Here is a 72,089-nt window from a genome sequence, read left to right on the forward strand (position 1 = left end):
AAGTGTTCAAGGTCATTTTGGATAGGGCTTTGAGCAACCTGTTCTAGTAAAAGATGTCCCTGCCCTTGTCAGGGAGGTTGGACTAAATGATCTTCAACGATCCCTTCCAACCCAAATCATTCTATGATTCTTTGAAGTCCTGATTCCACACAAGGCAGCCTAGAAGTTAAGCTATATCTCTCAGAGCATTGCTCAGGCACTTCTTGAACACTGACTGGCTTGGTGCCATGGCCACTTTTCTGGGGAGCTTTTTCCAGTGCTTTACTACCCTCTCAGTAAAGAACTTTTTCCTAATATCCAGTTTGAACTTCCCCTGACACAGCTTTAAGCTACTACCCTATCACTGGATGCCAGAGATAAGAGATTAACACATCCCTCTCTGCTCGCCCTCATGAGGAAGTTTTGTAGACAGCAATGAGGTCACCCTTTGGTCTCCTCTAAGCTGAGCAAGCCTAGTATCCTCAGCCGCTCTTCATAAGTTATGGCCTCTAATCCATTCACCATCTTTCTTGCCTTCCTTTGGATACATTCTCTTATTTTTCCATCTTCCTTATGTTGTGGAGCCCAAAACTGAACACAGTAATCAAGGTGAGGCTGGACCAATCCAGAGTATGGTGGTATAAGTACTTCTTTTGATCAGTTAGCTATTCTGTTCTTAATGCACCTGAGAATGAAGTTGGACCTTTTGGCCACCAGGGCATTTTGTTGAGTCATATTGAGTTTACCATCAACCAAAACTCCTAGATCCCTGATGGAGGTTAGGATTTTTCTTTCTCTCAGGGAATTTTTTCCCATTCGTTGCCTAAGAGATGATAACCACGGTACTTAAGAGAGACAAAAGATGTAGCCAAGGAGAAGGGGTTCAGCTCTCTGCACTCTGTTAGCTGAGGGGCTTTCTCTTGGTAAGGACAGAGATACCTCGAGATTTTGGTTGGGGGGTGAGGGTTGGGCTCTGCTCCTCTCTTTCATTCTTGGGAACAGAGGAGGAGACAGTGCTGTTGCTGTTGTGGAGAGAATTCGCTGTCACTGCAGAGTCCTGTCCTTTGCTGCTTCTTCCTTACTGTGGGTGAGCCTTTGCTCATATAAACAGCTGTTGAACTGGGACCTTATTAACACCTGACCTCACTGAGAAGGACCCTCACCATCGACTCAAGTGCCCCAGGGGAAAACCCGAGAACCTGAGCCCTGAGTCCCTCCGAAGGGGTATCTCATGGCTGTTTGTGGGAGTTCAGCTGCCACTGCCCAGCCCTGCTGTTTTTCTGCCGCTGCTTAGGGTTTTATGCTACACTTTAACTGGACACCCCATGTCCACCCAAACCCCCCACAGCTACTACTATGGCTGCAGAATTTCTTCTACATTTTGTTTGCCACTCTGGGGTCTGCTTGCCTCTGCCATTCCAGCTTGCTGCTCTGAGGTTCCTGATACAGTCCATTTTGCTGTCCAGAGTGTGAGAAACAAAGTTCACTGTTTAAAATGTTTAAAAGTTTAATAAGGGATAAAGGAACAGTTTCCAGCACTTGGGTGTTTTGACAATCTGCCAAAAGCACACTGTTAACTATAACAACTCTCCTTATATATTTTCTCATTGCATTGGTCAAATGCAGATTAATGAATATTATACATATTCAAATATTCTTTTGAGTTTGCATGTTCTGAGAATTCTTTATCTTAGTTAGACCCTTGACCAAATCTTCTTAGAGTACATGCCACAATGTAGATGCGATTTTGAGAGTCTTGTATTTTATTTCCTTACGAGGCCCCCTGGTCTGTGGTTTGACAGTTATTGATAGATGAAGGGCCAGCGGTATATTCTTCCTTGTGCTTTCAGTGTTTTCTGGTTCTTTTTAATATTATCTTATCATACAGACATTCTAGCTAGTTTTGCAAGTACTTTCTATCAACATTAGCTATTTCACTGTTGTAATGAGGTAAAGGGAATGAGTCAGCATACCTCTGTCCATCTCTTCCGGCTGGTCCCCGGTTCCCTGTTCTCCTTCCTGTCCTGTGGCCTTCCCCTGTGACCTTGTAGCCCACCTAGAGTTTCGGTATTCTGAACCTAGACCCCCCGTGTCCTTACCCCTTTGGCTGCCAGCCAAAGCCACTCCCATTCCCCTCTCCTGAATTCCCCTCTCCCAGAGAGAATCTCCCTCTTTCCTGCCACAGCATCGCCATGGAATAAACCTGAGACCTGAAAGAGCCTCTTTTGTATCCTTTCTAATCCATGCAGATACTTTGTCTGATCTTAAGTAATTAGGAAAAAGATACAAAGTATTGTTGCAGTTGGTGCCTTCACGAGGGGCTTGCTTTTTAGACCCTACTTTGCCTAGAGTCCCAGTCTTTGGACTTTAAAAGGCCGTTTGGGCTGTTCAACTACCTCCGTGGCTGCGGAGCTGCTTTTACCAGCCCCGAGCACAGGAGGACGGGACGGAGAACTCCTCCGGGGAATTGGAGGAGCCGTTTCCGGGTTAGAACTTTTGCTGAGTTACGGTGGAACTGCACTTTGTCTGAGAAAGGTAAAACCCCAATTTAGCCCCGAGGTACGGGGGGGGGGGGGGGTTTAGACGGGGTAGCTCCAGGCCCGTGGGGGGAGGTTTGTACCCCGCGGGGTGGTAGCAGCAGCGGCAGTTGCAGTGCGGAGCAGGGAGCACGTGGGCAGTGTTGCGCAACCCGCCTGGCATTACACGTGCTCAGCCAAGCTCTGCCTGGCGTGTGTTACGTTATTGCTGTAAGCACAGGCACGGGGAATTCCCTGAGGAGGATTTTCCCGGGAACGGCTGTGTGGCCATAACGGCAGCCACGTGTTGTAACAAAGCCCAGCACCCCCACTCAGAAACACCACCTGGGTTTGCTACTAACTGCTATTGTGTAACTTTTCTGCAAAAGTAAGGGACTTGTGCATTTTGTTTTTATAACATCAGAATGGGGGGGAATTTCTCTGCACAACAGAGTATTATTTCTCAGCTTAAAGAAATGTTAGATGCACAGGATGTTGTAATTTCTAAGAAACAGATTGGAAAGTTTGTTAGCTGATTGTCTCGAGAAGTTATAGAATTTGAAAAGCAAAATATCAATTCGGTTTTATTTTGGGACAGTGTTGGAAATTTATTAACTTCTAAAATACAGAAAGGTGATACCACTGCTGCTTTATTTTTGCCTATATTTTTAGATATTCACAAACAATTATCACAATTAGGAAACAAAGATCAACCACAGAAAAATTCTTTAAAGCCCTCTTTACCTAATTCGGAATCTTCTGTCCCTGAATTAAAAGAGAAATTAGAAATACCTCAAGAAACTACTAATTCTAAAGATCCCCCGAAATATACAGACTTAGAAACTTCTGAACAACCTGCTACAAACTTGCCACTGTGTCCATCTCTGTCAGCCTTGCCTTCTGAGCATTCTAATTTAGAAAATTACCCTTCTCTAGTGCAGGCAGAGAAACCTGTAGTACCTTCTAACAATATGCCTTTTTCTCCAAATAATCCGTTCCTGCATCTAACACCTATTTCTGCTCAATATTTTCCTGGCTGTTTTAACCCATTATTCCAACCTTGTAACCCTACACCGCCTCCTAATCCTTCTATTCACACCGGGAGGGAGGAGCCACACCCCGAAGGAGCAGCGGGAGGGGGAGGGAAAGCATGTGTCTCAGTTACACAGCCAAAGACTGCAGAGGCGCAGAACCAATTAACCCCTAACTTACCAGTTAACCCTGAACCTGACGGTATTTTGGATTCAGCCCCGGTTCATTATGTAGGTAAAAATAATGGTAAAAGAAGCTACCAACCATTATCACACCAAGACAAAAAGGAAATTTGCAAATTACAACGCGAGTTTGGAAGGCAAAGTGAAATATTTAAGGGCATTATGAAAGCAACTTTTACATCAAATGAACTAGTTTCCCATGATTTAAAGGACCTTTTCAGGTGTTTGCTAACCCCAGCTGAATATGAATTATGGTTTAATATTTGGAAACATTCTTTAATGGTTCTTTTAACAGAACTTCACCAAAGCCCTGACAATTCCAAAGATTATATTGATGTTAAACAATATGCTTCTGAAAATTTTTTGCAGTTCGTAGATAGACTTCGCTCACAGGTTGAGAGGTGTGCACCAGCAAAGCAGAATTGTTCACTGCTCCAGAAAGAAATCCCAGGCCAGCACCATCCAAGCCTGCAGCAGCTGAAGCACCACAAGCGAGGAAGCATCCAGTGTCACCTGAACAGCTACAGCATGTCACCTGCTTGCAGTGTAAAAAGCAAGGACATTTTGCTGGGGACTGCCCTCTTAACCAGAGAAAAAACAAAAAACAAAAAACAAAAAACAAACAAACAAAAAAAAACCAACAACAACAAAAAAAAAAAACCCAAAAAATACAAAACAAAACAAAACAAAAAAAAGAGTAGAAAATGCCAGCTCGCTTTTAACATTCAGTGCTACGACACAAATACAGTGAGCACTACTTTGAAAAAAGCCTCTCTCTTAAAGACAAGAGGAGAAGAGCGGATGGACAATGTGGGTATAACAAATAATGTAAACGTTAAATGTTCTCTTAACCATGTCAGGCAGTCTTTTGGCTGTGTTAGGCTCCAGACTACCAAAAGGGTTTCATTTCAGATCTACTGGCTGGACAATTGTAACAGTGGACCTGTCAAGCAGCGTAGTAGACATGACGGTATTTCACATGGAAATTGAGAGTGAATAATTTTGTTGTGGTAGACACAGCAAACACACCCTTAGAAATTGAAATAGTTCCTATGATTATAAAAGGAAAAATATCCTGTCTCATTATATCTTACAATATTTAGATGATGTATTAGTGTGTGCTCCTAACAACTTAATACTCCAAAACACACTTGACCTAGTGGTTAAAGTTTTAACCTCTGCTGGATTTCAATTGCAGGAAAACAATGTTCAAAAGATGCCACCTTGGAAGTATCTGGGCTTGGAAATTACTGCACGGACTATTGTCCCACAGAAATTGGAAATTATTAGAAGCAGGCTCACCGTTATCAGCCTGAGATGCCTTTCAAATTCAGTGTTGTGGGGAAACTTCCACACCTGCATGGTCTAATATTCCAGTGGATTAAGGGGCAGAAAGATTCACTCTTAATCATGGAGTGGGTCTTCCTCTCCCACCAAAGATCCAAAACCATCACTCAACCACAGGAGCTGATGGCTCAGCTGATTCAAAAGGCAAGAATGAGACTACGTGAACTGTCCGGTTGTGATTTCACATGCATACACCTGCCAGTTAAACTTTCTGGGGAGGGAAAGAATTCTCCTGTAAGGCTGACAAAAGAGATGTTTGAACATTTGCTACAAAGCAATGCCAACCTCCAGATATCTCTGGATAACTACAGTGGACAGATATCTGTTCACAGCCCAGCACATAAGTTGTTTAATGAGGAATTCCACCTCATCCTTCATGAGAAGAGAAGCAGGAGACTGCTCGAGGCACTCACAGTGTTCACAGATGCATCAGGGGCCTCTCATAAGTTGGTGATGACTTGGAGAAATCCCCAGACTCAGCACTGGGAAGCTGATGTTGATTTTGTGGAGGGGTCACCCCACATTGCAGAAATGGCTGCAGCTGTGAGAGCCTTTGAGAAGTTCTCAGAGCCTCTTAACCTGGTAACAGATTCAGCTTATGTTGCTGGGGTAATATCCAGGGCGGAGCAGGCAGTGCTCAAAGACATCGATAATGAGCAGCTCTTTAGGCTGCTGTCAAAAGTAATCTATCTGGTTTCACACAGAGAGCATCCTTTCTATGTGATGCATGTGAGGTCACACACAGATTCGCCAGGTGAGATCACGGAAGGGAACCATATGGCAGACACTCTTGCAGCTCCAGCTGAAAAGGCACACCTTCCTGACATCTTCCAACAGGCAAAGCTAAGCCACCAGCAATACCACCAAAATGCTCCAGGTTTGGTTCGTCAGTTCCAGCTAACACGGAGTCAGGCTAGAGCCATTGTGGCCACCTCTCCCAGCTGCCAGCTCCAGGCCATGCCATCGCTGGGTACAGGGGTTAACCCTCGGGGCCTTGGCAGCTGTGAGGTGTGGCAAACAGACATCACATACATTCCTAGTTTTGGATGCCTCAAATATGTTCATGTGAGTATTGACACATACTCAGGTGCAGTTTTTGCCTCTGCTCATGCAGGGGAAAAGGCAGTACATGCAAAACAACACCTAGTACAAGCCTTCTCAGTTTTGGGGATCCCTAGAGAAATAAAAACAGATAATGGCCCAGCATGCATATCCAAGGAGTTCCTAGAGTTTATCCAGCAGTGAGGAATGGAACATAAAACTGGCATCCCATACTCCCCTGCAGGCCGAGCTGTGATCGAGCGCACACACCAGACACTCAAACAAGTTCTAGCTAGGCAAAGCAGTTCAACTGTGTGGATGTCTCCCCAGCAAAAGCTCTGTAAAGCTCTGTTCACAAGCAATTTATTGAATTGTTAATTTGAAAATATGAGTCCTCCTGTGGTTTGTCATTTCAACATCAGTAAACATTCTCAGCATCCACCAGTGTTGATTAGGGATCCAGAAACACGGGAAACCAAGGGTCCCTATGAGCTAATAACCTGGGGAAGGGGTTATGCATGTGTATCCACTCCCTCAGGCCCTCGATGGATTCCTGAGAAATTAGTTAAACCTTTTGTTCCCAAAACTCTAGCTACAGCAGAAGGAGATGAGAAGCAAGTAACCGTTGCTTCGAAAAGAAGATGCCGCAGAGGAAAAGGAAACAAAAACTTCATAAAGGAATACCCTCCAACAGAAAGAGACTTATAACATGTTTTAAAATGTTTGTTTTTCCTTTTAGAAAAAAGTTACCCTCCAGTTAACCCTGTGAAGAACCTCATCCAAGTTGTCTTCTTGTTAATACTAAACAGTTTGGCAGCTGCATGGATCGTCCCTCAGCCACGTCAAAACATCTGGGTAACCCTGGCACAGACACTCAAACAGGAAAACATATGCCTGTCTACTGCAGCAGCAACAGACCCTATGTCCACCTGCCTGGTAGGAGTCCCACTAAAAGTTAGTGAGTATTCAGGCAGCTTTGACATACACATACCTAATAAAACACCTGAATTATTCACTATATCACCTAAGCAGTCAGCACAGATCAAAGGTAATCCTTTAAAGGAGCTGCTGCCAAAATTGCCCAAAGCAGCCCAGGAACCCCAAGAGTTAGAGCTGCTTGGTTCCTACCCAGCAACATCATTTTGGCGATTATCCAACACTCACTGACACTGAAGGTTTTCATCTCATCCGACAATTTCGTATGGAATTTATGGCCACCAAGTGGTGTGCTAGTTTAAGCCATATTCCGGCTAAAGATCCAGTTCACTCAAGTCCCAAAATTCTACCTAAGGGATTGTTTTTAATTTGTAGGGACTGGGCATGGGCTGGAATTCCTTCTAATCTTTTAGGGGGACCATGTTCTATAGGACGGTTGTCCTTGTTAGCACCCAACAAAACCTTAATTAGTGATTGGACACACAAAAGTAAATCAGGTACTAAAATACAAAAGAGAAGTGCTGGAAATCTGGACCCAAATTGTGATGCAGAAATTTTCCATTGGGCTAAATCAAAAAGAATAGCTGTGTCTGTATTCCTTCCATGGGTTGCAGCAGCTAAAGCTCTGGGTGAATTAGGTCACCTGGAGTGTTGGGTTGTTAAACAGGCAAATTTAACCTCAACTGCCATTAGCTCCCTCCTAGAAGATGAAGAAGTAACCAGGCAGGCAACACTCCAAAATCGTGCTGCTATAGATTTCCTCCTATTACTGCATGGACATGAATGCCAGTAATTTGAAGGACTTTGTTGCATGAACCTGACTTCAAAAGCTCCTAATGTCCACTCTGCGCTTCGAGATATGAACCACCTGATTGGACAAGTGAAGCAGGAATCAGAAGATTGGTTTAATGAACTGTTCAAGGGCTTGGGGTTTTCTGGGTGGTGGACTTCTATAGTCAAAACCATTATGTTGCTCATTATTATTCTTTTCCTTGTAGTAATGGCATTTGGGATCTTACGTCATTTAATTTTTAAGGCCATTAATGGTATCATTCCTTCTACCTCAGTAGACAATCATATAGAGATGACAAATATAAAACAATCTAACCCTCCCACTTATTACAAATGGTGGGCAAAAAATAATTCGAATTAGAATTAGTTTAATATCATCCCCCTACTTAAAAAACAAAAACTGGACAGATGTTGTAATGAGGTAAAGGGAATGAGTCAGCATACCTCTGTCCATCTCTTCCGGCTGGTCCCCGGTTCCCTGTTCTCCTTCCTGTCCTGTGGCCTTCCCCTGTGACCTTGTAGCCCACCTAGAGTTTCGGTATTCTGAACCTAGACCCCCCGTGTCCTTACCCCATTGGCTGCCAGCCAAAGCCACTCCCTGAATTCCCCTTTCCCAGAGAGAATCTCCCTCTTTCCTGCCACACCATCGCCATGGAATAAACCTGAGACCTGAAAGAGCCTCTTTTGTATCCTTTCTAATCCATGCAGATACTTTGTCTGATCTTAAGTAATTAGGAAAAAGATACAAAGTATCGTTGCATTTCACTATGTCAGTTAGTTACAAAAATAAAGGCATTAGTTATTATTTTACAACTACTATTACTTCTGCAAAAGTTAATGTTATAATGCACAGTACATAGCCTCTATTTTAATACTTTGTGAAAGCCTAAGCTATAATATATATTTATCACACTAAGATATACAATCTATATTAGAATTAGGGTATGAACTATAAAAGGCTGACAAATTATACTATATCAAAAGAGATTACAAACTGTACTATAACAAAATAATTTACAAAAGCTAATAATAGCTAAGGAAAATAACTACATAGTTATTTATAACAACAGGGTGTAGTGGTTTTGGTCTACCAATTTGAAATTTTCCTGCTGTGAGATAGGATTAGGAGGAAGGCAGAACAGGCTCAACTTTAAATGGTACAAAGAGAAACTTTATTACTAGAAACTATAAGGAAAAAAACCCCCAAAACCTCAGAATAAAACTTTACACCACTTTTCCTCCTAATTAATCTTTATCTTCTCACAGCTTTCATTGATTGTCTGTATTCTTTACTAAAAGATGCTTTGGTTTTAATTCAAAATTGGGCAGAAACACTAATTCACTTGGGAGACTTCCCTCTTCAGTCTATGGAGATTTTGCCACAAGAAACAGTTTTCTCATGGCCTTGATGTCACAGTGATCAGCCTTTCAGGAGAATGGAATTATGATTACTATGTAAAAATCCCTTCTTCGACTAACAGTTTTCCCAGAACCATAATTGAGAACCATATAAACGATGGGGCACACTTTAAGGATTATAACAGTTTAAACAAAAGCTCTCTTCATCTTTGAAAAAAAAGAGAGGTCTTTCTTCTTCTTCTCTGAGGAGCAGCAGGGGTCTTCATCTTCTCACTATTCAAACTCAGGGGATCGCAGCAATTTCAACATTTGCTTACTCTAACATCAATGTCTCTGCTCATATCTACAGTTAGAACAGTCACATGCACCCCATAATATCTTTATGTGTTATAGGGAAACAAGAGTCTCTTCTCCATAACTTAAAAAAAGAGAAATTTTAGTCCACAGCTCTCCTCCTTCCTTCATCTGGGACCAGATTCTTCCTTCTGTCTGACCTTGGTGCTTTCACGTTGTTTCTGTGTGTATCACCATCTTGGTCCTTTTCTTTCTCTCATGAGAGAGAACAAAGTGTCTGCAAGTCTTATTCTGGGCAGTGACAGAGTTAATACTTTGTCTGGGCAGCGAATGGTTCTGTGATCTCTTCCAGGCCAGGGGCTGGGAGGTCTTCCCTCCACCCTGCCTAACAGGCAAGGGTGGAGGGGCAGGAGGGCCTTGCCAGAACGGGGCCCAGCTGTCTCTCCCCCAGGCTCTGGGCTGGCGGCAGGGTGGGGTTCTGCCAAGCTGCGGGCTCCCTGGCCATGCCACAGGGGGGCTAGGATTTTAGCAATGGGCCTCTCCTCCCCCTGGCTATGGAGGCCCCTGGTTGAAAACGGGGCCCAGCAGCTTCCTGAGCCCTGCATCAGTGCCCGCCCGCCCACCCCTGCCCAGCCTGGCCCGGGCCACATGAACGGAGCCCAGGCCAGTGTTACCTTGTGAGAGGACCGGAAGGGAAAGAGAGCTTTCCTGGGTTTTTTTTGTCTTTACATGTGTGTTTCACAATGACACATAAACTTTCTCATTGGTGCAACAATGTCTCAGTATTAAAAATACGACAGTGATTGGTCCTTGTCAGGTTCAAGGGAGACTGCCCAGGTCTTGGCAGGTGAAAATTTCAGGAAACGTTTACAAACCACCACAGAGGGGCACCAGGATCAGCTACATTTGTAAAGGAAGTCCCTTTCCTATCTCTTCTGCCAGCTGACCCACCATTACCCACATCGAGAGAGATGGTTGAGCTCATGTCACAGCACCCCCTGCAGCTGGATCATCACACGTTGCCTGCACACCAGGACCCAACAGCACCCCTGCTGGGTGTGACCATAACTACACCAAAGGGGAATGTGCTTGACAGCTGAGAGAAGGCTCTTGTTGTGTTTCTGGATTTTTTTCAGTTTGTTGTTGCTGCTGCTGTTGTTTTTTGCCTTATTATATATATATATATATATATATATACATACTAGTAAAGAATTGTTATTCCCTTTCCCATATCTTTATATCTTTGCCTGTGTTGGGGGTTGAGTGTTTTTCTATTACTGTGTCAATTGAAAGAATTTTTCCCATTATCATGCCAATGGAGCTGGCCGGGTTACACCCAGGATCTCTGATGACTCTAGACAAAAAGGGCTAGGTGGGAACGGCTCCCGGCTCCCGGAGGGGCCTCTGGTGCTTCTGGAGGGGACTCGTGTTTCTGGCGAGCTCCGAGCAGGATGCCCCATCTCCAGCCCCCGCTATGGAGCACAGGAAGGCCAGACAGTCTGTGATCACCTGCCCTGCATCTGCCCCGTTCCAGCCTCCTGCCTCTGCGGACACAGCTGATCACCCGGACACACACGGTGAGCAAGGAGTTATATAATATACAATAACTATAAGTTAGTCTTGAAACATGACAAAGGGATGTCGGAACAATGAGGAATCCGTAGGAACAGAATACTATAAAGCTTTATTTCATTGACAACAAGTTGTTCAAATAGATTCAAGCAGAAACTGTAATAAGGTTAAATAAAAACTTGGTTGTAGCTGATAGGATGAAAATATGCCCTCAAGTTACCCTAGATGATTATAATGCTACAAAACACACCCCTGGGGAAATTTGTGTATGTAAATGATAGTATAATGAACTGGTCCAAGACCGCCACGTGCATTGAGAATCTTTTATATAAGCATGGTTGACCAATCACCTGTTTCTGTATCATTCTTTCTTTGCTACCTTTTTGTATAAAAGATTGTGCTTGTTTCCTAGAAGGCATGCCAGTTGTGTTAGATGCCTGGCACCCTATTCTGCAGAATGGTAATAAAATCAAATGTCTCAACTCCGTATGTTTGTTGTCTCTTGCACACTGGGTAAAAGAATCTTGTATTAGGGACAAAAGTGGGTTGACCTTGGCTGGACTCCAGGTGCCCACCTGTGGTGATGCATTTCCCCGCCCCGCCCCCTTACCCAGGCCACACTGCAATCTGAGAAATGCTCATTAGGCCTCTTCCTTGAAAAACAGAACCTGGGTTGAACTCTTCTTGAGCTTATCAGAAACAATCTGCTCCCAGGAACTGCTGATGTCTAATGTGCTCCAGTTTATGAACAGCCTTGGAAACTGTTTTTCTTGCCTGAATGGCATAACATCCCTGTTCTCACACTTTCAAAGAAAGTGCCGACCCAAACTGTGGCCAGGATGAATCATTGTTATGAATAAAGCTCACTCTTTTGCCACCCTATAAACAGCATCCCAAAATGATACGCTTTGAGCTCTTCTGGACTGCAGGGGGCTGCAACCAGCAATCTCCTTCTGAGTGGGATGACTCTCAGATCCAGCGAACTCTCAAGTTTGCTGTACTCAGAGGATCACTAAATGATGACAAATCCTGGGCTGATACTTTCACTCCTCGAGGCCCAACTCTTCACCTTTTGAGGAGATACAAAGGCATCCAAAGTGAGTATTTCACTTACCTTCAAGGGAAATTTTTCACAGGTACCTTGCTTGCACTGAGTCTTTATGTCTGTGCATACATGTGGGCATATCCTATAGCAAATCTGGTAGAAATGCTGCTTTCTTAGATGTTTAAGTACTTTGGATATCTAAGTAAGTTAGGCCTGTGTCCTGGGGTGACTGTATGCTGCAGCATCCCTATCATCTGTTTTTTTCCTGCTCAGAAATGGGTCTTGTCACTTTAAGCTAGGCCCAGACAGACAGAAACAGTGAAAGGGGGGGGGGGGGGGGGAGAGAAGATGCACACTGTCTGCAGAAGCTTCATTTTACTCCCCCAGAATTCTTTTCTCACAGAATGTGTTATCTGCAGCACTGACAGTGGGAGAGAGCTCTTCTTTGCTTTTAATTTGTTTTCCTAGCTAGCTGAGGCCAGAAGCTTTGTTTGGAACTGTTCAGCTATTCTTTGGTCTGGGAACACCACGACTATCACCTGGGGGCCTCCCAAGCTGCACTGTGGCCAGAATACCTGACCCGAGACCTAGGGAGAGACCTGAGCCCTGGAGGGACTGAGAGAGAGCCAAGCCAAGACACACCCATGAAAAGTACTCTCTCTGAATCTACCATCTCTTCAGAGCAATGAGAGGTTTTATGGTTTAATATGATTATTTTTTTAAAATGTTTTTAAGTACTTTGCTTGTTAAATAAACAGTTTTTTCCACTTTTTTTCCAATGAGATTATCTCCCAAACTTGTTGGGGGAGGGGCTGCGGGAATTTGCTTTCTAGAGAAGATCCCTTTGGGAAGTTCCCTCCTAAATCTGTCCCAAACCAGAACAGCCTGTAAGGTTAAGTCATAAGTTACAAGCTAAGTTAAATGCTGCTAAATGTTCTTTTGCTAAGTTGCAAAGTTTCACTTCGAAGTTATAAGTTAGGATAAATGGTGTTAAGTGTTATTCCTCTATTAAATTGTTACAGTTAAGTTATAAGTTACATTTAAGTTAAGTTAGGCATAAGTGTTGTTCCTTTGTTAAATTCTTAGTGTTAAGATATAAGTTAATTTAAAGCACTGTTAAGATTGAGTGCTGTTACACTTTTAGGACATATTCCTTTTATCCTTGCCCTCACTATCCTTTTGTCACACACACCTAAACACACCCACACACCCCTAGATAGTTTTTGATTCATTTCTGTTTTGATTGCCTGGACTTTGTTTGGTTTTGTTGTTGCTTGTTTTTCCTTGGTGTTCCTTGACTGACTAGTAAGTGGTAGAGTGAATCTTGCCAATAAACTTTGTCGTGTCATTGCTTAATATTAAAGTTGGTTTTTGTTGATACCCTTGCCGGTGATTTTTTAAGTGATCTCGAATACTCTTTGGTAACACCACCAAGCTACTATATCACTCCCCCTTCTCAGCAGGACAGGGGGAGAAAATGAAATTAAAACCTCATGGGTCAAGATAAAGGTAGTTTCATAAAAAAAGCAAAGGCTGTGTAAGAAAGCAAAAGAAAACCAAAAGATTTATTCTCTACTTCTTATTAGTAGGTGATCTCCACCCACCTCTTGGGAAGTGGGATCTCAGTGCATATAGTGTTGCTTCAGAAGACAAACACCTTAATGAATGTCTCCTCTCCTCCTCCTTTCTCTTAGCATTTATTGCTTCACACAACCTCATATGGTATTAAATATCCCTTTAGTCAGTTTGAGTCAGATGTCCTGGCTATGTTCCCTCCCAGCCTCTTGCCCACTCTCAGTCTTTGGGAACCGTTTGGTGGGGGAGATACTAAAGAGACAGCCTTGATACTGTGCGAGCACTGCTCAGCAGTAACCAAAATACTAGTGTTTTTTCAACACCATTCTATCTATAAATACAAAGCACAACATTATGAGGACTGCGATGGGGAAAGTTAACTCCATTTTAGACAGACCTGAGGTGATTTTTCTCCCTTATTCCATACCATTGTATTGGGTCTGGCTGAGATAGAGTTATCTTTTCTCTTAAATTTCTTCCATTAACTCAAAATTGTTATATAATGTGTAATTGAAACACAAATGCATGTTGTTGCTTAATAAGTAATTTAACTTGTCTATCCAACATCAGTGCTAAAAGTGGGGTGCTCATGATATTTCAAGAGTCACAGACATTTAATACACTCAGAGTTACAAAGAAAGCAAAAGAGGTTGTGAAACAGGGTCTTGCCTTATTAGTGAATTACAAAACAGGCTTCACAGACTCAAAGAGAGGGGAAGGGTGTATTGTTTTGCTTAGTTTGTTTAAGCCTAGGGTTTTACATCAGAGTTTGGGAAGAAGGTTGTGCTACTGGTAGTGGACAGACCTCAAAGACATTTGGCAGAGATAAGAAACTAACAAAGCCAACTCAGCAACTGTGCTTAAATCAGTACCAACTAAGTGTAAGGCCCCAAAAACTCACTTGATGAGACTCTTAAAAGGGCTTACATTTTTTTAAATGTATTTTGAGTTAGACACACAGGAGAAATACTGACAAGATATTCTCAGAAGGTCAAAACAACAGAAAACTTTACTGTCAACTTCTGAAAATCAGAGAACTTTGGCAAAAGTTTAGAACAGCATTCAATCAACATAAAACATTTCACAAAACATCAACTTAGCCTATTCAACTTAGCAAACTCCCAGTCCATCCAATTTTAAGTTACTTAAAATTCTGAGAAGAGGGAACTAGAAGAAGAAAGAGAAAGAGAGAAAAAGAAAAGAACAAATATAGCCTGCCACTCCTGGTTCCGGCACCATTCAGCTGATTTTGAAGAGGAGGTAGGGTCAAAACATGCATACTTCATGTTCTGTCTAAAGTACTTTTTGGCTTTCCTGGGACCTTCCTCCAGGTGGGACTTCTGGCCATCTGACCACTCTGTAGTAATACTGAACAAGTTTAGGCCACAGTGACATGTCTGAACAAGTCCAGGCCGTGCTCTGTATTGTGTGCACCAGCCAAACTATATTTAGCTGTTTTTCTTCAATGAGCTGGATTGCTGGCATATTAGCTATCAGATAATATTGGGTGTTCATGGCAAGGTTTTGACAGCTGAGGCAGGGGCTACATGAAGTGTTTGAGAAAAAGACCCATTGCACCGAGGGAGAGGGGGGAACCTCTCTTCCTGAGAATGAAGTATGATAAGAGGAATTTGCGGAAAGAGAGATGAAGAGAATTTTTGCCTTTGAACAGCTTACCCTTAAAAGTAATATCCCATGAGTTTGTCATGGCCCACAAACACAGCTCTGGGAAGGCTGTGAAAATGGGAGGAGTTTCAAGATTTTGCAGATTTCCCAGGTGTCTGCTATTTGTGAAAGTGAAGACACAAGATAACATAATTTTTTCTCTTGGAAAAAATCCCTATAGCCAAACAAGAAGAAACTCCTCTCCCTGAAGTGAACTGAAAAGAGTACCTAAGTGAAGGACTGACTGAAGTGTCTGTGTATGTTGTTGTTAAGAAAGTGTTTGAGTTGAGGGGGAGGAGGGAGTGGTCTAAAAATCTTATCCTGAATTTCTTATTTTCTCTGTGTTGTTAATAAAGTTTTTCTTTATACCCTTTTACGTTTTAAGCCTGCCTTGTTTTTGCTCCTAATCTTATCTCACAACAGAAATTGAGTATATTAAAATTGGCAAACCTAAACTAAACCAATACACCAAGGAAATGGGCGCCTTAAGACTGCAACCAATCACATGTATATTCAGGAGATTCAAACCTGTTGCCATGGAGAAAGATACGGAGCAGCGAAAAAACAGCAACAAGACACTCTTTTGCTTGGTGCAGAAAAGAGCAAGAAAGTGCAATTTATTGAAAGAAACAATTGCCTTAAATAAGGCAATTGGTGCAAAGCAAAATACAGACAAATCATTGGTCAGAGAAGAAGACACCTCTTTTCCCTGGCTTTTTCAGGGACCTTGCAGGTGTTTATCTTTGTTATGATTCTTTCTTTTGTGTTTACAATAAAGAAGAAGTCTCTAGCTTGGGAAAAATTCTAGCTGAGGCTGAGAAAGTTTCATGGCCTGAGAAAAAGGCCTAGATAAAATGTGCCTAAGCCTTCAGCAGTGTCCACACAAACCCTCTATTTAAGGAGGGTTCAGAACAATAAAGAGGCTTTTTGTCACATGGATTACAGAGGGTGGTGTCATTTGTCTCCAGCCATGTCCCCAGTCAAGGCTATATCTGGTGACCCCACCGTGATCTGACTTAGCCATATTCTGCACATGGAGCAGGGGAGACTGAAATGGTGTTAGAGCTGCCAAACCAGCAAAAAAATAGAAAAAAAATCAGAGCAAGTGCGGACAGCCACCAAACCAGCAGCAAAAAGCCGCAACAATACAACTGGAGAATCTGTAACAGTGCAAGAGCCAGAGAGACGGAAAAACTGAAAATCAGAAGAAAAATTAAACCAAAGATATGGGAGGGTTTGTTTCCATGGAGCAACATCTAATTATTAAGGCATGGACTGAATTTCTAGAGCAGTGGGATATAGATTATGAGGAAGAAACTCTTTTAGACTTAATATCATGGACAAAAAAACAGGGAATGGAGCCAACTAAAGAGACTGCGTTAGACATGAACAGTTGGACATGGACTGGGAAACACATAATAGATGCCACTTTAAAAGCCAATCAAAGTGCAGTTAAAATTTTAAGACCTTGGAGGCTCAGCTCAAAATTGCTAAAACAGATAAAACAGATAAAATCCGATTTGTTTACAGCAACCCTGGCAGGCAGTGGTGCTGAGGGGGATGACCCAGGGCGCAGGGGAAGCGGCAGGCAGCCAGCCCATGGCCGCCAGAGAGGCTCCACCAAGCAGCGAATCCTCAGCAGCTGGCTGAGAAAAGCCCATGAGACAGGGCTGCTGCCGCGCAGGGCTGGAACACCCCGTGCCAAGCTGCTGTGTTGTCTCAGAGTGCCCCGCACCACCCCCAGCCACTATGTTGGAAAATTGCTTCAGGGTCCCACCATCATGCTATGTGGCCCCCAGGACCACCTCCTCTCCCCTCACACTGGAGCTGACCATGCCCCTTGTCACCATGGAAGTGCCTAGTAATGCACCACAGAGAGTCTGCTAAAGAACTCTAAGATGGCGGCCTCCACGTGCTTTGGATGCAGGTCACCCAAGATGGCAACAAGCACATGGCCACCAGCAGAGGAAAAGAAGTCACGCCTTGTTGCATCTGGTGTTGCTTGGGGTGATAGCAAGCAAAAGAGCAGGGAGGGCCTTTGCAGGGGTTTTACAGAGATGTTTTATTTCAGCCACACATGTGTATCATCCAGAGTTCAGAGAACAAAGGCGAAGGGGGTTGTGGGGGTCCAGGATTAAGTGCATGGGATGAGCAGGGCAGGGAGATCCTCAGGGACCAATTACTAGGGGACATGGGGGTGTCCAAGGGTGGGGTTAGGACAAAAAGGCCAACAGGGGAACAGAGTGGGAGTTACTGAAAGGCTGACAGACAGGCAGAGTGGCACAGGGTTGACCCAGGGAATAGAACAGGAGTTGCTTTCCCTAATTGGGAATGCCTTTGGTTTCTTAGCCTTTCTACACCTACAGCCGACAACTGCAAATTTATCAGGGCAGTGGGAGGAGAACCAAATGAGAGCCGTCAATCCCCTGATTCAATTGTGGCAAAGCCCACACAGCCCTATGCCACGCAGCATCAGTGAGAGCCAGGGGAGCCATTTCTAGCAGCCACTCCCCTCTCCACATGCCTTCTGCTAAACTGTAGCAGCAGGAGCAGCGGGGGAGGGATGCATAGATCTACAAAAGGACATCTGCAACCCCATGGCACTCTAAAACCACCCCAGCCACCCAAAAGGCCACTGCCCTGGGGTGGGGGCCCACAAGCACCTGCCCCCACACCAAGACTGAAGATCAGATCATGGGAAAAGCCCCTGCAGGGAGCCCACCCAGTGAAAAGCGGCAGGGGAAAGACTGAGGGTGGGGCTCTGTAAAGGTGGCAGCTAACGAGCCACCCTGAAAAGTTGTCACCAGGCACATGGCAAAGCTAAAGCACAGCAAAAAAGGGCAGGCCATCCCCTCAGCAAGTGCTTTGGGATGTTGGCAGCTCCTTGCGTGTGGCCAGTGAAAAGGCAAATGAAAGAACTTAGCAGTGCTGGCCACAGCAATGCAGAGAAAAGTAGCACCAAGCTTCTACCACACAGAGATAGCAATGTTTGACTCCAGCAGAGCCCTACAACTGCTCCGTCTTCCTCTGCTTTAACTCTGCCAAAGCTTTCATACCTTGCAGACTCTAGTAAGCTAATGCTATCTTTGTTAACCAGTTCTTTTGCAGTTGCAATGAGGATGTCATGCACAGTGTTACAAATACAGATTACAGTTTGTTGGGTATGTCCTAGGGTTTGCAGTGCAATGTTTCTTATTGCTGTTTACAGGTGCTAAAATCAAAATTAATTAATATAATGCTTCTTTATTAACCAATTCTTATGCAGTTACTGTGAAGGTATTACACCAATGTTGTAAATATGGCTACAGCTTGTTGGATATGTACTAGGATATATGGTAGAACGTTTATTGATTTTGTTTTTGTGCACTCTGCAAGCATCATATACACTCAATCAATCTGAAAAAATTCAAGGACATTGCTTATCCTAACATGTTAAGTTCAAAAAGGTAAACATATAAGGAATAATTTAGTAAAAGAATTTCTCATTAGCAAATTTCAGGTGCAGTTTTCTAAATACTTATCTCTTATCACTTCTAAAATCACTAACTACCTTTCATATTTCTATGTAGCTAAAACATTAATGCCAACTGCTATTAAAATTAAGAGCAAGTTTCTAAATATAGCAAGCTTATCACTGATGTCACTAAAATACTAATTTATATGTTTTCTTATTTTGAACCAAAATATAAACATAGCTTTAAATACTAAGTTTTGCAACTAAATATTGTCATGGTGTGACTAAAGGGTTTGCTAATTCTAAATATTTCATTTTCTTTAGAGATAGGATTTAGGAGTAAAGACAACACAGGCTCAAAACTTAAAAAGAAAGTACAAGAAGAAATTTATTAATAGCACAAGAAAAAATTATTCAGAATAAGATTCCTAGATTATTCCCTTTTCCCTTCATTCCACATTTCTTACTAACCACATACAGAGAACACTTCAGTCAGTTATCCACTCAAATAATCATTTCAGTTCACTTAAGAGAGAAAAATTCCTTTTTCTGCTTTAGACTTAGGGGGTGTCTTCACCTTCACAGTCTGCATCCACCCAGGACCTACAGAACAATGAATTTTCCTCTCATTCCCACAGTCCTTCCAGAGCCATGTTATGGGTTACAATGCACACATGGGGTACTACTTTTAAAGACAGGCTGCTGAAAAACAAAATCCTCTTCATCATCTTCTCTATCAAATGTCTCTGTTCATATTCCAGTCCCAAAAGAGAGAGCTCAATTTCCCGGGGCAAGGAAAGTCTTCAACTCAAGCACCCATCCTCCCCAAGTACATTTCACAGTTTAAAAGAATTTTAGTGAAGTCACAATCCCCTCATAGCCCCACAAAAAAAAGGTTTTCAGCTACTTATCAGTTGCATCTTTTCAATCTCTTCCCATCAGGAGCTTTATCATCATTCCGCTGACTTCTGTGGACTCCATGCTTTATTCCTTCTCATTAAGGGGAGCTCAGGAGATCGAGAATCTTACACAGACATTAAGAAGTTAAAATTGTATCCAGATCATTAAGAAGAAAGCATGCGACTGGTGTGGGGGGCCATGCGGCCCCGCCGAGTCAAGCCGGGGCCGGACTAAGGGCTCCCTGCAGAACCAGTGCTGGGCAGGGGTGCTGAGCTGGGCCCCAGACCAAGCCCGGAGCCGGGCTAGGGCCTTGGCCGGGGACACCCCGCTCCTCCGGAGGCTGTAAGCCAAAAGACCCACCAGAGATTCATTCACTGTGATTTCTGAAAGCAAAATAACTTTTCATTGTTTTCCCGAGCTGTCCATCACCAAATCAGCTCTCTGATTGGTGTCAGCAGCTCACAAGGGAAGCTCCCAGAGATGGGAGAGTCCCTTCCACTCTCCTACCTCATGGTGCTTTCCCTGAGGGGAAATCCACCCTTCCCCCCAAGCACGTGAAACCAACACAAATATGCAGATGCAATATTCACAGAACTGAGATCATTTGAGATTGCAAGAGTTGAAACTATATATAAAAGAGTAATAATAGAAACTTCAAAATTAATAAAAATAGTTTACCTTGCAGTCTTGAGGTCATGTCTTTATACCTTTCCTAAAGAAAACATATTATTTAAAGATGCATAATCATCACAAGAGCACGTTTAAATTAATTGAAATTGTAGTCAATTCCAAAACTCTTAACCATAGGAAAAGATTCATTAATTTAAACTGCAACCATTAGCAATGTTATTAAATATACTAATGATAATACAATAACTGTATCAGTAACTTCCAACCGCAAGAAACAACTTTATAGTGTCCTTAGATATCAAAATTATTCACTTTTGTTATCTCTGTTCTGTAATATTAACACAAAGACTTGTCATTTTTAATTATGTACCTAGATGCAACTTGTAAAACCTGAGAAAAAGAGGTATTTCCTTTGATAGTTTTGAATTGCTTTGGTTATAACAGAAGGGTAAATGGTATTTTCAAAAGAGTTGTATATATATGTACAGAATTATATTTGTTTATAACTTCTTTATAATATAATTAATTAAAGGTTTGTTTTAAAGATATAATAGGAACCCTGCCCAGTCTAGGTCTCGGCTCTGGCCAGGATGTGGCCTTGACTAGGCAGGAGAGTTTACCATCAAAGGCCTTCTCAGTCTAAGTCTTAGTTCTGGCCAAACTATTACTTTGACTGACAGGGAAAAAGTATTAAATCCAGATGTTTCTGTGCTAAAGATGAAAGCAAGTAATTTTGACCATCTGATTTAGTCTTGCAAAAGCTGAACCCCTTTTTCTTTGAGATAAACATGGAGAGCCTTATCCGGAGAAAGTTCTCTTAAGTTCTCATTTTGAAAGGAAGGCTCCTCAGTGATGGCAGACACTGGGTGATGGCAAAGCATATAGGCAATTATAAGTTTCACCAAATCAATTTCATTCAAAAATACATGTTTCGTTACTGTTATAGTTTTTAAAACAAAGTAAGGGGGAGAAATAAGTGATCAAAATATGTGTGTTTTTAATTGAAATAGTTTTAAGTAGAATTGTCTATTGTTTTGTGTTAAGTTGTAATTTTCTAACTCTAACCATTGAGCCTGTGACGTTTCAGCTGAAAAATTGTGATGTTGTCCCAGTCTGGGGTTCCTCCTCTGCCCCGAGATCACCCCAGAGGGACACGAAGGTGGTTCAAAACCTGGTTTTCCCCAAAGCCACCGAAGAGAGACTGCCGGAGACAGTTTTCTCTTTTTCCAAGGACAGTTTATTGTTTCTTATCTCTGGGACACTTTGCCTGGCCAGCAGCGGTCTGCTCAGCCTGGCATCCATGGTGGAATCTGCCTGGTCAAGGCAGGGCTTATCTTATATAGTTAGTACTACGTATTACATGTTTACAAAATTTTACCAATACAATACAATTTTATTAAATGGTCCAGCCCTGACCCCAACCAATCCAAGAGTGCCAACGTGTCACCCAACATGGATGACATGGAGAAGAAGGAGGAAAAGGTGTCCACCCCCCAAATTCTCCATCTTGGCCACGTGTCCCTTATCATAAACATTCAAGAAAACCTATTTATCTACGTTCTAACATTCTAATTTACACTCTACTCATCATTATTTTCTGTGTCTCTTCTCTCAATGTGGGCAGATTCTCCCAAGGAGCCAAATCCAGCCCCTGCAGCTCCTGGGCAGCACTCAGGGGTCTCTGAGGGGTCTGCCAGGGGGGTTTTTGCACCCCCAAAGGAGCCAGGGAAAAACCCTGGACTCCCACATCTCCCCCCTCTGTTTGCAGCAAAAAGACCTCCTTCATGGTTTTGTCCAGAGCCCTTTTCACAGCTTTGTTCAAGGCGTGCCGAGTGCATGGGATGATGCATGGCAAAGCAATGAGAATAGTAACAAGCTCCACTAATATATAAAAACCTACTTTCAAAATTTCTTTTTACAAAGGTAAAAGATCAAAAAGGTCAAACAGACCATCCAGGCACAATAACTGTGCTAAAACTCGGAAGGATGGTTTGTTTGAGACTACAATATAATTGCTATATACATTCTAATTCGGAGTAACATCCATTGTTTGGTTCTTTTTCACCCCTAAAACATCACATACAATTCCAAAATCCATTGTTGAACCAAAAATTTCTAATTCTTTTGGTTTGGAAACAGCCACAGGGAGAAATTGAACCCACGCATGCCATCCATTCACAGGAGTTGTCACAACTCACATCACCCATGAAGGGATGCCCTCCGGAATGGACCATTCTTTCACTGTCAATCCCACCAGACATGTTGAAAATGGCTTTTTTGCCTGGAATGCCTCAAACAAATTGTTTCCAACCCCACTGTCCATGCTAAATTTTCCCAAACACTCTCCCTTGGCTACATCACTGGTAAATCCTCTTTTTCACCTAATACAGTTGACAAAAAATAAGATACAACAGCATATAAACAATCATTTTTCACTGTCAGTCCTTAAGTCTTTTAAATCTTGTTTGAAGAGAAGTTCACATCCTTTTTCCTTGACGTCTGCCAACACTCCCCTTGGAATCTTGGCGGCTTGTTGTACTGGATCATTGTGAGGAGGGTCTCCTGCTAATTCTGCCATGGTGAGGTTAGCATGAGTACCACCTTGGTATTTCTTTCGCAGCTCCTTCAAAGCTCTTCTCCATCTGCGCTCCCATATAAGTCCTTGTGTGTCAGTAAGTATCAATGACACAAGAGATTTCATGTCACATAAAGTCAAGTCATATTCATTGAGAATACCTTTTAAAAACGGTTTAAAATATGAAGATCCCAGTCCATAATCTCTAATTGCCTTAATAAAATTTTTAACTAAATCATGATTTAATTTTTGCCATCTTTGGTTTTGTCCTTGTGGGTCATAATTCACTGGCATGGCTATTTCACCAGTCCCAATTGCAGGACATTTTCTGCTTCTTGTCAAGTCCATTTGAATATTTGTCCAATCAACTAAAGTATCTTGAGCTGCTGTTGCAGGTCTGTGTGTCTCTGTAGGAATTTGTCTGTTCAAAGGTATTACTTGTTGAGATTGAGGCCAAGCTGCTGCCTCATCCATTTTTTGATTAATTGGTATTGTAGAAATCTGTGGTCCTTGCTGCATTATTCATTGAAAAGTCCTTGCCCATTATTGTCATCAACCTTGTTCTTCCCTTTATTATCACTTGTACTGTCATTTCTGAATCTGTAAGAATTGTCTTTGGAGATCTGTAAGATAGGAAAACACATTCTATAATTAAAAGAGTGTCTTTTTTGTGTTCGTCCCAATGAAAAATCAAACCATATAGCTGTGTTTCTTCTCCCAACACTACTAAATGGAATGGTAAAGAGTCCACGTATCGGTGTGGAGTGGCGAGTGCCACAGTAAGTCCTACTAAAAATCCATTGTCAGGTACATGTTCCACTGTGAAAGGAGATCTCTTCCCCATACAGTGAATGGCTTTTACACGAGTAATAGCTGTCTTCTGTCCGGGTCCTGTGAATGTTATTGAATTTTCACTTTGGAGGCATACAGAACTTCCTCCAATGCCTGTGATTTGATCCAAAGATACAATCAAGTTCCATTCTCGAGGTCAGAAAATATATGAAATCACTGTCATGTCCGGTGTTCACCATCCCTGTGATGGTTGTTTTCCTGTTATGGTATATCAAGTCCCAAGTAATAGTTGGCTGTTCACGGGTTATGTACTTCAACCATAACGCGTGTACTTCGACATGGTCATTATAGTGTGGATGCCCTTCGCCCATCACCAGCATTGCTTGATGCTCCAATGGATGCGATGGCAGAGCTATCGCTTTTGCCAGTTGAGTATTTTGTGGAATTGTCAATGGGGGTCGAAGAGCCCTTGCTAAAATTGTCATCTCTTCGAAGCAGTCTACTGAAACAACAGTAGGATACATTGTCAGTCCAAAATTGCTGCACCGGTCTCTGCCCATTATCAAAAAATCTTGTCTCTTTCGGCACGGTGCTTTCAGTCCTGTACGTATAGATGCAGATTCTTCATTCAAAAAAACAAATCATTTTTGAAGCTGACAGGATGTACTGCGTTCCTGGGCAGCAAATCCCTGTCACAGGGGATGTCCCCTAACGCCCTGCTGAGGGAGTCAGATTGACGCTCCCCGACAACTGTATTGTCTGTGCCGGTGTTGTTGCTGTTCCTTGTTGCACTGCCATCATTTCTGTCGTAGCACAAGATGGTCCTGCACTTTTCTTCGTGTTTTTGGCAGTGGCAATGGTTTTCTGTCCACATCCGTCAGAGAATAACATTCACTTGCCAGATGTCTTCCTCTGCGACATCTAGGGCAAAGTTCTGGTGGCTTGGAAGTCTTTCTGGATTGAGGACAATTTTTCCTAAAATGTCCAAAACCTCACAGTCGTAGCATTGTCCTTTAGATGGATTCTTTTTCTTCTTGAAATTTGCAAAAACCTTTTCATGTTGTTCTTGAAGAACTTCCGTCATTTGCTCCTTGACAACTGAAGCTATATGTTGTGGTGTTCCAATCTTGCTGCAGGCTTCAAACATCTCCGTCGTCTGTCTGTGGAGACACAAACAGAACCCTTCCCCCAAATGCTTACTTTGTAAGCTTTTCAACTTTCTCTGTCTCTATATTTTTGATCAAAACTGGAAAATTTTCCCTTGTACTATTATTTCAAATATTATCTAACAAAGAAAACAAACCCAAAGTTTACAATCTTCTGCAAGTAAACATAATACAATAATTAACAATACTTTAAATAACAGGCATACATTTACAAGATTAGATAATTATGAATTTAAAAAAAAAACAAACTGTGTCATCACCTCAGGGTCTGCAGACAGCTGACAAACCTTGATTCAATGAGGAATTAGATGGTCATCTCCGGAAAATGAACACCAAATTCACTTCAAAGTCAGCTTCAGCTGTTATATTGATAAGTCAAATTGTCAATCCAAACGATTGGAATATTATTTTGATGCAGAAAACACCTGGGTTTACACAATTTCTCTTTCAGTCAGAATTAAGGCTTGGCCAGAGCCTAAACTCTAATTGGAAGAGAACTCCCTGACATCTTCTTATTAAAGAAATAAACCACAACTCTTAACAACAAAGTTACAATTAAACATTTCAAAAAGAAATCAAACTCCTCTAGCAACTCATTTTCTCTAAAATTCATCTTTAGAGTAAGATACTTTGAACATGGCAAGACACTGCAGTGCTTCTATAATAACAACTCAGGAAAACCATAACATTAAAATTTTTTTTCTGAGAATGAAGCTCAAATAATTTTCTGGAATTCTGCAAAATATTCAAAACCATGATAGCACACTGCCAGGTCACAAAAGACCTGCCAAAATAAAAGAGAGAATTAAGAAAAAGAAAACAAAGAAGCATTAAGTTCACAATTTAACTGATTATCTTCATACATTTGATTCAAGGACATATCTGGGGGCTTTCTAAAACTTACTTAAAATATTGAAAGATTTCAAATTAAACAATGAAACAGAAAACAAAATCATTCTGTAATATAGAATTCATACAATCTTATTACAGTGTTTTTAAAATTAAATACAGAAACTAAATTTAAATTTTAAAATCCAACTCAAAATCTATTGATTTATATTGACAATATTGCAAATACTTATAAACTGGCTTCTCTAAAACAATTAACTATAGGAAAATTAAAACTCAATGTTGACATTTAAATAAATGTCCACTCATATCTGACCAATAACAAATCACTAAACATAGGTGATATATATTCAAATAAAATACAAAATACCTTATTATACCTTCAATTATTAAAATACCTAATACTATTAAAATACCTTTACCATTCTTAAAGTTTCAGCTATTTTTTTAACAAAAATGCAAAAACAAACACCTTTAGTTTAACATACAAGAACTGAAAATAAAACTGACTCTCTTGTCCTGTTCCCTTGTTCTGTTTGTTCTCCACAGTATAGATAAAAAGCAGCTCTTGGCCTCTCTCCATCCCCCATTCCCCTCCCGTCTGCAGCACTGGGTCTGTGCAGGCACAGGGGGAGCAGTGGGGGTGCTGCTGGAGCCTCTGGAGCAGGGTGGCTGTGCCTCCCCCCCCTCTCTCGGTGAGCCTGGGCTGGTGACTTCACGCTGCTGTGCCTGGGTTTGCTCTGTCCGGCTGTGTCTGGGCAGCTGCCTGCAATTGCTTCAAAGTTGTTAATTTTTTCACCTTTGACTTAAAAAGCATAAATTTCTCTCCCCATTAGAATCTGCCAGTTCTAATGTGGACAACTCAGGTTTCCCTGAAACAGGGCATTCATCTCCTCCCCCAGCATTTCTGACAGCTGGAGACAGGTCTGTCTGTGTCTTTTCACAATTCTCGCTTTTCTGCGTCCCGGCCATTGCCGCAGGTTGCCCCTCCCTGGGCATCCCTTGCAGCTAAATGCACCGAACCCGCGCTTTTTTCCTGTTTTTGTCCCGGTCAGTGTGAAGGCTGCCGCTCCCTTCCCCCTTTGGGCTGAGAGCCGCCCGCATGGTCCTGTCCTTCTGTGTCCCAGTCCCCGCAGGTTGCCCCTCCCTGGACATCCCTGCGGCACCGAGCCCGCATTTTTCCGTGGTCCCGTCCCTCTCCCCTCTGTCCCCCACGCCCGGGGAGTCGCCTGTAGCGCCCTCCCGCCTTCTGGGGTCAGGGTTTCTGAAGGGGTGAAATAGCAAAAATGTATGTCCTGCAACTCACTTGGAAATATTTCTAACTTAATTTTTTCCCTGGCCTTGCTGATGTCAAGACCCTTGCTGAACCACCTGCTGCTGGCAAGGCAGTCATAAACTTCCCTCCCCCAGCTCATAGCTAGGTGAGAATCCTTCCCCAGTCTCTGAGGAACTTTAATTGCTTTCTCCGCCTGCTGATAGCAAGGCAGCCGTAAACCTCCCACCCCCTGCTCATGGCTAGGTGGGAATCCTATGATGTGTCTGATTCTGAACCATCTTACCCAAAAGCAATCCGTCCAAAATCGATTCGGAGGTTCCTGAAACCGACCAGCAGTGCACAGGAGCGAGGCTTCCCGGGACACCTCCTCTCCGACTCGCGTCTGGAACTCGGCTTTTCTTGGCAGAGGGCCATAAATCTCCTCCAAAGTCCTTTTCAACAGCGTGCCTCTTCTGAAGTTCTGTCTTTTGGGGGTCTGCACCTGCCTTTGCAGGCTACAAGGATCCACTAGAGTCCGTGCCAAATGTCTCTGCCTGGGGGGGTCTCCTCCATCTCTGTGCATCTTCTTGAGCTTGCCCTTCTGGGGGTCCACACCCACCTTTGTGGGCGGCGGTGCATCCAGAGACGTCAGATGTCACTGCCCAGCCAGGGGGATGCCAGCTGTCAATGCTCAGCCAGGGACGCCAGGTGTCCCAGTCTGGGGTTCCTCCTCTGCCCCGAGATCACCCCAGAGGGACACGAAGGTGGTTCAAAACCTGGTTTTCCCCAAAGCCACCGAAGAGAGACTGCCGGAGACAGTTTTCTCTTTTTCCAAGGACAGTTTATTGTTTCTTATCTCTGGGACACTTTGCCTGGCCAGCAGCGGTCTGCTCAGCCTGGCATCCATGGTGGAATCTGCCTGGTCAAGGCAGGGCTGATCTTATATAGTTAGTACTACGTATTACATGTTTACAAAATTTTACCAATACAATACAATTTTATTAAATGGTCCAGCCCTGACCCCAACCAATCCAAGAGTGCCAACGTGTCACCCAACATGGAAGACATGGAGAAGAAGGAGGAAAAGGTGTCCACCCCCCAAATTCTCCATCTTGGCCACGTGTCCCTTATCATAAACATTCAAGAAAACCTATTTATCTACGTTCTAACATTCTAATTTACACTCTACTCATCATTATTTTCTGTGTCTCTTCTCTCAATGTGGGCAGATTCTCCCAAGGAGCCAAATCCAGCCCCTGCAGCTCCTGGGCAGCACTCAGGGGTCTCTGAGGGGTCTGCCAGGGGGGTTTTTGCACCCCCAAAGGAGCCAGGGAAAAACCCTGGACTCCCACATGATGTTAACAGTTTTTACCTAACAGTTTCTAAATATGAACACCACAACTCCAATGATACATGAAACATATCACTGGCTGTGGAACACTAGGCTTATTGAGTTTGGTGAAAAAAGCTTTATATTTTTTGTTTTAATCTAACCAAAAGGGTGAGTTGTCACATTTCAGCTAGCCTAAAGCTGCAGCCCCAAACTCAACCAGCCTAGAAGTAAACAAGTCCGTGAGTGAGTGATGATAGGACAGATTTGAACACATAAAAAGGATCCCAGACAATCCACTGAACCCTAAGTGCAGATGTATCATTGGCCAGGGAAATGGGTGTCTTAAGAAGGCAACCAATCACATGCGTATACCCGGGAAATTCAAACCCTCTATTTAAGGAGAGTTCAGAACAATAAAGAGGCTTTTTGTCACATGGATCACAGAGAGTCGTGTCATTTGTCTTCAGCCACGTCCCCAGTAAACGCTATAGATATCTGCTGCAGCTCCTGGAGCACCTACTCCCTCTCTTTCTTTGACCTTGTGTCCTGGTTTGAAAGGACAGGTGTCTGCCAGTAAGGGCAGAAGTTTCCCTTTGAATCAGAGACTTTGGTTCCACTCCCCCCAAGTATTATAATTGTTTGAATCAAGGACTCTGAGGCAGAGATAAGGGGGTGGGAATAACAGATCTTTTACTAATATATCTAACTGTACAAGCAGAAAACAACAGCAGTTGTTAAAATTGCTCACAGAACAGAATAGATAACTCGGTGTCAGTCCCTTTAGATGCAAGCACACTGTTTCTTTGCTTAGTCTACAGTCCGGATCTGCCGAGGGTAGGTGGAGGGCGCAGGGGCGGGGGGGGGGGGGGGGCGGCGGCCATGCTGGTCTCAGTGGGAACGGGCTGGAGAGGCGGATCCTCGCTCACCGTGTGTGTCCGGGTGATCAGCTGTGTCCGCAGAGGCAGGAGGCTGGAACGGGGCAGATGCAGGGCAGGTGATCACAGAGGGTCTGGCTCTCCTGTGCTCCGGCCACGTGGGCTGAAGATCCTGGGCATCCTCCTCCGAACTCGCCGGAAACACGAGTCCCCTCCCGGAAACCTCAGAGGCGCCTCCGGGAGCTGTTCCCACCTACCCCTTTTGTCTGGACTCATCAGAGACCCTGGGTGTAACCCGGCCAGCTCCATTGGCATGATAATGGGAAAAATTCTTTCAATTGACACAGTAATAGAAAAACACTCAACCCCCAACACCTTGTTGTTTGCAGGATTGTTTCTCACAGTTTCCCCCCCTCACTCCTCATTGCTATGCAGCGTTTTTCCCTTCCTTAAATATGTTTTCACAGAGGTGCTATAAGGGTTGGTCCAAAGTTTCCCTGATCTGCCTCATGACCATCCAGGATCAGAGACTAAGACCCCAAGGACCCCACATGGCTTTGGACAGGAGTTCTGGCCTGGTCGAGGTGGATGCTTGCCAAGGGACTATTTGCAGGTGTGCTTGCTGATTGCCATGGTATGCTGAATACTGAAACTTCTTCCTTTGTATCTATAAGAAAAAGCTAGGCTTAGCATGAGATAAACGAAAGTTCAAAAAAGGCTCCTTGCCTTTCTTAAAGATTGTAGTTTATTTTATGGTGGTCCCAGGGTAAAAGAGGAAGAGCATCTCAGATCTTGGCCTTTTCTAGGAAAGGGTCAGGTAGGGGATATTTGGCTCTCTGCCAATAGGATAGGGACAGGAGGGAAGAGGTAAGACCTTCCTTGTACCTCTGGTATTGGATTACAACATCTCCCCATTTTCTGTTTATTAAGTGAGGGCAAGATATTAAATTTATTTTGATTGGGATTATGATTTTGCACACCATTTGTAATTGGTGGGAGAATTTGATTGCTCTATGTTTTTCATTTCTATGTGATTGACTACAGAGGTAGAAGGAATGATACCATTAATAGCTTTAAAAACTAAGTGACGTAGGATTCCGAATGCCATTATTACAATGGAAATAATAACAAAGAATAAAAAAATTGTTTCAACTATAGAAGTCCACCACCCCGAGAACCCCTAGCCTTTGAACAGTTCATTGAACCAATCTTCTGATTCTTGATTCACTTGTCCGATCAAGCTGTTCATGTTTCAGAGGGCAGCATGGACATTAGGAGCTTTTGAGGTCAGATTCATACAGCAAAGTCCTTCAAATTCCTGGCATTCATGTCCATGCACTAGCAGAAGAAAATCTATAGCAGCACAATTTTGGAGTGTGGCCTGCCTGGTAATTTCCTCATCTTCTAGGAGGGAACTGATGGCAGTTGATGTTAAGTTTGCCTGTTTAACAAACCAACACTCTAGGTGGCCTAATTCACCTAGAGCTTTGGCTGTTGCGACCCACGGAAGAAACACGGACACAGCAATTCTTTTTGATTTGGCCCAATGGAAAATATCAGCATTACAGTTTGGATCCAAATTGTCAGCACTTCTCTTTTGTATTTTTCCAGGCAATTTGTTCTTGTGAGTTCAATCACTAATTAGGGTTTTGTTGGGTGCTAACAGGGACAACCGCCCGAAGGTACATGGCCCTCCTAGAAGCTGAGAAGGAATCCCTGCCCATGCCCGGTCTCCACAAATCAAAAACAATCCCTTAGGGAGACTTTTGGGACTTGAATACGTCGGAGTGCCCATTGCAATATGGTTTAAAATATTACACCAATGTTTGGCTATAAATTCTCTATGAAATTGTTGTATGAGATGGAACTCATTAGTGTTAGTAGGTTTTGGGATGATATTAAAATGAATGCAGTATTGTGCTGGGTAGGAACCCAATAATTCTAATTCTTGGGGTTCCTGAGCTGCTTTGGGCAACTTTGACAGCAATTCCTCTATGGGGTTTTTACTCATTGCAGCTTGCTGCCTAGGATTTTTATCATTGGGCTTTTGTATTTCAAATCTGGCTGAATATTCTCCAGACTTCAATGGGACTCCTACCAGGCAGGTGGACATAGGGTGTTTTGCTGCTGCAGTGGATAGACATATGTTTTCCTGTTGGAGTGTCTGTGCCAGGGTCACCCAAACGTTTTGACGTGGCTGAGGGACGATCCATGCCGATGCCAAACTGTTCAGTGTTAACAAGAAGACAACTTGGAAGGGGTTCTTCATGGAGTTGAGTGGAGGGTAGGTTTTCTCTAAAAGGAAAAACAAACATTTTTAAACACATTAAAAGTCTCTGTCTGCCGGAATGTCCCTCTTTATGAAGATTTTTTCTCTTCTTTCCCTCGGCGTCTTCTTTTCGAAGCAATGGCTACTTGCTTGTCATCTCCTTCTGCTAGAGTTGGATTTTTTGGAACAAAAGGTTTAACCCACTTTTGGGGAATCCACCGAGGGCCTGAGGGAGTGGATACACATGCATAACCACGCCCCCCAGGTAACAAGCTCATAGGGACTTTTGGTTTCCCATGTTTCTGGGTCCCTAATCAAAACTGGTTGATGCTGAGACAACTTGAACTGTTTACTGCTGTTAAAGTGACGTACCACAGGAGGACTCATGTTTTCGAATGAACAATTCAAGAAATTGACAGTGAACAGGGCTTTACAGAGCTTTTGCTGTGGAGACATCCACACAGTGGAACTGCTCTGTCTAGCCAGGACCTGTTTGAGCGTCTGGTGGGCGCGCTCAATCACAGCTTGGCCTGTGGGAAAGTGGGGGATGCCAGTATTATGTTCCACTCCCCACTGCTGGACAAATTCCAGGAACTCCTTGGATATGTACGCTGGACCATTATCTGTTTTGATTTCCCTAGGGATCCCCAGCATTGAAAAGGCTTGCACTAGGTGTTGCCTGGGATGCACAGCCCTTTCTCCTGCATGAGCAGACATATAATTTTCTTCTGAATATGTGTCAATACTCACATGGACATATTTGAGGCTACCAAAATTGGGAATGTGTGTGATGTCTGTCTGCCACACTTCACAGCTTCCAAGGCCTCGGGGATTAACCCCCATACCCAGTGATGGCATGGCCTGGAACTGGCAGCTGGGACATGTGGCCACAATAACTCGAGCCTGACTCTGTGTTAGCTGGAACTGACGAACCAGACCTGGAGCATTTTGGTGATATTGCTGGTGGCTCAGCTTTGCCTGTTGGAAGATGTCAGGGAGGCGTGCTTTCTCAGCTGGGGCTGCAAGGGAGTCTGCCACTCTATTCCCTTCTGCAATTTCTCCTGGCAGCTCAGTATGTGACCTTACATGCATCACATACAAGGGATGTTCTCTATGTGAAACTAGAGAGATTAGTTTTGAGAGCAGCCTGAAGAGATTCTCGTTATCAATATCTTTGAGAACTTCCTGCTCCGCTCTAGACACAACTCCTGCAACATACGCTGAGTCAGTTACCAAGTTAAATGGCTCTGGAAACTTCTCAAAGGCTCTCATAACTGCAGCCAGCTTGGCTATTTGGGGCGAACCCTCCACAAACTAAACATCAGCTTCCCAATGCTGAGTCTGTGGGTTTCTCCAAGTCATCACCGACTTGTGAGAGACCCCTGATGCATCTGTGAACACTGTGAGAGCTTCGAGTGGTCTCCTGCTCCTCTTTTCACAAGGAATGTGGTGGAATTCCTCTTTGAACAACTTATGAGCTGGGCCATGGACTGATATTCATCCACTGTAGCTATCTAGAGATATTTGGAGGCTGGCATTGCTCTGGAGCAAGTGCTCAAACATCTCTTTGGTCAACCTTTCAGGAGAGTTCCTTCCCTCCTCAGAAAGTTTGACTGGAAGGTGAATGCATGCAAAGTCACAACCAGCCAGCTCACGCAGTCTCATCCTTGCATTCTGAATCAGCTGAGCCGTCAGCTTTTGTGACTGAGTGTGGTTTTGGATCTTTGATGGGAGAAGAAGACCCATTCTATGATTATGAATTAGTCTCTCTGCCCCTCGATCCACTGGAATATTAGACCATGCAGGTGTGGCATTTTCCCCAAAACAATGAATTTGAAAGGCAGCTCGGGCTGATAACGGTGAGCCTGCCTCTCTGCCAATGCTCTGTGTACCTTTTCGATTGCAGTTTTTGCCTCTGGGGTCAGTTCCCTGGAAGAAACCAACTCCCTCTCCCCCTTTAATAAATTAAAAAGGGGTTGTAAGTCCTCATTTGTGAGGCCTAGCCAGGGCCTTACCCAATTCAAAGACCCACACAGGGAATGGACATCTGCTAGGGTTTTGGGATTATAATTGATTTCCACTTTCTGTGGGACAATAGTCACTGCAGTGATTTCCAAGCCCAGATACTTCCAAGGTGGCATCCTTTGAACTTTGTCTTCTCTCCATGTCCATGTGAAATATGGCCACGTCTATTGACAAGTCCACTGTAATAATTGTCCAGTCAGTAGACCTGAAATGAAAACCCTTGGTAGTCTCCAGCCTGACACGGCCGCAAGGCTGCTGGACCTGGTTAATAGAACATTTGACATTTAATTTGTTTTGTATATCCACACCTTTTATCCCATCCTCTCCCTTTGTTTTTAAGAGAGAGGCTTTTGCTAAAGTAGTGCTCGCTGTATTTATATCTTTACGCATGATTATGTTAATAGTGGGCTCGCGCTGCACACTCAATTTTTTTGTTTGTTGGAATTCTTTTCTTTCTGGTTAAGAGGGCATTCCCTAGCAAAATGTCCTTGCTTTTTAGACTGGAAGCAGGTGACCTGCTGGAGCTGTTCAGGTGGCACTGGTTGCTTCTTTGCTCGTGGTGTTTCAGCTGCTGCAGGCTTGGATGGTGCTGGCCTTGGATTTCTTTTTGCTGCACTGAACAGTTCTGCTTTACTGGTGCAGGCTTCTATCATTTGTGCTAAAGTTGGTTCTGGATACATAGGAAGACTTAGAATAACTCTGCAACACGCTTCATTGGCATTTCTTTGTGCCAATTCTTTTATCAATTCTGTCTAGGTTGCTGGATCATGTACTTGTCTTTCCACCTGTGTGCGCAGACGATCTACAAATCTTAAAAAATTCTCGGAATCATATTGTTTAACATTAATATAACTACCAGTTACTTCAACTGTTGGTAATTGATTAAAAGCTTTTTTGGCTATATTGCAAATTTTATCTAAAACAAATTTACATAACACTCGAGTTTGTTTTTCAGGGCAATGGAAACCCCCTTCACCACATAAATGATCAAGTGTAATATCATTATCTTCAGAATCTTTGGAATTGTCAGGGCTTTGGTGAAGCTCTGTTAAAAAAACCATTAAAGAATGCTTCCAAATATTAAACCATAAATCATATTCTCAGGGAGTTAGCAGACACCTGAAAAGATATTTCAAATCATGGGGAACTAATTCATTTGAAGTAAAAGTTGCTTTCATCATGCCTTTAAACATTTCACTGGTTCTCCCAAATTCTTTTTGTATATTACAAATTTCTTTTTTATCTTGGCATGTTAAAGATTGATAATCTCTCTTGCCATTTTTTCTACCCACATAAACTACAGGAGCAGCTGATGGTATATAGTCTTCTAAGTTTTGAGCTTTAGGGCTAGGTATCTCTTTATATATTAGCCTGGGAGATTGTGCATTCTCTGCTACTGCAGGGACAGAGTGTGTTCCCCAGCTGCTGTTAGCTGAACCTTTTCCTCTCCCATTTCCTGCAGCCGCTGGGTTATCACTCTCTCCCTGGCCTTTGCTGTAACTAGGAGGACTGATATCTCTAACCTGAGCCGGGAAGAGATGACATGGGGAGCCTGTGGGTGTAGGGTTACACGGGAGGAGAAACGGGTTATGAGAGGGGAAAGGGAAGGGGGCAGGGAAGGGGATTGAGGAGACGAAAGGGTTAAGAGATGAAGAAGCTGAGGCATGGCTGCTGCCATAGGCCATGCGGTCCCCCTTGTGAGACAAAGGAAAGTTTCCTGTCAAACTATTATTACAGTGTTCCTGAGGTGAACTGGGTGAAAGAGACAGGTATATAGAGGATTCTCTAGCAGGCTGTTCAAAATTTTCAGAACTTGGGTATATGGCGGGGGGGGGAGAAGCTTAGTAGCTTCTTGAGGTATTTCTCGTTTTTCATCATTTTCAGGGACAGGGGAGTTTGGAGGAGATGGGAGGGTGTTTAAAGGATTTGTCTGTGGCTGTCTTTTGTTCTCTGTTTCTAATAATCATTTGTGTACTTGTAAAAATATTGGAAGAAACACAGCAGCATTAGAGTCAAATTTCTCTACTTTAGATGTTAATAAATTTCCCACATTATCTCAAAATAAAACTGAATTTATATTTTGTAATTCGCAGTCTGGAATTTCAAAAAACAGCCAAGAGACAAAATGCTTTAATCGTTTTTAGAAACTGTAATTTTCTCAGCATGTAAAATTTCTTGAATTTGAGAAAACACACTCTTTTGATGTGCAGATAACTCTGCACCCATTGTAAAAGTGATCTGCACAATACCTTGTACTTCCACGCAACACCCACACAAAATACAAAGGACTCTTTTCTGACCAGAAATTAAAAACTCCGGGAGAAGAAGGAACGGGGGGTTTCCAACCCGAACACGTGTCCCGCATCCCGCCGGCCGTGCCAAACCTGGGGAAGTCCTGCAGCGTTGCACTGCTTTTGGGGGGCTTCCCGGGCACTGCACATTGCCAGTGCCATGAGCTGCTTTGCTCCGAGCAGGTTTATTTTTGTGGTTTCCGCGCAAACCGCGGGGGAGCCCCTCCGCTCGAATCGTGGCAGCTGCTGCTGTGGCACAGGGTCCTAAAGCCTGCCCTGCTGCCGCACTGCTGCTGGCCCACTTGGGGAACCCCCTCCCCGCTGCTAGGGGCAAATTCTGGGGATCCTGCCTCCCACGAGGGACTTTACCTGTCCTGCAGATCTGGGCTGTCGTGTGGTTGGTGGAAACTGTTTATCTTCAAGCCCACTCACTCTGGCACTAAAGTAAAGCTACTGGCTCAATCCTGCCTGCTTGGGGCTGTATAAACACAGCTATCAAGCACGGAAGTAGCCAATTGAATGAACAAGAGTAAAAATCCTCAAACTGGGATTTTAGCTACCTGTGGGCTCTTAATTTCAAGCCCAACACGTTGTTCGCCAACTGCTAAATACTGTAACTTCTTCCTATGCATCTATAAGAAAAAGCTAGGCTTAGCATGAGATAAACAAAAATTCAAAAGAGGCTCCTTGCCTTTCTTAAAGATTGTAGTTTTTTTCATGGTGGTCCCAGAGCAAAAGAGGAAGAGGATCTCAGATCTTGGCCTTTTCTAGGAAAGGGTCAGGGAGGGGATATTTGGCTCTCTGCCAATAGGATAGGGACAGGAGGAAGGGTTAAGACCTTCCTTATACCTCTGGTATTGGATTACAACAATGGTACACTGCTCTTGAGCAGTGTACTGCCTATAGCGTTCTGTTCCTGCACCTGTTTCTCAGAGCAACGATCTCCGCACACAGTAGTCCATAAATCTTCCCTCCTTTTGGCCAGAGGCGACTCGCTTTGGACTATAAAAAGATGACTTTTGGAAGAGACTTTTGAGATCTCCCCAGGGACGGAAGACACGTCAGTTGGCTGAAGACCATGAGGACGTCATCTCATCTGTTGGTAGCTATTCTCCATCCCCCTCTTTCTCTCTCTCCCTTTACTTTGTTTCCTTTATATCTCTCCCCTCTATTGCAAAACTGAGTTGTTGGCACTCAATAAAAGGGCATTTCTGTTGCTGTTGAATAAAACTTTAGACCCTTGTTGTGTGTCTTTTTATACCCTGAGGTCAAACGAACTATCACGACTCCTGCTTGTGTTGAGTGGATCATGAGAGGTGCCACCAGCTTTGCTGATTTGCTCATCTTCGCCCTCTAGTGCGCCCACTGCCAAGCCAACTGGAATTGGCTGTGTTCAGCATGGGGCAGCTCCTGTTTTCTTCTTACACAGGCCATTCCTGCAGATCTTATCAACTCCCCTTGCCTTCACTACCAAATTCTTTCCACCTATCTTTTTTTCATTTCTTGGAGGTGTCAAGTTGAACATTTTCTTTGCACTGAAAGGTGCAGTGGGAAACTGCCTGGTAATGGTTTTCTATTTTTGTCAAAGATCTCGCCTTTCACCAGAACTCGCCTCTGCTCTCTTGCAGGGTGTGAGTTCACATGCAGCTACCTGCCACTAACCACTGGAGATCTGGAGCATTTGCTCCAGACCAATGAAAGCCTCTAATTTGCTCTAGATAGCTATACAGATCAAATTTCCATCCATTTATCAAAACACAATCTTTTTAATCGGAATGCAGCCTTTCATCTGGTCCCAAAATTCGTCCAAAGTAGGACACCTCTCAGAGCTCTAACTGTTTTCACAGATGACTCAGGATCATCCCACAAGTCATTAATGACTTGGAAGGACCTCAAAACTCAAAACTGGGAATCTGATGTCCACATAATGGAGGGATCTCCACAAATTGCTGAGTTAGCAGTCATTGTTAAACCCTGTGAAAAATTTAAAGACAAACCCTTTAATTTGGTCACTGATTCAGCTTATGTGGCTGGTATAGCTATGAGAGCAGAACACTGTCTCCTCAAGGAGGTTTCCAATCCAAAATTACACCAATTGATTTCGGCATTGACACATTTAATTTTTCTCAGAAAAAAACCTTTTACCATATTATGCATGTGAAATCACACACCAATCTCCCAGGTTTCATCACAGAAGGAAACAGGAAAGTGGACACACTGGCCATGTTGGCAAAGACTGCTAATGTCCCTGACATCTTTGCTCAGACAAAGCTGTCATATGCATTTTTTCACCAGAACGTGCCTGCTCTCATCAGAATGTTTAAGCTCCCAAAAGATTAGGCAAAAGCCATGCTGCAAGATGTCCAAACTGTCAAAATTACCAGATACCCTCTATGGGTACAGGAGTCAATCCCAAAGATCTGAACAGCTGCCAGCTGTGGCAGACTGACGCGACCCATTTCCCATTATTTGGGAAGTCAAAATACTTGCATGTGTCAGTTGATACGTTTTCTGGATCAATTTTTTGCATCATCTCATGCAGGAGAAAAGGTCACACATGCTATTAAACATTTTCTTCTTGCATTTGCCACTCTGGGAGACCCAAAAAAGATCAAAACCATTAATGGGCCTGCCTACAAATCTCACAAACTAAAAAAGTTTCTCAGCAAGTAGGGAATTGGACACATTAAAGGCATTGCTGCAAATCCCACAGGACAATCCATTGTAGAGAGAACCCATCAAACCCTAAAAAGAATCCTCAACCAGCAACAGAGAGAAAATGAAATTTTATCCCCAGTTGACTCTGCAAAGCTTTCTATGTCATCAACTTCCTAAATTGTACAGCATCAGAACCTGATCCCCAAATCCTCTGCCATTTTGCAAATTCAACCCAAGCTAAGCTCACTGAGAAACCACCAGTGCTAGTGAAAGACCCAGAAACACATCAAATTTCTGGACCTTTGCAATTAATTACCTGGGGGAAGGGATATGCCCGTGTATCTCTGCCATCAGGCCCAAGATGGTTCCCAGGGAAAAACATAAAACCATACCTCTAGGCACTGCAAATACTACTCCCACAAACACAAGCAAAAATTCTCCTGAGTCCAATGCAAAACCTCCTCAAAACCAAACCAGCTCTGCTTGGAGACCCAGGCATCGCCGAGCACCCATATACCAAAGAAAAGACTGTCCTGTCACACAACAGCAGACAAAACAGAAAACTAAGCAGCATTCGGCTGCCTCAATCAAGTCCTAGGCCAGACTTAGTCTGGTCACAAAGAAATTTCTAGTCCAAATGTTATTAACCCTGCTAAAACCCCCCCATTGTTCCCTTCCTATCCACTCCTTTTATCCTTAGAGATAGAATAAAAAAAAAAAAAGGGGGGGGGGAAGGAACAAAGGAAAAGGATGAAGAAGAGAACCCTATCCCTCCCCTCCCATCATAAAGATAACAAATTTTGCTTTTATTCTCTATCAGAAGCCCCATCTTTGTCCAAAGATGAAAATTATCTCCGTTGGTGCTGCCCGCACTGCTGCCTGGATGCTCTTCACTGTGCCGCATGCCTTCGGCTGGATAAGCCCACAACCCAACCATAATGTCTTGGTGACCTTAGCAAAGACATTAAAACAAGATAACTTGCGTTTATCCCTGGGCAGCCTTGACAACCCACTTTCCACATGTTTGGTAGGAATCCCTTTTGCAGCAGATGACTGGCCCATTTATAACTCAGAGCTCCTCCACACCATGGGTAAGAGACCCAATCCAGTGGACATTTGAGACGACTGGACAAAAATACTGCCAAATGCTCTCTAGGAACCCCAAGAATTGGATTTGTTGAGGTCCTCCAAGTGAAAAAAGATCCTATACTGAATTTGATGAAAGTTGTGACCCCAAATTATACAATTGGAACAAACCAAAAAAGAGTTGCTGTCTCCCTGTTCCTACCATGGGTAGCAGCAGCAAAAGCCCGTGGTGAAATTAATCACTTGGGGCACTTGCTCAGTAAGCAAGCCAATGCTACATCCACTGTCCTGAGTGATCTTTTGAAAGATGAAGAAACCACAAGACATTCATCTCTGCAAAATGGAGCAGAAATTGATTTCCTACTGCTTGTCCACAGACATGGATGCCAGGACTTTGAAGGGATGTACTGTTTCAACCTCTCTTCACGCACCTTTTTTGTAAATACAGAGACAGAAATTGTGGAAGAAGCAGAAACCCTGACAGGGCCTCCCTGGAAAATCATCCCTTAGATAAAAAATTGCTTTCTTCGAATGACTAATACTAGAAATATTTTCACCCCCTTTTGCACACCCCCACTTTATCTCTTTGTGAGCTAATTGGTCCTTTTTCGATTCTTTGGGTGATGATTGGTCATTTTTTACCTGAAACCTTCAAGCAGTTGGAGAGTTTTCAATCCTTGATATCATTGGTTAATTTTCTAAGGCAGACTAACCCTATAAAAGCCACTTTTATATCTCATGTATTCGGACTGCTGCTCAGATCACTTTGTGGACAAAATAAAGCGTATGCAGAACTTCTGTGCAGCTTTCTCAGCCTCTTCTTTGCTGGCTAAGAAGGTACTTTGCAAGCAAAGATGAAAATCACAAAAGGCCTGATAGTCTAAATTCTGGGCTTGCTTGCATCCCAGTACCTTGTGGCTGAAATCTGCCTGAAACAGCCAGGAAAAGCTGTTCCTTAAATAACGTTTTATCCAGGCTTGTTGTGGCAGCCTGGGGCAAAACCTAAGCCCCACAGACACAATCTTCCTGTTGCACAAGCACCAGAAGACAGCTCAAAACATCCCTTTGCTACAATACAAACTGCACACCTTAATAATCTGCCCTGGAGTGAGTTTACAAGAATTGTGTTGCAACCACAAAAACATTTTTCTGATGCTAGGAATAGTTCTTCATTTGGTTCTGGACATTAACAATCCGCTGCCAATATGAACAGCTCTGATGCAGACTTGTCCTGTAGCCGAGGAGGGGATCACAGTGGAAAGGGTGACTTTGTACTGCCATGGGAACAGCAGTAATGCCTTTTCACTGATCCTAAAATTATGAGCCAGACACAGGTAATAAAAAGGGGCTACCTTTATAAGGATCCTTATGGTGCACAACATGCTGGATGAAAAAGTGCTGAAGATGCACACCATAACATAAAACAGGCACAATTTTATGTTTAGCAAATTAGTATAACTGACAAGAATCCCCAGTTAGAGACATAGGTGATGAAGTAATTCTCCCCTGATTTTACCCTTTTCTGAAACACCATGCCCCCCCCCCCCATCCCCTTTAGATAGGAACTAAATTTTGTTTATGAAAAAGTGTCTAGAGAAGCTGATTTCAACCTTGGTTCCCAGAGAATTCAGCCTTGGACACCCAGGGCTTGGAGCCTCTGAGGAATTTATTTTGTCTTTCTGTCTAATGGAGTAGGTGAAATGCTAGCTATGAATCTATGTAGTTATACAATAATAGGCTACAGAGTTTCAAATACATATGTAAAGAATATAAACAATATACAACAGAAAAAAGACAAAAATCAATTTGGCATCAGCAGGAGAGCACCAAGACACACATGGAGCCAGCATCTTGCACTAGAGTTGTGTGAGCAGAGCCAAAAGGGACAGCAGCTGTTTCCACTCTCTCATAAGGGGGTCGTAAGTGTTAGGTGGGGTTGTTGGTTGGAGACAGAAACTACATAAGTCTCTGAGATCCATGTGACAAACAGCAATGGCTTACTATGGTAGCTTCCCTTTATAGGGGGTTCAAAACTCCCAGGCCTGGACAACTGATTGGTCTGGGTCTTAACACCACCCAGCTCCTTGACGAGTGATATGTCTGCACTCTGGATTGAACATGATTGGGTGAGGTCCCTGTTTGCGTTCAAATCTCTCCTATCTTTGCTCACCCAGGGACTTGTTCTACTTCTTTTCTAGAACGAACCAGGCTAGCTGAATTGGATTTATATTATGGCCAGATTTACCTTGTCCAGCTACAGACAGGCTGTGCTGTGACACTTAAGGAGTTCACCATGTCCACAGGGTGTGGCATGCCAGTTTGCTTAGCAATTTTAGCAGTAAGGCACTGAGGCCCTACAGCTCAAGTGGTTTGCTTAGTTGGTGGTCATTGCACTCAGTGAGAGAGCTCAGATATGGTGTCCACTCAGTGGGGAATCCATTCATGTATGCTGGCCAAAAAATGATGTAGAGGCCCAGACAGAGCTCCAGACAGAGCTCCCAAAAAACCACATAGCCAATCAGGTTTCAGACTGAAGGGAATGCATAAGCCTTTCACTGGACTCTAGCAGAGACAGCAGCTGCATCAGATGTGATCAGGAGGATGACCTGCTCAGCCTGGTAGCAGTTACAGGATGAGGTAGAAAGGTTAAGGAGGATTAGAGAATCAGAAAGCAAAATAGACTGGTGGAACCATGCTCTGGCCTCCCTGAGACAGAAGCAGCCTCCAGATATAACTCAAGATCAAGATCCTATATCTGTCATCCAGCAAGGAGCAGGTACCAATTGTAAAGAAAGGAGAAAATGGAGGCTAGTCCATGCTCAGGATGGAAAGCAAAATCCTTCTTCACCCACCTCACCCCCCCCCCTCCCCCCAGGTGTCTCTGCAAAATAGGTATGAGGCTTTGGATGGGGAAGACCAGCCAAATTATCAAGAGGATGAAAGTCCAATTATACCAGAGGTGTCACCACAATCAGAAAGGTCAACCCTCCATATTGCAACCACTTCCAAGAGGAAAAGATGAGTTATAGTTGTAGGAAATCCACATCTAAGGGGAGCAGAGGCCCAAAATTCTGACTGGACCCAACCCATAGAAAGGTCTGCTATCTCTCTGGAGCCTGGGTTAAGAATGTCACCAGGAAACTTCCTAGAATGGTGCTGCCCTTGCACTTCTACACATTACTGATCTTCCATATAGGGTGTAATGAAGTGGCAACACGTAGTCTGAGGGCAATCAAAAAGGACTTCAGGGCTTTGGGATGGTTGCTAAGGGAATTTGGGGCACAAGTTATATTCTCTATACTTCCAGTTGAAGGCAGCAACATTGGAGGAAACAGACAGGCTGAGTCTATTAATACATGGCTCCAGAGCTGGTGTCACCACAAAAATTTTGAGGGTTTTGACAGTGGAATGGCCTACTTGGCTCTGGGCATGCTGACATCAGATGGCATTCATGTTTCTCAGTGAGGGAGGAGAGTCTTTCTTTGGGAACTAGCAGGACTCATTGGCAGAGCTTTAAACTGGATGTGATGGTGTCCAAGTCTAGGACAAATTTGGGGAAAAAGAGCTCCAAAGGGCCCCCCCCCCTTTTTTTTTTACAATTCCTTCCTTCACTGAGCTCGGAAAGAATTGTTCTTCAGGGGAAAATGGAAAAAACCATTTTTATTAACAAAAATACAAGAGAAACACTTCCAAGCACAGACCCAGATGAGACGAACCCGGCCGGTCCTTGCCGGTGAGGGCGGCAGAGCCTCCCGAGCCGACCTCCAGCAGTGATTCCTGAAGTCCAGATCCTCGTCCTCCAGAGTCGGTGCAAATCCCTGGAACGGGGAGAAGGGAGAGAGGGGGAGGGGCAGCTGGGAGCAAGCCAAAGCAAGCCCAAGACAAGCCAAAGCGAGCCCAAGACAAACCAAAGCGAGCACAAGACAAGCCAAAGCAGGGGCGCAGCCAAAACAGCTGGGGGGAAAGGGGAAAAGTGGCTAAAGTAGCCGGGGGGGGGGGGGCAGCTGAGCAAACGGCAAAGAGCGAGCGAACAGCTCAAGACCGAAACACAGCAGCAGCCAGCTGGAAAACACCAGCCTAGATAAAACAGCCCGAGGGAGGGGCCAGCAGCTGCATGGGGGAAGCAAGGAGAGGAGCCAGTCAAAACATCAACCCATAATCAACCCCAGATGGGGGAGGGGGACAATATCAGGCTTGTTCCTGGCAAGCTGTGGGATGAGATGCAAAAGTTGGACGTACAGGGTGCTAGCAAGGGCCCTCTGCCAGCGGTGCTGGCCACACTGGGACACACTTGCAATTTTAGGGAGATGAGACATGGACTCATCAGGTAAAGGAGGCCAACAGGGAAACACCAGGGAAATATCTCAAAGAAATTAAGGGGTGTTGCTCTAGGAAGGTGACACAGCCGACAGCCCAGCTGAGGTGCCTTTACACCAATGCATACAGTGATGCCAAAATGATTTTTGCTTTTCTATTTTCTTCATATATATTTGGAGTTCTGTAGACTAGTATTGTATAGTTATTTAGTTCCTAGCTAACTTCAGCATTTTTCTTACCCTGGTAGATAGAAAGACAAAACACATTCCAAAAGGCTCCTATGCTATCTTGCTGCTTCTAGGAACCAAGGTTGAAACAGCTTCTCAAGAGATTTTCTCATAAACAAAGTACAGCTAGTTTAGCTAGTAGCAAGAAAGGGGGGCTCCAGAAGAGATGGAACCAAGGGGGTAATTACCTCATTACTTGTGCTTCCAATTGGGAATTCTTGTCAGTTACGCTAATTTACTAAACTTATAAAATTGCATTCACCTTATGTGGGGTGGGAATTTTTTTTCCTTATCTGCCCCTGGAGGTCTCCAATTAAAGACCAGTTTTTATATTACCTCCTATACTAACATTGTCTCAAAAGTGTGTTGTTTCATTTCTAGGTCTTTAAGGCATCAGCAGCATGGGCAACAAACAAGAGGAGTTGGAAGACACCATCCTGTTAGGAAGCTATGACCTTGTTCCCATTACTGAAACGTGGTGGGAGCTATCCCATGATTGAAGTGCAACTATTGATGGCTACAAGCTGTTCAGAAGAGACAGGAAAGGAAGGAGAGGCAGAAGGATTGCCCTCTAAATCCAAAGTTGGATTCAGTGTGAACAGTTTGTGGCAGGACATGCCCCCCTACCACACAAGAGCTTATTTGTTCTATCAGCTGGTGTGATAGTTCCAGGCCTTCTGCCCCTCACAAGAATTGATGAGACAACCCAGGCCGGACATGTCCAGTAGTGAACTATCTCTAGCTAGTGAGTTATCTCTCTCTCTGGAGCCAGAGGTGGAACTTCCAGTTGGCAATAAACACTTTGCCTTGAGAACAAGATGTAGGGAGATAAGGTGCTGAAATTTATGACTGACAGACACTTTACAAACTATAAAAGCTACACAAACTTTCATGAAGTTAGAAATCTCCTACACACACCCTGGAAGCATATAGGGCTTCTCCCTGAAGTTTGGATGCAAACTCTGTGGTTACTTTCCCAGATATTGAGTGAAAGGACTTTATGTGCACTCCATCATCAATTTGGTGGTAAGTCACATTGACTCATAGTCTACACTATTTCTTCACTAGCTATAATATAGGTACCTTTTAGTGTGAACTGTATTTTTATCTACTAGTAGTTCTTTTTGTTTATCCTGTGTACTAAGTCAGTCTGTTTAAAGTCTTGTGTCTGTTAATCTTGTGTCTATTCAATAAATCATTAATTTTACAATAGACCTAATGGGGCATTCTTAAGAACTTAGAAGTGAGAAATATTTGTGGTGCAGGCTGCCTCAAACAGAGCTACTGCCAGAAATCTGAGTCAAAGGCAGGATTTGTCTAAGCTCTCATCTTCATTCATAACATAGCTGTCTCTGAAGAACAGCCATGAGCAGGTTGAAAGCTTGTGGGTAAGAATCAGAGACTGAGGCAACAAAGGGAACCTTGTGGTTGGTGTCTACTACAAGATGCCCAAGAGGAACCTACTGATGAAGCCATATTGCTCCAGTTGCAGGAGGCATCACACTCACAGGCTCTTGTCCTGCTGGGGGACTTTAACCACCCTGACATCTGCTGGGAAAGTAGCTTGGTGAGCTGTAGGCTATCCAGGAGACTCCTGGAATGCATGAAGGATAACTTCTTGAGCCAGGTAATAGACAGCCCTACCAGAGGGGATGTGATACTGGATGTGATGGTCACCAATGTAAGTGAACTAATTGGGGATGTGAAGAGTGGAGGCAGCCTGGGCTGCAGTGATCATGCATCGGTGGAGTTCACAGTCCTGAGGACAAGGGTCAGGTAAGGAGGAAAGTTAGGCCCCTGAACTTAATAAAAGAAAACTTCCAGCTCTACAAGGAGATAGTCAATAGGATGGCTGGGACACTGCCCTCCAGGACAAGGGAATGGAACTGAGCTGACAGATCTTTCACAAAGACCTCCATAGAGCACAAGAGCTTGCGATCCCCAGGAGCAAGAAATCGGGCAAGGGAAGCAAGAGAGCAGCATGACTGAGTAGGGAACTGCTGGTCAAACTAAAGAGAGAGAAACAAATGCACAGGCAGTGGAAACGAGGACAGGTGACCTGGGAAGAGTATAGAGATGAAGTTGGATTGTGTAGGTGTGGTGAGGAAAGACAAGTTGAAGCTGGAAATGAACCTGACAAAGGACACAAATAATAACAAGAAGGGCTTCGACAGGTATGTCAGCCAGAAAAGGAAAGTCAAAGAAGGCATATCCCCCCAAAAAAACAATGCTGGTAAACTGGAAATAACAAATGAGAAAACAACTGAGGTGCTCAACAGATTTTTTGCCTCAGTCTTTAGTGGCAACCTCTCTTCCCAAACTTTTTAAGTGGATGAACAGCAGGATGGGGTCTGGGGGAGCAAAGTCCTTCCCACTGTATGTGAAGATCAGGTTTATGATCACCTGAGGAACCTGAACATACATAAGTCTATGGGACCTGATGTAGTTGCCAAGCCATTCTTAATGACATTTGAAAAGTCATGGCAGTCAGGAGAAGTCCCAGGAGACTGGAAAAAGGGAAACACTGTACCCATCTTTAAAAAGGGTAGAAAGGAGAACCCTGGAACTACCGACCTGTCAGCATCGCCTCTGTGCCTGGGAAGATCATGAAACAGATCCTCCTAGAAGCTCTGCTGAGGCACATGAAGAACAGGGAAGTGATTTGGGACAGCCAGCATGACTTCACCAAGGGCAAGTCCTGTCTCACCAACCCGTGGCCTCCTATGATGGGATGACTACATCAGTGGACAAGGGAAGGGCTACAGATGTCTTTTATATGGACCTCTGTAAAGCCTTTGACACAGTCCCCCACAACATCCTTTTCTCTTAATTGGAGACAGATTCAATGTGTTGACTGTTGGATAAAAAAAAATGTGGGATGGTCACATTGTTGCCTTTTTGGCCTCTGAAATCATGAGACTAATACGGTTAGGTGATAAATGTGGCTACCTTTTATGAAGGGTCCCTTCACGTTCGCAACATGCCGAAATACATGCTGAAAATGTGCCAAAGATGCACATGTGACATAGAGCAAGCACAGTTTTATAAGTTTGGCAAATTAGAATAATTGACAAGAACCCCCAATTAGAAACACAGGTGATGAAGTTATTCCTCCCCTTGGTTCAACCCTCTTCTGAAGCCCCTTTCCTCACTACTAGCTCTACTTTGTTTATGACAAAGTGTCTCAACCTTGGTTCTCAGAAAATAAGGCCCTAGAATGTGTTTTGCCTTTCTAAGAGGATAGGAAACTTACTATCTATGAATATGTATAGATATACAATAATAGAATAGAGAGATACAAATATATGAAGTATATATAAAAGCAAAAATCAGTTTGGCATCAACATCCAAAGGGTAGTGGTCAATGGCTCAGAGTCCCAATGGACATCACTTGCAGAGACTATCTGAGCTTCCCTCTGGCTAGGTCAGTTATTAGAAAGAAGCCCAGAGCCCTGCAGGACGGAGGTAAAAGAACAAAAGAGGCTCCTTCTCCTGAAGGGGTTCACAGCTTTATTCCGGATGGCTTCCAGGGAGAAAAGAAGAAGTGGGAATGCCTGGGCCTTGGATTTTAAACCCCCCACCAGGAGCAGAGTAAAACCAGAGCCCAGCCAATCAGCTTAGGGGGGAGGGAAAAGGGGAGGGGAAAGGACTAAACCACAAGACAGGGTATAGGGAAAGTCAGGGAGATACCATTCTTACTGCTACACAGACCAAGTATATGAAATACAACAATCACTGAGAAGTGGTGTCCCTCAGGTGTCTGCACTGGGACCAGTGCCATTTAATATCATCATTAATGACATAGACAAAAGGATCAAGCGCACCCTCAGCAAATTTGCCAGTGACACCAAGCTGAGTAGTGCAAATGGCATACCTAAAAGACAGGATGCCATCCAGACAAACCTGGGCAAAATAAAGAAGGGGGCTTTGTTGGTTTTGCAAGGCCTGGTTTTGGTGGCGGGATGGGGGGGCTACAGAGGTGGTCTCTATGAGAAGTTGCTAGAAGCTTCCACCATGTCTGACAGGGCCAATCTCTGATGGTTCTGAAGATGGACATGCTGCTGGCCAAGTCTAGACCAATTAGAGGTGATGGAAACACCTCTGTGATAACATATTTAAGAAGAAAATCAAAACAAAGTGGGGGCACAATTTGGATTTCAGCTAGAAAAGAGGAGGAGATGTGTAGCTATTTTTAGGGTTGGGTGTTTTCCAACCCTGGGGTCTGCAGCCTTGAGTCCAGGTACTTCTGAACCCCAGATGCAGAGTCCCGAGCTACTCACTAGCGAAGAATAAAGGCTTGAGATTGTGCTGCAAAGTTCCAAGGATATCTTTATTGTCCTCGAAGGGAATGCTAACAACGGTCTTATTATATCAGATAGCAAAACACTTTATATAGGTTTCCAAAGGATTAAGTTTCTAACCAATAAAAACTACAACTTACAAACTAACCAATTGTCTTAAAACTCCAAGTGAGAAAAGAACCAATTAACTTGTGACTTTAAAAGCCAATAGAAATTCTAAGAGATAACGGGGTTTTTGATAAGATGGGGGGGGGGGGGGTTTCGTTTGAAGGAATTTCTTTGTTTCATGGGATGGCATCCCAGGGGTATGCTTTAGGGAGTGTAACATCTTCTACAGAGATGAGAATGTGTGAGGTAAACAACATGGAGACATCAAGGTCAGTGAAGAAGGAGGGGAACGAGGTGCTCCAGATGCCAGAGCTGATTCCTCTACAGGCTGTGCTGAGGACCATGGTGAAGCAGGCTGTCCCCCTGCAGCCCATGGGGGTCTACAGGGGATGCTAAGATCCACCCGCAGCCTGTGGGGGAGGTGCTTACGCCAGAGCAGGTGGATGCCAGGAGGAGGCTGTGATGCTATGGGAAACACAGTTGAGAGAGGAGGGGCCCTGCTTCCAGTCTGGAGCAGCCTGTCCTTAGAGGACTGTACCCTTTTCAAGAGTGACCCACACCACAGCAGTTTTGGGAGGACAGCTGCTCATGAGACTGGAACCACACTGGAGAAGTTAGTGGAAAACTGTCTCCTGTAAGAGGGACCCTACGATCTCGCAAGCGACTGACTTCTCTCCCTGAGCAGTGAAAGAAAACCTTGGGTGATGAACTGACCAATCCCCCATACCCTGTCTCCCTGCACTGTCAGTGGAAAGGAAGGAGAGGTTGGGGGAGAAAAAGGTGTTTTTAAGGGCTTATTTTACTTCTCATTATCCTCTTCTGATTTTGTTGATAATAAATTCACTTTGTACCTTTTAGTTGAGCCTGTTTTGCCCTGTGTTTTTTTCCTGGTCCTTAACTCATAAACACTTTGCTAATTTTTTTCTTTCCTCTGCCCAGCTCTTGCAAGGGATGGTGAGTGAGAGCAACTTTTGTGGGTGCCTGGCATTTGGCCAGTGTCAAACCATGACAGGGTGGATTTGGTGTGGGGATGTTTATTCCTTTTCTTTCTGTTTAGTTTAGTTGTTTTTTGTTGTTCTGTGTGAAGATTGTATGTTGAATGTGGTTTCAAAGATAATTCTTAAATATGTTATTCACAGAGGTGAGGGGTAGAATGGGTTGGTTTTGCACAACCTGGTTTTGGAAGCAGAGGGGCCACAGAGGTGGCTCCTACCATGGACGTGTCTATCACGGTTTCCATAATAACAAGTTTTCTTTTGCATAGAAATGAAAGTGGCTGCAGGCGGTGAGAAGAGACCAGTACAGGTGAAGTGGGACGCACAGAACCTGTGGTGTCAAAAGTATCCACAGGTAAGTGTGTCTGTGCCCCAGTACAGTCTGTGGGAATCGGGCTACAGTATCTGTCCCTCTCTGCTACCCAAGGGGGGAAGGTGGGATCCAGTTATGGGCCAGTTGTGTGGCCTGGCAGGATCAGTGTGCCTATTGCAAGGCACATTGGGTCCAAAGAGGAAGAAGTCACATTTCAACTCCCTTAAAACAAGCTATAAACAAACAGAATCCTAATTTAACAAACACCTTAGAAGCAAAACTGAGTCAGGATACTGTAATAGTGATTAGTGCCAAGAATTGCTTCATCTAAGAGTTGCATCCAACTCACTGTAAGACTGTTCTGTGAACATCGACAAGTATCCCATGCCATGTTACTGGAACATGGTAATGCTATTCTGCAAACGTTTGCTGTCAGTCCTGGTATGTCTCTGTTCTTAACACTAACTGATAATGTATCTGATTATGACTGTTTACAGACCATTGAAGAGGCCTCTTCCAGCAGACCAGATATGAAGGACGTGCCTTCCAGAAGATCTAGACTGGGAGCTGTATACAGACAAGAGCAGCTTCATGCTAGATGGCAAACGGATGCCAGGTTATGCAGTGACGACTATGAACCCGAAAATCGAGACAAAGGCCTTGCCATTGAACGGGTTCATCACAGAGAGATAGACTGATTATTGCATCAAGGAGAGATCTACAAGTGAGTGGAGGAAAGAAGATAAAAGTATGGGTGTCTTAGGTTGCAGTGTAAAATGTAATCAAAAAAGTATGTATTCTATTACCATCTATGTAAGTCATTAAGATAAGTGAGACAGTGTTTTTTATCCCCTCTGTGACTCATCCCTGATAATTCCCTCAGGGGTCTATCTTCTGCTAATGGGCCATCAAGGTCTCCCGGCATGACTCATAGAATTACATAATCCCATTGTGAGACGCTCTGCCCGGGGGGAGGAACCAAGCCTTCTTACCTGGACATAATCTGAGGTTTAGAACACCACAGATAGCTTTACCTACTGGATTCCCAGAGGACAAGAGCTACATAACCATCACTGGACCTTCAGAGGAAGACCAGAACCTTCTAGAGGATCACTGCTTCAACAGAACCACATCTGTCACTTCAACAGGACTGCAGCCACCATTTAATCAGACTGCTACCACCACCCTGACCAACAGGGTGTCAGATTGTATCCTGACTCTGTCAGTTTAACACAGTGTTCTCTGCTTTTATTTTGATTTTCCTATTAAATTGCAATTCTGACTTGGAATCTCTCTCTGGTTTGTTTTCAAACTAGTACAATGGGCTAATTCTGAATATACATTTAATGTCGTGTATGTCCACGGAGTCATCTGGAAGGAAACAGAACTGCTGACCATTCAAGGTGATGGAATCAAACCTGCTAAACAGATACATGCACTGATGCAGAGTATTTGGGAGTCTAGAGAAGCAACTTTTCTCCATTGCAAAGCTCATCAAAATGGGGAAACAATCCCTGAATTAGAATAATTTTGCTGATGAAATAGTAAAAGGGGCAAGAAAAGGCATCTTAACAACAGTGCCACAGAACAAAATTGATTTGTCAGGGTTTGCCACAAAGTATGATCATGAAGACCACCAGTTAACTCAGTCCCTTAAAGCTGAAATCAAAGAGAGTGAATGGACTACCACACCAGGGGGACAGATGGTAGTCCCATTTCAGTGAGAACATGAAAGCACCCATAGGGGAACAGAGAACCTTTTGAAACATCTGAAAAAGGTAGTAATAGAAAAGGAAATGACTGATATTTTATGTTGGAGTCTGTAATCAAGGGTGTCTCTGAATTCTTCAGAGAGAAATCAGAATGCAGTGATTGAATTAAAACGTTTGGATGGATTGAAGTATGTTAAGTTTAAGTTTTAGAAATAAGTAAGGAAACAAGTAAGTTTTAGAATGAGCTTTAAGTGCTTTTAGTGAGTAAAAGGTCTCAGATGCTAGAGCAGATGTGAGAGTTCTAGTGAAGGTTGAAAAACATATTCTTAGATATTAGTGTTTTCCATGGAGGCTCCAGGAATATAGTTTTAGACATAATAAAACTATAGTAAGAATATTGCTTACATTTTTCAGATAGAACAAGATAGACCATATGCATAGTTTATATGTAACCTGGCGTGCTAAGAAACTAGAATTCTAATAGGTTAAGAAAAAATGGTTCAAGTTTGTGTCTTTATCTTGCTGGGAAGTTTCTATATAAGAATTGATGCATTGGGGAGAGGGACTTCACTTCTGCGCTTTGCTTTGTCTTCTGCTTTTGTTCCTGCTCTCCTCACTGCCATCATCTTTGCCCAAAGAAGACAGGAGCTGCCACAGCAACATCAGCTTCCTGGGACCTTGACAGGAGCAGCTTCTGCTTCTATTTGGGACTCTATACCAAAACTTAGCATGGACTTTAGTGCTTGTGAGACTGTGCCTTTTGAGACTGATGTGCCTTTGTAATAAACAGCTTTACAGCAACTATTAGCTTCTTGCTTATTAAAGAAGCAACCACAACCCAACAAATGGTTCCTAGAGCATCAGAAAAGTAATCCCGCAATTGTACAATCTACAAAGAACAAATGTGAAATCTGCTATAAGAACAACCCAAACATGAGCAAAAGAGTTGTGTTAGAAATAGATGCACAATGAGCATCCCACACTTTTCCATAGTGTAATCAGAGCTCTCATTCGCTCTTGGGGAGTAATGAAACTGGAGAGAGCAATTGCTAACATCTCAGCTGTTATTGAACATATTGAAAAGCAAACTTCAGATGCAGTTTCATCCTTAGAAGAATTCGTCCATGACTTGTCTGATATAGTTTTGCAAAACAGAATGGCTCTCAATTTCCTACTAGCCACAAAATCATTAACACTAGTCGTTGTTCTTATGTAGACCAGAGCAAAACAATTAATAAGGATTTGATTGAAATTTGGAAGCAAACTCAAATTCTATATCAGGTAGTTCTGAAAAGGCTCATTGAACTTTTAATCTATCTTCCATACACACATCTCATGGTTACTGAACTGGGCTTGGATAAAAGGAACTGTTCATACTACAAATAGCTGGAGTCAATTTTTGCATAATTGCTGGCTGTATGATGCAATGCTGTGGTTAAATTTAAAGAGTAGAGACTAGACAAATGGAATCTTGTCATTTCTCTAAAGGGGGAAAATTGATGCTGTTGGGGGTTGGTTTTTTTTTTCCAGTTTAAAGAATTTTTCCCATTATAATGCTAACGGAGCTTGCCAGGTTACACCCAGGGTCTTTTGACGACTCTAGACAAAGGGGTAGGTGGTAGCGGGCTCCCAGGTGAGGCTACTCTTGTTTCCAGTAAGCTCGGAGGAGGTAGACCTCCAGTCTCCAGCCCACGCAGCCAGAACGCAGGAGAGCCAGATGCTCTGCGATCAACTGCCCTGCATCTGCCCTGCTCCAGCCTCCTACCTCTGAGGACACAGCTAATCACCTGGATGCAAACGGTGAGCGAGGAGCCTGCTCCCAGCCTGCTCCCAGCCTGCTCCCACCTGAGACACAGTGCGGCCACTGAGAAGCTACCTATGTAAGTCCATCATGTGGATGCCCATGTTCCCAAGAGTCGGGCTAATGAAGAACACAGGCACAACGAGCAGGTAGATCAGGCTGCTCAGATAGAGGTCTCAAAGATAGACTTAGACTGGGAACACAAGGGAGAAGTGTTCCTGGCTCGATGGGCCCACGATGCCTCAGGCCATCAGGGCAGAGACCCCACCTATAAGTGGGCACGAGACCGAGGGGTGGATCTAACCATGGACAGCATCTCTCAGGTTATTCATGACTGTGACACTTGCGCTGCCATCAAGAAAGCCAAGCGGGTGAAGCCCCTCTGGTATGGGGGGCGATGGTCCAAATATAAGTATGGAGAGGCCTGGCAGATTGACTATATCACACTGCCTCAGACCCACCAAGGCAAGTGCTGCATGCTGATCATGGTGGAAGCCACCACTGGATGGTTGGAGACCTACCCTGTGCCCCACGCCACTGCTCGGAACACCATCATGGGTCTCGAGAAACAAGTCCTTTGGATGCATGGTGCCCCTGAGAGAACTGAGTCAGACAATGGGACTCATTTCAAAAATAGCCTTATAAACACCTGGGCTAAAGAACATGGCATCGAGTGGGTGTACCATATTCCCTACCATGCACCAGCGGCTGGGAAAGCTGAACGGTGCAATGGTCTGCTTAAAACCACCTTAAAGGCACTTGGTGGGGGGACTTTCAAGAACTGGGAGATTAATCTACCAAAGGCCACATGGTTAGTGAATACCCGAGGTTCCACTAACCGAGCAGGCCCTGCCCAATCTGAGCCTTTGGGAACACCAGATGGAGATAAGGTTGCAGTGGCACACCTGAGAGGCATGTTAGAAAAAACTGTTTGGGTGAACTCTGCCTCCAGCAAAGGCAATCCTGTTCGTGGGATTGTTTTCGCTCAAGGACCAGGTTGCACTTGGTGGGTGATGCAAAAGGATGGAGAGACCCGATGCATACCCCAAGGGGACCTTGTTCTAGGGTGAACTATTGTTCGGGGTTGAGTGTTTTTTCTGTTACTGTGTCAATTGAAAGAATTTTTCCCATTATCATGCCAATGGAGCTGGCCGGGTTACACCCAGGGTCCCTGATGGGTCCAGACAAAGGTGTGGGTGGGGACGGCCCCCGGAGGGGCCTCTGAGGCTTCCAGGAGGGCACTCACGTTTCCGGTGAGCCGGGAGGAGGACGCCTGGGATCGTTCAGCCACGCGGCCAAGCACAGCAGAGCCAGACCCTCTGTGATCACCTGCCCTGCATCTGCCCCGTTCCAGCCTCCTGCCTCTGCGGACACAGCTGATCACCCGGACACACACGGTGAGCGAGGAGCCGCCGCCCTCGGTGAGGGTGAGCCCGTTCCCACCCGAGACCAGCGTGGCCGCTGCTGCCCCTCCCCCCCCCCTCCTGCCTTCGTTCCCGTCTGCCCTCTGGCAAATCCGGGCTCTGGACTAAGCACAGAGACAGCGTGTTTGCATCTAAAGGGACTGACACCGAGTTATCTATTTCGTTCTGTTAGCAATTTCAACTGTTATTGTTTTCTGTTTGTATAGTTAGATATATATTAGTAAAAGAGCTGTTATTCCCACCCCCCTTATCTCTGCCTCAGAGTCCTTGATTCAAACAATCGTAATACTTGGGGGAGGGGAGTGGAACCAAAGTCTCTATTCCAAAAAGGGAAACTTCTGCCCTTACTGGCAGACACCTGTCCTTTCAAACCAGGACAATTATCTATGATACTGTGCCTGGAACTGCATGTATGTATATGACTTAAAAGTTTAAATTTGATGTAGCATGTTGGCATGGGATAATGTTGGGGGTTGGGTTTTTTGTTCCAGTTTAAAGAATTTTTCCCATTATCATGCTAACAGAGCTTGCCGGGTTACACCCAGGATCTTTTGACGACTCTAGACAAAGTGGTAGGTGGGAGACAGTCACAATAGGAAATACATGGTTGTAGCTGTTCTGATCTGATTAGGAACTCATGCATGTGTGCTGTTTATACAGACCAGCCACAGGAAGTGAGTCTGCACAAGTCTCATGTAAACGAAGTAACATTCCAGGAAACATCAGCCACAGTATTTTAACAATGGAATTCAGTAGTTTACCAAATTATTTGCTCCATCTTCTAAATCTTCAGTTTCAGTAATTTACTGGCAAAAAATGGATAGTACACAGCAAGATTTCTCCAGTTAGAGAAAGATTACTTTTCCCTCAGTATTCATGAAGTGTGCCCTCCTGGTTACACATTTATATCTAGCTTGGAATAACATCCTTCTTTCTGTTTGAAAGACAGTATTGAATGTAGTAGTGTTTGATATGGTTAAATCTGTACAGCTAGGGATTTTTTTTCAGATATACTAGAGAATTTAAGTATTATAAGATATATACAACGCACACTTTAATATAGCAACATGATTTTATTTGCTAAAAAATAATGTTTACTATAGGTGATTTAATTGTTTTGATGTTATGAGGAATCCACTTTTTAGTGCCTGGAGGAGAGAGGAAATTCTAATATTTTAAAGTTGATACAAAAGTTTATTTTTATTTAGCATTTTTAGTTACTAGTAACTATGGAAAGTCTGAAGTACTATTTGTGCAACTACAAGGTAAGTAAAAACAATAGCAGTCATTAATTGGTTTGTAGAACCTTCAAAGGTCAAGCAGCATACAAAACATAACATTGTCTGAGAATGTAAGTGATAGTAAAGCATAGCAGCATATTGTGCTGCTTTTGTATTAATTGAATTTTGATGAGGAGGGAATGAGCCCAGCCAAGGAAGTGATGTTCTCAGAGAAGCAGCTAACAGTTTCCTTTATGCCTCACAAAGTCGATTGCTGGCTGGCTTTGAAAATTGGCATGCTAATAAGCCAATGAAATAGATGGACATACCTCTGTGAGAGTCACATTTTAAAACAAACAAATCCCGGGAATTTATCTTTTTCCTTCCATCCTCAGTACAGGTAATGGGCTGGCACAGCCCCTCTGCGTGACCAGGCTGGGCTGGGAGGGCCCCATCCCTTTTGAGCTGCACCCCAGCTGTTGCTACACAGGGGGAGGGAAGGCCATCAGCCATTAAGATCCTGGCTGCTTCCCTCTCCTCCCCTCACAGCCAGACTGGCCCGTGACTTGGTTGGAATGCTGCTGCTGCTGAGTCTCACCAGAAACTACTGGGCAGGGGGAGGGGGAGCCATCGACCCGCCCATAGTGCTGCTGTATTCTAGCCTAGCTGCTAAAATCCTAGCCTCTCCCCCAGCGCGGCCTCCGAAAAAATTCTCCACCGTAAACAGCTCCAGCCAGGACCTGGTAGGAATCACACGACCATCTACAAGCCTCAAGCAAGATATTAACTCTTACACTACACAAATGAGACCTACAAATACAGATAATCTCTGTCTCAAGTGAAAGAAAAAGTCAGAGTTAAGACTCACAAAAAAAACAACATAGAGACATCGAGGTCAGTAAAGAAAGAAGAATAAAATGCCAAACAGGAGAAAGATGAAGAAATGTCCTAAATTCAACTACAATACTCTTATAATGCTATGGTAAAAATATGATTAATACACCAAACACTTATTTTCCCCTATAACTTATTTAAAAAGCATAGAGGAGTTGAAGTGTTCAAATTGTAGATATTGAGATGGGGAATTGAGAAGCAAGGGATAGTTAATTGTTAGGGGTTGAGTGTTTTTTCTATTACTGTGTCAATTGAAAGAATTTTTCCCATTATCATGCCAATGAAGCTGGCCGGGTTACACCCAGGGTCTCTGATGAGTCCAGACAAAAGGGGTAGGTGGGAACGGCTCCCGGAGGGGCCTCTGAGGCTTCCGGGAGGGGATTCGTGTTTCCGGCGAGTTCAGAGGAGGACGCCCGGATCTTCAGCCCACACGGCCGGAGCACAGGAGAGCCAGTCCCTCTGTGATCACCTGCCCTGCATCTGCCCCATTCCAGCCTCCTGCCTCTGCGGACACAGCTGATCACCCGGACACAAATGGTGAGCGAGGAGCCGCCGCTCCAGCCCGTTCCCACCCGAGACCGGCGTGGCTGCTGCCCCCCCCCCCCCCCCCCCCTCCTGCGCCCCCTGCCTGCCCTCGACAGATCCGGACTGGGAATAAGCACAGAAACAGCGTGCTTGCATCTAAAGGGACTGACACCAAGTTATCTATTCTGTTCTGTTAGCAATTTTAACAACTGCTGTTGTTTTCTGCTTGTACAGTTAGATATATTAGTAAAAGAGCTGTTATTCCCACCCCCTTATCTCTGCCTCAGAGTCCTTGATTCAAACAATTATAATACTTGGGGGGAGTGGAACCAAAGTCTCTGTTTCAAAGGGAAACTTCTGCCCTTACTGGCAGACACCTGTCCTTTCAAACCAGGACATTAATCAAAATTAGCTAACCAAGACAATGAAGAATGCCTGACATTTACTGTGCTTGCAAAATTGGGAGAAGAGGCAGACTGGTTTGCTATAAATGGAGCCAGAAATTTCAGACAGGGTGAGGGGTGCAAGGCTACCAGTGATAAGTGATAAATCCAAAACCCTAAACAGCGAGAACTAATCTAAAGGCCTGGAATGTTCCCCAAAGGCTAAGATGCATGCTCCGGAGACAAAGTTGAAAAGTTCAAGTACGATGAAGAGTTTGGAAGCCTTCGTCAGAGACCCCTGATGACCCCCAAACTGGGGAGGCACAAAAGGACTTTTGGTTCATTTTTACACGAAGTGAGGGTAGGCAGGACTAGGTGGGGCTAGGACATTGTCCTAGGTTACAGTGTAAAGATATGCCCAAAGGGATGTATTCTATCACCATCTGCTGAAACTAGGTGGGGCAATGATTCTTATCTCTGTGGGAGATATCCTCTGCTAATGGGCCATCTGTTAAAACCAGATGGGGCAATGTCCTTTATCTTTCCCACGACCCACCCTTCCTCCCAGAACGTATCTTCTGTTAATGGGCCATTGAGTCCCATTGCATGACTGATAAAGTACATCATCCCATTGAGGGATACTCCACCTAGGGGGAGGAGCTAAGCCTTTTCTACCTAGATAAAAACTGAAATTTGGAACACCAAAGCAGCCCTTACCCACTGGTTTCCAGACGACAAGAGCTAACAGACCTTTCTAAAAGATCACTACTTCAACAAGACCACTTCATCTGGACTTCTACCACTGCGCTAACTAGCAGAGTGTCAGGTTGTATTCTGACTCTGTCAGTGGTTTTTCTTTTGTACTATTGCGTGCATTTTGTTTTTCCTTTTTTTTTATATTATATTGTATTTCTGACTTGGAGTCTCTCACTGGTTTTGATTTCAAACCATTACATATTTTTGGTGCCCAACGTGAGTCAGCAAGGTACTGAGAGAAGTCAGAACTACAATTTTGTATTGTAGAAGCCACCTATTTGCTATGATGCTCAACATGCTTACATGGGTCTTATATTTAGCTCTCTATATTTTTCCGCACATAGGGAACTATCTCCCAGTTTTAATGTTCCTGTGTAGACCAGGGTATGGTATAAAATTTCCTTTATTGGTCTATTATGTCTATTGCATTATAACCTCCGAGGCAATGAACATCATTTGGAATATATGCTCAACTTTGTTTGCTTGTCCTAGTTTAGGCTGCTACATCTGGGGCCTCAACAATCACACCAAGCCCCTGGGGGGAGGGGTAAAGAATGATTTTTTCCAGCCTTTCAGGTCTGACACAGCAGTTTTGGAAATGTTGAGTTCTCTCTGGGTGCCAAGGACAGCATAGCCTTATTGTTAGTTCTGCTTTGTCTTCTCTGCACAGCCTGCAACATGCATAGAAACAAAACACTACATGATGTGATGCAGCATCTTCTTGAGGAAGAGGAAAAAAGAAGCAAAGCAACAGAGTCCATGACCCCTCAGAATGTCACAGAGAAGAAAAACTCAACGCAAAACAACAGCATCTGTATCTACGCAGACTGTCACAGAGGATAAAGGAACCAAAAGCGCCCTCAGCATCTCCACACAAACCATCATCGAACCAGAAAAGCCTAGACCAGTAGCATCTGCCCTCGTTCAGAAGAAGAAATCAAAATGCAAATGAGTCCAGATAGTGACTGACTAGGATGTGGCAGGACCTGCACACCCAACGGAAGAGACAGAGCCAGAAATCATCACTCGCTCTCTATCCCTGGGTGAGCTGTGGAGGGAATTTACCTGCCAGACAAATGAGTCCATCCTGACCTGGCTGCTCCGCATCTGGGACTCTGCAGCCAATGACACCATTCTGGATGGAAGTGAGGCCAGGGAGCTGGGATCACTGTCCCAGGATGTGGTCATTGACCAGGGGATCGGGACAAACCAAGAAACTCTCAGCTTCTGGCTGGCGACAACTGCTGACAAGTTTGAAGAACAGATACCTTTGTAAAGAAGACCTCCAGGTCCACCAAGGAAAATGGAGCACAGTGGAACAAGGTACCCTATTCCAGAGAATATTGGCTGTGCTAGATATTTTCTCAGAAGAGAGATTTCCTAAGAGCCCATATTTTTGTCCAGTGCACATCTCAAATGTGGTTGAGATTCGCACAGCTTGGACCAGAGATGTACTCCCGTTACCTGGCAACGCTGCAATGGAGAGAAGGAAAGGACATGGTAGGCATCTTGGTCAATAAACTAAGAATTTACGAGGACACTGTCACAGTCCAATTTTGTACCCATGTTTCGTGTGTGGGAGCAAGGCTGGTTGAGCAAGTCCAGAGCTTGATTGAAGAGGGCCATCAGAAACTAAAAAAGGAACTTAAGGACGAAAACTATCACATCTTGCCAGAACCAAGAAGAGTCTCTGCCATTAGGAACCGGTGTTCCCCAACCAGGGGGAGAGGATACACTCTACGAGGTAACCTCTGTTTTTTCCTTCAGGAGCATGAAGAAGACATGAGGAAGTGGGATGGAAAACCCACCTCCTCCTTAGCAGCCCAGGTACGTGAACTGAAAAGAGGGACACCTAACACAAGAAGCTCATCTAGAGTCAATGCTGCTCTGGTCTCTCATGCACATAACTCCAAAATTTTCTATAGGATCACTACTTCAACATGACCACTTAATGTGGGCTGCTACCACCATGCTAACTAGCGGGGTGTCAGGTTGTACTCTGACTCTCTCAGTGTGTCCAAGTTTAGGACAAATTTGGGGAAAGACCTCCAAAGGAGCTCTCCCCCCCCCCCCCCCCCCGACAATTCCTTCCTTCACCGGGCTTGGAAAGAGTTTTCTTCAGGGGAAAGTGGAAAAAACTTATTTATTGACAAAAACACAAGAGAAACACTTCCCAGCACAGACCCAGATGACCAAAAAAATTTCACTGAGAGAGTGAGACAAACTTGGCTGATCTTCGCTGGGAAGGGGGGCAGAGCTTCTTGGTCTCTGAAGTTCAGATTCGTCTCCTCTGGAGCCGGTGCAAATCTTGGGGATGAGGAGAAGAAGGGAGAGAGGGAGAGGGGCAGCCGGGGGCAAGCAAAAGCAGCGAGGGGCGGCAGCAGCAGCAGCAGCGGCAGCAGGGCCAGCAGAAACAGAAGCCTAGATAAAGCAGCCCAGGGGAGGCAGCCGGCAGTTTCATGGTGGGGGCAGGGAGAGGAGCTAGTCACAACATCAACCCAGAACATTCCACCCTTTCTCCCATATTGTGATCATTGACACACGATTGGGATACACACTCACTAAACACAATATGAAAACTTCCTCTGACTTGATTAAACCTTCAACATTTACACATTTCCTTCTATTCATAATGTGTAGTCAATCTGCCAGGCCTCCCCATACTTGTACTTGGACCACCATCCACTATACCAGAGGGGCTTCACCCGTTTAGCTTGCTTGATGGCAGCGCAAGTGTCGCAATCATGAATAACTTGGGTAATGCTGTCCATGGTAAGATCCACCCCCCTATCTTGTGCCCACTTATAGGTGGCAACCCTACCCTGATGGCCTGAGGCATCATGGGCCCATCGAGCCAGGAACAACTCTCCCTTATGTTCCCAATCCAAATCTATTTCCAACCCCCCTATCTTTGCAGCCTGATCTACTTGCTGGTTGTTTCGCTGCTCTTCATTAGCTCTACTTCTGAAGACATGGGCATCTACATGGCAAACCTTTACAAGTAGTTTTTCTAACCGAGTAGTGTTGTCTTTCCACTTGCCAGCAGCCCAGACTGGTCTTCCTCTACGCTGCCAGTTCGCCTCTTTCCATTTTTTCAGCCACCCCACAGAGCGTTGGCTACCATCCAGGAATCAGTATACAAATAGAGCTTTGGCTACCTTTCTCTTTCAGTGATATTTAAGGCCAGTTGGACGGCTTTGAGTTCAGCGAATTGACTAGATCCTCCTTCTCCTTCAGTAGCCTCTGCAACCCATCGTGTAGGGCTCCATACAGCTGCTTTCCATCTCTGAATTGTCCCTACGACGCGACAGGAGCCATCAGTGAATAAAGCATACCATGCTTCCTCTGCTGGCAGTTGGTTATATGGTTGAGCTTCTTCAGCCCGTATCACTGGTTCTTGTTCCTCATCTGCGACACCAAAACTTTCACCTTCTGGCCAGTTTGTAATTATTTCCAAAATCCCAGGGCGATTTAGTTTTCCAAACCGGGCGCGCTGAGTGGTAAGGGCAATCCACTTGCTCCACATGGCACTGGTGGCATGGTGGGTGGAGGGAATCTTTCCTTTGAACATCCACCTCAGCACTGGCAGTCGGGGTGCCAGGAGAAGCTGTGCTTCTGTGCCAATCACTTCTGAAGCAGCTTGGACTCCCTCATAGGCAGCCAGGATTTCCTTCTCTGTGGGAGTGTAATTACCTTCGGACCCTCTGAAACTTCTGCTCCAAAATCCCAGGGGTTGGCCTCGGGTCTTGCCAGGCACCTTCTGCCACAGGCTCCAAGACAAACCATGGCTCCCAGCTGCTGAGTAAAGTACGTTCTTTACCTCTGGTCCTGTCCTGACTGGGACCAAGGGCTACTGCATGGGTGATCTCCTGTTTGATCCGGGCGAAGGCTTGCTGCTGTTCAGGGCCCCAGTGGAAATCGTTCTTCTTGCGAGTGACCAGGTAGAGAGGGCTCACAATCTGACTGTACTCAGGGATGTGCATTCTCCAAAAGCCTATAGCACCTAGGAAAGCTTGTGTCTTCTTCTTGTTAGTAGGTGGGAACATAGCTGTAATCTTGTTAATAACATCAGTAGGAATCTGATGCCGTCCATCCTGCCACTTCACTCCCAGGAACTGAATCTCCTGAGCAGGTCCCTTAGCTTTACTCTTCTTGATGGCAAAGCCGGCTTCCAGGACAATTTGGATAATTTTTTCTCCTTTCTCAAACACTTCTGCTGCTGTGTTTCCCCATATGATGATATCATCAATGTGTTGTAGATGTTCTGGAGCTTCACCCTTTTCCAATGCAGCCTGGATCAATCCATGACAGATGGCAGGACTGTGCTCCCACCCCTGGGGTAGTCGGTTTCAGGTGTACTGCACGCCCCTCCAGGTGAAAGCAAACTGAGGCCTGCACTCTGCTGCCAAAGGAATGGAGAAAAATGCATTTGCTATGTCAATGGTGACATACCACCTTGCTGCCTTGGACTCCAGCTCGTACTAGCGTTCCAGCATGTCTGGTACGGCAGCGCTCAGTGGTGGAGTCACTTCATTCAATGCCCGATAGTCCACAGTCAGTCTCCATTCTCCATCAGATTTCTGCACAGGCCAGATAGGACTGTTGAAGGGTGAGTGGCTCTTGCTAACCACCCCTTGGCTCTCCAGCTCTCGAATCATCTTATGAATAGGAATCACAGCATCTCGAGTTTTTCTATACTGCTGGGTGTGCACTATTGAAGTGGCAATTGGTACTCGTTGTTCTTCTCCCTGCAGAAGTCCTACTGTAATTGGATTCTCAGATAGTCCAAGCAAAGTATTCAATAGCCGGATGCGCTCTGCCATCATAGTTGCTATTCCAAATGCCCATCTAAGTCCTTTTGGGTCCTTAAAATACCCACTCTGAAGGTAATCTATGCCCAAAATACATGGGGCCTCTGGACCAGTCACAATAAGATGTTTCTTCCAATCCTTTCCAGTTAAACTCACTGCTGCTTCCACCAGGGTGAAGTCCTGCGATCCACCTGTCACACCAGTAATTGAAACAGATTCTGCTCACACGTGTCTTGATGGAAGTATCATACACTGTGCACCTGTATCCACTAAAGCTTTATACTTCCGTGGTTTCGAAGTGCCAGGCCATCGGATCCACATGTCCAAAAAACACGGTTCTCCCTTGCCTCACCCTGGCTAGAGGCAGGGCCCCTCTAAGCTTGTTTCTCCTTCTTTTCTGGGGCATACATCTTAGAGGTTCCCTCAAGAGGATCAGACATGTCATTATCAGTATCACGTTCGGCACTTTGGCTGTGAGAAACAGGAGCGGCTTTCCTTTTGGTGGAACTTCCTCTTTCAGTTTTTCCTTCCTTCAAATCCCGCACTCGTTGTGCCAGAGCAGCCGTAGGCTTCCCATCCCATCTTCTCATGTTCTCTCCAGAATCTCGCAAGAAAAACCACAACTCAGCTCGGGGAGTGTACCTACTCTCCCAATTGGTGGAACGTCTACGTTGGGTACCAGGGTTTCTAATCTGTACAGCTGAGATTTGGAGGAGGTCCTCTTTAATCTCCTCCCTGAGTCTCCAATGATTCTCCATCTTATCTTCTAAATCTTGCAAGCATGTTTCCACAGCTGCAATTCTAGCATGAGTCAGGCCATGTACTGCATCCGCATATGCACGAAGCTTCTTTGCCATATCGAGTACTGTCTCATACACCTCATCTCTCTTCATTATCGCTAGGGCAGATGCATACTCAGGTGGCCCAGGCCGCACGAGTTTTCTCCACATCACCGGTGTGCATGGTACCAGGTCTGGATTTCTAGTTGTTGTGTCATCTGAAAAAATAATTTCTGCTACTGCCATTTCCCTGAGGCGTTGGACCCCCTGCTCTATGGTTTTCCATTGGGTCTGCTGCATATACAGGTCATCTGCACACAGATATCTTTGTGCTATGCTATCCAGGACCCGTGCCCAGAGGTTTTGAGGGTTAGCCCCCCTCATCACGCCTTGGTTGATAACAGGATCATGGGACAGAGACCCCAAATGCCTTGCTTTAGTGCCATCTAAAACTGTAGCCTCACCTGCTGCATCCCAGAGACGAACTAGCCAGCTGATTATAGATTCATCAGGTCACCAGGTGTAATCTTTTCATAAACCACGAAGATCCTTTAGGGAAAGGGAGTCTATTGGTCTCTGCTCTCCCACTAGTTGTTTTGACTCCTGATTTTACATCAGGAGGTGTTGAGGGTCCCTCTCCATCATCATCATCATCATCATCATCATCATCCACCGGCCGATCGGTCTTCTTGGTGCACCTCCCACTTCTTGTACTGGTAGCCACAGCCATTGGTTGGGGCTCATTATCCAGTTTTGCAGCTGGGTTTAGGCCTAGGGGGTTGGCAGCAACCTGAGTGACTGGGATAGTAAATAATTTATCTCCCTGTTCCCTTTCCTCTGTCTTCTTCTCTATAGTGTCTAGCAGGGTGCGATATGCATGTGCCAAGGCCCAGCTCACTGTAATAATCCTTTTCTCTTTAGAACCATCCTGGCACTTCCCTTTAAAGTATCTTGCAACCTCGATTGGATCTTGAATCTGTTAAGGTGGGAATTCCCAGATTATGGGGTCAGAAAATTCCTTTAAAATCTGGCCCATTTTCTCCCATTTGCCATTCCACTCAAGATTCCTCTTGCCGAGCTTGACTCCTAAATCAGGAGTCCTCTCAGCCCCTTTAGAAATCTCGGCCTTTATTCTATATAAACTGCAGACGGTGTAACAAAAACTTACTAAATTAATTGCCAGAATGATGGTTTCTTTAATATTCAGGGAGATCTGAATGTTTTCTAATAAAGATGTAACTGATTCAGAGGAGAGGAAAGGAAATAAAAACAGGAAATCCTCTTTGCCAGCTTCTCCTCTAATAAACAACACAAACCATGATTTATACATTCCTGAAGCAGATTCCAACATTCTTATTAATCTCCTGTATGCCATTACCACCAAGCCTAGCCCGATGAGTATTTTGTTAATACCCCTTTAATACAAAAACTACGTATTAAAGACAACACCGGAGCTGTCTCTGGATAAGTAAACAAACCCAATGACCACAATGGTATTAACACTTCAAAAAAACCTAACGACCACACGTACAGTCAGTTTTTTGTTCCAATCCCCACTGCTGGCCAAACTCTAGGAATTCCTGGGATGTATACACTGGGCCAATATTGGACTTGATTTCCCTAGGGATCCCCAGCATTGAAAAAGCTTGCACTAGGTGTTGTTTGGCATGCACAGCCTTTTCTCCTGTGTGTGCAGAGGCATAGACAGCATCTGAATATATGACAATGTTTGGATGTACGTATTTGAGGCAACCAAAGTTGGTAATGTGTGCGATGTCTATCTGCCACACTTCACACCTGCCAAGGCCTAGGATGTTGACCCCCATACCCAGCAATGGCATGGCCTGGAGATGGCAGCAGGAACAGGTGGACAAAATGGCTAAAGCCTGACTCCGTGTTAGTTGGAACTGACAGATCAGACCTGGCACATTTTGATGGTGTTGCTGGTGGCTCAGGTTTGCCTGTTGGAAGATGTCGAAATTCCAAGGACTGCAAGGAAAAGCATAAGGAAAAATCCAAGAAAGATTGCGCCTAACAAACCAGAAAAGTCCTTGAAAATTTGCACTAAGAAACGAAAAATCACCTAAAAATCTAACTGAAAATGACCTGAAAAATCCCAAAAGTTGCACTGGAACACACCAAAGCTGTCAAAATTCCAGGCGTTATTGGGTAAAACATCTGTAAAAATCCAGGAAAAACTCTGCCTTAAAAACAGGGAAAAGCCATTAAAATTTGCACTGAGAAACACAAAAATCCACAAGAAATAGCACAAAAAAAAAGGCCAGAAAATTTCATAATATCTGCCCCAAACCCAGTGAGTGTCCAGGGATTTCTAAGGAAAAAACTGGAAAAATGGGTGGGCAAATTTCTAGAGGAAATGGGATTTAAAATGGCCCAACCCCCCCTAAAATGGCGCAAAAAAAGGCTCAGGAACGCCTGAAATCAGTACAAAACAACCTTAAATGTGTGAAAATCCCAGGGATTGCTGGGAAAAGCATCCGGAAAAATGCAGGGAAAATTCAGCCTAGTAAAATCACACTAAGAGATGCAAAAATCACCTAAAAATTTATATGAAAATGGCCAGAAATAGAACTAAAATCAAGACTGAAACACCACACAGCTGTCGAAATTCCAGGCGTTATTGGGAAAAACATCTGGAAAAACCCAGGGAAAACTCTGCCCTAAAAAAATGAAAAATCCCTTTAAAATTTGCACTGAGAAGCACAAAAATCCACACAAAACTACACAAAAAATAACCAGAGAAACTCCTAACATCTGCACTAAAAACCCAAAAATGGCCCCCAAATCCAGTGAGGCTTAGGGAGTTTCTGATGAAAAAACTGGGGAAGTGAGTGGGCAAAATATCCGGAGGAAATGCAGCTTAAAAAGAACCGAAATCTTTTAAAATGGCACAAAAGATGGCCAAAAAACTCCTGAAATCTGTACAAAAGCACTTAAACTCAGCCAGAATTCCAAGGACTGCTGGGAAAAGCATCAGGAAAAATCCATGGGAAATTCAACCAAATGAATTCACACTAAGAGACATAAATATTCCCAAAAAATCAATATGAAAATGGCCAGAAATAATCCTAAAATAGACACTGAAACACCTCAAACCGGCAAAAATTCCAGACATTAATGGGAAAAACATTCCGAAAAATCCAGGATAGTTTCAGACTAAAAAACCCTAGAAAATTCCCTCAAAAACTGCACTAAGAAATGCAAAATTCCCCCAGAAATTGCACATAAAATGTCCAGAAAAACTCCTAACACCTGCACTAAGAAACCAAACATGGCCCCACAATCCAGTGATGTTGCTGTCTGCAGAGTGGACTCATTTCAGCCTCGAAGACATCTACTCGCCGGCAGGGATGAGACTTAGAGATTTGCTATAGACATTCCGAAGATAACTTTATTTCTCCGAAGGCAATCTATGCACGAAGTCTGATTGCATGATATAACAAAGGGGTTTTATAGCTTTTTAGAGGATTGAGATTCTAACCAATAAGAACGACAGATTACAAACTAACCAATTACCTTAAAACTCTAAGTAAGAAGAACTTAATCACTTTAAACTTTAAAAACCAATAGGAATCCTAAGAGATAACAGAAGTTGTGATAAGGGGAAGGGAGGGTGTTGTAATCCGATACCAGAGGTATAAGGAATGTCTTACCTGTCCCTCCTGTCCCTATCCTATTGGCAGACGGCCAGAAATCCCCTCCCTGACCCTTTCCTAAAAAAAGCCAAGACCTGAGATGCGCTTCCTCTTTTGCCCTGCTACCACCATGCAATAAAGAAAAGGCAAAGAGCCACTCTTTTAATCCTCGTGCTTGTTTTATATGCTAGACCTAGCTACTTCTTTTTGATTCAATAGGAAGAAGTTACAGTTTGTAGCAGTTGGCGACTCAACTTTGGGGCTTGTATTAAGAACCCACAGGTAGCTGGAATCCCAGTTTCAAGATTTTCGTCTTGTTCGTTCGATCAACTACCTCCGTGCTTGGTAGCTGTGTTTATACAGCCCCAGGCAGGAGGACAGAGCCGGTAGCTTGCTTTAGCGCCGAAGTAAGTCGGCTCGAAGACAGGCAGCTTTCAGGAACCACACAACAGCCAGGTCTGCAGGACAGGGAAAGTCCCTCGTGGGAGGCGTGAACCCCGGGAAGTGCCCCTAGGAGTGGGGAGGGGGGTTCCCCCATGCAGACTGGTGGCGGGCGCGGCGCCAGGGCGGGCTAGCAGCCTGGAGCGCCTCAGCAGCAGCCGCGATTTCAGCGGGGCGGCTCTTCCGCAGTTTCCGCTGAAACCGCAAGAAAAACCCGTTCGGAATGCAGCTGCTCACGGCTCAGGCATTGTGCAGTGACTGGGAAACCCCCCGAAAGCAGTGCAAGGCTGCAGGGTTCCCCCAGGCTCGACACGGCCGGCGGGACGCGGGACACCTGGCATTTGGGGTCACAAAAGAATCATGTGTGTTGTGTGAAGTGTGCGTGGAAGTGAGAGGCATTGTGCAGCTCTCTTTGGGACAACAATAGGCGCTGGGTTAACTGCACATCAAAAGAGTGTTTTTTCTCAAATTCAAGGAATTTTGCATGCTGAAAAAAATTACAGTTTCTAAAAAGCGGTTAAATTATTTTGTTTTCTGGCTGTTTTCTAAAATTCCAGACTGCAAATTACAAAATATAAATTCAATTTCATTTTGGGATAATGTGGGAAAATTATTAACATCTAAAGTAGAAAAATCTGACTCTAAAGCTGCTGTGTTTCTTCCAATATTTTTACAAGTACGCAAATGCTTATTAGGAACTGGAAATAAAAGACAGCCACAAACAAATTCTTTAAACCATCCCCCCTCCTCTCCTCCAAAATCCCCTGTCCCTGAAAATAGTGAAAAACCAGAAATACCTCAGGAAAATACTAAGCTCCCCCCCCCCCCCCCCCCCGCAGCTACCCAAGTTCTGAAACTTTTAAACAGCCTGCTACAGGATTCTCTGTATCCCCGTCTCTTTCCCTCAGTTTACATCAGAATAGTTCGGCAAGAAACTTTCCTTTGTCTCACGGGGGGGACCACATTTCTAATGGTGGAAAACGTGTTTCGATTTCTTCATCTCTTAACCCCTTCTTTTCCTCAATCCCCTTCCCTGCCCGCTTCCCCCCCCCCACCCCCCTGACCCGTTCCTGCTACCGTGTAACTACACCAACAGGTTTGGCTAGTCGCTTCTTCCCGGCTCAGGTTACAGTTTCTAATCCTTCTGATTACAGCGAGTGCCAAACTGAGTGCCCGGAGGTTACCGACAGTCAAGGAAAAAAAATTCGGTTAACAGCAGGGACTCTGTCCCTCCGGAGCGAGAAACTGCATTGCCTCCCAGGCTGATAGATAAAGATACACCTTGCCCTAAAGCTCAAAACTTAGAAAAACTATGTACCCTCAGTTACTCCTGTAGTTTATATGGGTAAAAAAATGCTAATAGAGTTTATCAACCTTTGTCTTACCATGATAAGAAAAAATTTGTAAATCACAGAACAATTTTGGTCGTGAGAGTGAAATTTTTAAAGGCATAATGAAAGCAACTTTTACCTCAAATGAATTAGTACCCCATGAATTGAAGGACCTTTTCAGGTGTTTGCTAACTCCTCAGAATATTATTTATGGTATAATATTTGGAAACATTCTTTAATGGTTCTTTTAACAGAAATTCACCAAAGCCCTGACAATTCCAAAGATTATATTCATGTTAAAAAATATGCTTCTAAGAATTTTTTGCAGTTCGTAGATAAACTCCGCTCACAGGTTAAAAGGCAAGTCCATGATCCAGTAATCCAAGGCCAGCATCATCCAAGCCTGCAGTAGCTGAAGCACCACAAGCGAGGAAGCACCCAGTGTCACCTGAACAGCTGCAGAATGTCACCTGCTTCCAATGTAAAAAGCAAGGACATTTTGCTAGGGATTGCCCTCTTAACAAGAAAAAAAAAAAAAAAAAAAAAAAAAAAAGGTTAGAAAGCGCCAGCTTGCTTTTAACATTCAGCACTATGACACAAATGCAGTGAGTAATACTGTGGAAAAAGCCTCTCTCTTAAAAACAAAGGGGGGAGGATGGGATAAAACGTGTGGGTATACAAAACAAATTAAATGTCAAATGTTCTATTAACCAGGTCCAGCAGCCTTGTGGCCGTGTCAGGCTGGAGAATACCAAAAGTTTTCATTTCAAGTCTACTGTCTGGACAATTGTAACAGTGGACCTGTCAAGCAGCGTAGTAGACATGACGGTATTTCACATGGAAATGGAGAGTGAGTATTTGTTGTGAGAGACACAGCACAAACCCCCTTAGAAATTGAAATAGCTCCTATGATTATAAAAGTAAAAATATTTTGTCTCATAATATCTTGCAATATTTAGATGATGTATTAGTGTGTGCTCCTAACAACTTAATACTCCAAAACACACTTGACCTAGTGGTTAAAGTTTTAACCTCTGCTGGATTTCAATTGCAGGAAAAGAAAATTCAAAAGATGCCACCTTGGAAGTATCCGGGCTTGGAAATTACTGCACAGACTATTGTCCCACAGAAATTGAAAATTATTTGTGCATTAGCAGAGAGGCAGGCTCACCGTTATCAACCTGAACTGCCTTTCAAATTCATTGTTTTGGGGAAACTTCCACACCTGCATGGTCTAATATTCCAGTGGATTGAGGAGCAGAAAGATTCACTCTTAATCATAGAATAGGTCTTCCTCTCCCACCAAAGATCCAAAACTATTACACGACCACAAGAGCTGATGGCTCAGTTGATTCAAAAAGCAAGAATGAGACTGCGTGAACTGGCTGGTTGTGACTTTGCATGCATCCACCTTCTGGTAAAACTTTCTGAGGAAGGGAGGAACTCTCCTGAGAGGTTAACAAAAGAGATGTTTGAACATTTGCTACAAAGCAATGCCAGCCTCCAGATATCTCTGGATAGCTACAGTGGACCGATACCAGTCCACGGCCCAGCCCATAAGTTGTTTAATGAGGAATTCCACCTCATCCCTCGTGAGAAGAGGAGCAGGAGACCACTCGAGGCACTCACAGTGTTCACAGATGCATTGAGGGTCTCTCATAGGTCGGTGATGACTTGGAGAAACCCACAGACTCAGAATTGGGAAGCTGATGTTGAGTTTGTGGAGGGGTCACCCCAGATTGCAAAACTGGATGCAGTTGTGAGACCCTTTGAGAAGTTCTCAGAGCCTCTTAACTTGGTAACAGATTCAGCTTATGTTGCTGGGGTAGTGTCCAGAGTGGAGCAGGCAATGCTCAAAGACATCAATAATGAGCAGCTCTTTAGGCTGCTGTCAAAACTAATCTATTTGGTTTCACACAGAGAGCATTCCTTCTATGTGATGCATGTGAGGTCACACACGGATTTGCCAGGTGAGATCACAGAAGGGAACCATATGGCAGACACCCTTGCAGCTCCAGGAGAAAAGGCTGTTCATGCTAAACAACACCTAGAGCAAGCCTTTTCAGTGTTGGGAATCCCTAGAGAAATCAAAACAGATAATGGCCCAGGATACATATCCAAGAAGTTCCTAGAGTTTATCCAGCAGTGGGGAGTGGAAAATAAAACTGGCATCCTCTACTCTCCCACAGGTCAAGCTGTGATTGAGCATGCTCACCAGATGCTAAAACAGGTCCTGGATAGACAGAGTAGTTCCACTGTGTGGATGTCTCCACAGCAAAAGCTCTGTAAAGCCCTGTTCAAACCAAAGGTCCCTATAAGCTAGTAACCTGGGGAAGGGGTTATGCGTGCGTATCCACTCCCTCAGGCCCTCGGTGGATTCCCCAAAAGTGGGTGAAACCTTTTGTTCCAAAAAATCCAACTCCAGCAGAAGAAGGTGAGAAGCAAGTTGCCATTACTTCAAAAAGAAGACGCCGCCGGAAAGAAGAGGAAAATTCTTCACAAAGAAGGACCTTCCGGCAGACAGAAACTTTAATGTGTTTTTTAAATGTTTTGTTTTTCCTTTTAGAGAAAACCTACCCTCCACTCAACCTCGGAAAAAAAC

This window comes from Erithacus rubecula (genome assembly GCF_903797595.1).
Source record: "Erithacus rubecula genome assembly, chromosome: W".
Taxonomy (NCBI): Eukaryota; Metazoa; Chordata; class Aves; order Passeriformes; family Muscicapidae; genus Erithacus; species Erithacus rubecula.